Consider the following 72,089-nt stretch of genomic DNA (forward strand, 5'->3'; position numbering starts at 1 on the left):
GCACTACACAAGACAAAAGACTAATGAAAATGTATGAACAGGACTGTGCTATACAGAACAGACTAATGTAAACATATCAACACGACTGCTATACAGTACAGACTAATGTAAACATATAAACACGACTGTGCTATACAGTACAGACTAATGTAAACATATACACACAACTGTGCTATACAGTACAGACTAATGTAAACATATACACACGACTGTGCTATACAGTACAGACTAATGTAAACATATAAACACGACTGTGCTATACAGTACAGACTAATGTAAACATATACACACGACTGTGCTATACAGCACAGACTAATGTAAACATATCAACACGACTGTGCTATACAGTACAGACTAATGTAAACATATAAACACGACTGTGCTATACAGTACGCACTACACAAGACAAAAGACTAATGAAAATGTATGAACAGGACTGTGCTATACAGAACAGACTAATGTAAACATATAAACACGACTGTGCTATACAGTACAGACTAATGTAAACATATAAACACGACTGTGCTATACAGTACAGACTAATGTAAACATATAAACACGACTGTGCTATACAGTACGCACTACACAAGAAAAAAGACTAATGAAAATGTATGAACAGGAATGTGCTATACAGTACAGACTAATGTAAACATAGAAACACGACTGTGCTATACAGTACAGACTAATGTAAACATAGAAACACGACTGTGCTATACAGTACAGACTAATGTAAACATATCAACACGACTGTGCTATACAGTACAGACTAATGTAAACATATCAACACGACTGTGCTATACAGTACAGACTAATGTAAACATAGAAACACGACTGTGCTATACAGTACAGACTAATGTAAACATAGAAACACGACTGTGCTATACAGTACAGACTAATGTAAACATAGAAACACGACTGTGCTATACAGTACAGACTAATGTAAACATAGAAACACGACTGTGCTATACAGTACAGACTAATGTAAACATATAAACACGACTGTGCTATACAGTACAGACTAATGTAAACATATAAACACGACTGTGCTATACAGTACAGACTAATGTAAACATATAAACACGACTGTGCTATACAGTACAGACTAATGTAAACATATAAACACGACTGTGCTATACAGTACAGACTAATGTAAACATATACACACACGACTGTGCTATACAGTACGCACTACACAAGACAAAAGACTAATGAAAATGTATGAACAGGACTGTGCTATACAGAACAGACTAATGTAAACATATCAACACGACTGCTATACAGTACAGACTAATGTAAACATATAAACACGACTGTGCTATACAGTACAGACTAATGTAAACATATACACACAACTGTGCTATACAGTACAGACTAATGTAAACATATACACACGACTGTGCTATACAGTACAGACTAATGTAAACATATAAACACGACTGTGCTATACAGTACAGACTAATGTAAACATATAAACACGACTGTGCTATACAGTACAGACTAATGTAAACATATCAACACGACTGTGCTATACAGTACAGACTAATGTAAACATATACACACGACTGTGCTATACAGCACAGACTAATGTAAACATATCAACACGACTGTGCTATACAGTACAGACTAATGTAAACATATACACACAACTGTGCTATACAGTACAGACTAATGTAAACATATAAACACGACTGTGCTATACAGTACGCACTACACAAGACAAAAGACTAATGAAAATGTATGAACAGGACTGTGCTATACAGAACAGACTAATGTAAACATATCAACACGACTGCTATACAGTACAGACTAATGTAAACATATACACACGACTGTGCTATACAGTACGCACTACACAAGACAAAAGACTAATGAAAATGTATGAACAGGAATGTGCTATACAGAACAGACTAATGTAAACATATAAACACGACTGTGCTATACAGTACAGACTAATGTAAACATATACACACAACTGTGCTATACAGTACAGACTAATGTAAACATATACACACGACTGTGCTATACAGTACAGACTAATGTAAACATATAAACACGACTGTGCTATACAGTACAGACTAATGTAAACATATAAACACGACTGTGCTATACAGTACAGACTAATGTAAACATATAAACACGACTGTGCTATACAGTACAGACTAATGTAAACATATAAACACGACTGTGCTATACAGTACAGACTAATGTAAACATATCAACACGACTGTGCTATACAGTACGCACTACACAAGAAAAAAGACTAATGAAAATGTATGAACAGGAATGTGCTATACAGTACAGACTAATGTAAACATATAAACACGACTGTGCTATACAGTACGCACTACACAAGAAAAAAGACTAATGAAAATGTATGAACAGGACTGTGCTATACAGTACATACTACACAGACAAAGACTAATGTAAACATATAAACAGGATTGTGCTAAACAGTACACACTACACAAAGACTAATGCAAACATATAAACATTACTGTGCTATACAGTACGCACTACACAAAGACTAATGTAAACATATAAACAGGACTGTGCTATATAGTACATACTACACAAAGACTAATGTAAACATATAAACAGGACTGTGCTATACAGTACATACTACACAAAGACTAATGTAAACCTATAAACATTACTGCTATACAGTACGCACTACACAAGAAAAAAGGCTAATGTAAATGTATGAACAAGACTGCTATACAGTACGTACTACACAGGCTAAGACTAATGTGAACTTATAAACAGGACTGTGCTATACAGTACATACTACACAAAGACTAATGTAAACATATAAACATTACTGCTATACAGTACGTACTACACAAGAAAAAAAGACTAATGTAAATGTATGAACAAGACTGCTATACAGTACGTACTACACAGACTAAGACTAATGTGAACTTATAAACAGGACTGTGCTATACAGTACGCACTACACAAGAACAAAGACTAATGTACATTTTTGAACAGGACTGTGCTATACAGTACGTACTACACGAAGAATAATGTGAACATATGAACACGATCGTGCTTTACAGTACGTAGTACACAAAGACTAATGTAAACATATAAACAAGACTACTATACTGTACGCACTACATAAAAAGACTAATGTGAATATACGAACAGGACTGTGCTATACAGTACGTACTACACGTAAAGACAAAGACTAATGCAAACTTGTGAACATGACTAGTCTTTACATGTAATACGTACTGTATAGCACAGTCATGTTCACATTAGTCTTTACATGTAATACGTACTGTATAGCACAGTCATGTTCACATTAGTCTTTACATGTAATACGTACTGTATAGCACAGTCATGTTCACATTAGTCTTTACATGTAATACGTACTGTATAGCACAGTCATATTCACATTAGTCTTTACATGTAATACGTACTGTATAGCACAGTCATATTCACATTAATCTTTACATGTAATACGTACTGTATAGCACAGTCATATTCACATTAGTCTTTACATGTAATACGTACTGTATAGCACAGTCGTATTCACATTAGTCTTTACATGTAATACGTACTGTATAGCACAGTCGTATTCACATTAGTCTTTACATGTAATACGTACTGTATAGCACAGTCATATTCACATTAGTCTTTACATGTAATACGTACTGTATAGCACAGTCATGTTCACATTAGTCTTTACATGTAATACGTACTGTATAGCACAATGTGAATATGACTGTGCTATACAGTACGTATTACATGTAAAGACTAATGTGAATATGACTGTGCTATACAGTACGTATTACATGTAAAGACTAATGTGAATATGACTGTGCTATACAGTACGTATTACATGTAAAAACTAATGTGAATATGACTGTGCTATACAGTACGTATTACATGTAAAGACTAATGTGATTATGACTGTGCTATACAGTACGTATTACATGTAAAGACTAATGTGAACACGACTGTGCCGTTTACAGTACGTATTACATGTAAAGACTAATGTGAACATGACTGTGCTATACAGTACGTATTACATGTAAAGACTAATGTGAACATGACTGTGCTATACAGTACGTACCACACGTAAAGACTAATGTGAATATGACTGTGCTATACAGTACGTATTACGTGTAAAGACTAATGTGAATATGACTGTGCTATACAGTACGTATTACGTGTAAAGACTAATGTGAATATGACTGTGCTATACAGTACGTGTTACGTGTAAAGACTAATGTGAATATGACTGTGCTATACAGTACGTATTACATGTAAAGACTAATGTGATTATGACTGTGCTATACAGTACGTATTACATGTAAAGACTAATGTGAATACGACTGTGCCGTATACAGTACGTATTACATGTAAAGACTAATGTGAACATGACTGTGCTATACAGTACGTATTACATGTAAAGACTAATGTGAACATGACTGCTATAAAGTACGTATTACATGTAAAGATTAATGTGAATATGACTGTGCTATACAGTACGTATTACATGTAAAGACTAATGTGAATATGACTGTGCTATACAGTACGTATTACATGTAAAGACTAATGTGAATATGACTGTGCTATACAGTACGTATTTCATGTAAAGACTAATGTGAATATGACTGTGCTATACAGTACACGTATTACATGTAAAGACTAATGTGAATATGATTGTGCTATACAGTACGTATTACATGTAAAGATTAATGTGAATATGATTGTGCTATACAGTACGTATTATATGTAAAGACTAATGTGAATATGACTGTGCTATACGTACGTATTACATGTAAAGATTAATGTGAATATGACTGTGCTATACAGTACGTATTACATGTAAAGACTAATGTGAATATGACTGTGCTATACAGTACGTACTACACGTAAAGACTAATGTGAATATGACTGCTATACAGTACGTATTACATGTAAAGACTAATGTGAATATGACTGTGCTATACAGTACGTATTACATGTAAAGACTAATGTGAACATGACTGTGCTATACAGTACGTAATACATGTAAAGACTAATGTGAATATGACTGTGCTATACAGTACGTATTACATATGAAGACTAATGTGAATATGACTGTGCTATACAGTATGTATTACATGTAAAGATTAATGTGAACATGACTGTGCTATACAGTACGTATTACATGTAAAGATTAATGTGAACATGACTGTGCTATACAGTACGTATTACATGTAAAGACTAATGTGGATATGACTGTGCTATACAGTACGTATTACATGTAAAGACTAATGTGAATATGACTGTGCTATACAGTATGTATTACATGTAAAGACTAATGTGAACATGACTGTGCTATACAGTACGTATTACATGTAAAGACTAATGTGAATATGACTGTGCTAGTCACATTACATAAGTGTTCTCCAAATCACACACCTTCATCTTTTGCAAAACTACAACTCCCAGCATGCCCGGACAGCCAACGGCTGTCCGGGCATGCTGGGAGTTATAGTTTTGCAACAACCGAAGGTCCGCTGCCTTACATATGTATGGGAAAGGAGAGCTTCTGGGCTCACAATCTTGGTTCTTGCGAGTCTCCAGCAGCGGAGAGGGAACACTTGTGGAAGGTTTACAAGTATTTACACTTCACTAACATTCATCTTCCTAGTTTTGCATTAGCAAAAAAAAACACGGTGTCAGGGGGGAGTGTGCAGAACATTCACGGGAAAAAATAAAAAGTATTTTTTTTTTTTTTTTTTCAACTTCGATTCATGGAAGATAAGAAGAAGCGCACTTTGGGATTGCCTTATTTAGCAGAATTTCATGCGCTCGGTAAACAAGTCTTTCCTTCCCTATTTATCATGTGATAGAGGAGGCAACAAACAATTCAGAACGTGGTCATAGTATTAGAGACTATTCTGGGTTTACAGCAAGAAACATGTATGAATCATTAACACGTTACACACCAAGCAACTAATAAAGCAAAAATTCTCAAAAAGAGTTGCTATAACTTTATTAAAACATGAAACATTTACGTCCCCCGAAAAAAACAAAACAATACAAAAACACCCTTTTATCTAAACAGAATAGAGTTAAAACCTTACCCACTATTGAGGTTTGTAACATAGATTACCAATAACTATATATTAGGACAATTGTGTCTGTCCACAATCAATAGTGTCTTTAAAGTCTCAACGTGTTTCTCCTACCATTAGCGGCTTCCTCAGGAGACTAAAGATATGATAAAATAAATATCAAACACTCAACATGTTTCCCCTACCATTAGCAGCTTCCTCAGGGAGCTAAAGACCCTATCGAGGTTTGTAACATAGATTACAAATAACTATATATTAGGACAATTGTGTCTTTAAAGTGTTTTAATCATATCTTTAGTGTCTTTAAAGTCTCAACGTGTTTCTGCTACCAATAGCGGCTTCCTTTAGGAGACTAAAGATATGATAAAAAAATATATATATTTCAAACACTCAACATGTTTCCCCTACCATTAGCAGCTTCCTGAGGGGGCTAAAGATATGATAAAAAAATATATATCAAACACTCAACGTGTTTCCCCTACCATTGGAGGTTTCCTCAGGAGACTAAAGATATGATTAAAAAAAATATATATCAAACACTCAACGTGTTTCCCCTACCATTAGCAGCTTCCTCGGGGGGCTAAAGATATGATAAAAAAATATATATCAAACACTCAACGTGTTTCCCCTACCATTGGAGGTTTCCTCAGGAGACTAAAAAGGTAGGCTTGATAAATATATAACTTTAATGTGGTGTAATATCACCTAAATGTACCTGCATATCATGATAGTAGGCAAAACGATAGATGAGGCAACAAACAATTAAGAATGTGGTCATTTTATTATTGACTATTCTGGGCTTAGAGCAAGAAACATGTAAGAATGACAAACAAGCAAAAAAAAAAAAAAGATGCTGAAAGTTCATTAAAACATACAACATTTACATAAAAAAAATATAAAAAAATAATCTTAGCAAAACAGAATAGAGTTAAAACCTAACCCACTATCGAGGTTTGTAACATAGATTACCGATAATTATATATTAGGACACTTGTGTCAGTTCACAACCAATAATGTCTTTAATGTCTTGACGTGTTTCCCCTACCATTAGCGGCTTCCTCAGGGTACAAAAGATATGATGGATAATTATATGGCACTAAAGTGGTGTAATATCACCTAAATGTTAATGCATATCATGATCGTAGGCAAAATGTAAGACCCAGTATAGGAATGGCAGCATTACTTCATACATATAGCAATAAACCTGGCATACATAGAAGGCACCAAGGATAAAAAGTGTGGAAGGTAAAATGTAAAAACTAGATACAATAGATGATGACCTCTAACTAGGGTGCAAAAGGGGATTCATTTATTTTCTTTCCCAAGCCACAGCCTGGCGGCAGCAGCTTTGTATAGTTTTTCCCCTCCTCAATACTGCCACCTGAGGCAATGGCCCATGGGTGCCTTGTGGTAAACATGGCTCACCCTCATTTGAAGAAAGAAAAAGTAGAGTCTGTTTCCCTTTACTTAACATGCAATACCGCACATAGCCCATGGACAAGAGTGGCGCTGTTTCTGGCTGGAGGGAAGAGAAAGACCCATATAAACAGATAATACAAAGAGATCCCAAGACTTCCATAGTGTTCTCTATGGGCAGCCTGGCTGTCACTAAGTATGGATGACAGCAGTTCATGTAGGCGGGGAGGTCTGCATGGAAGGTGGTGTTGGGGCTCGTGGATATAGTAGATTATATGTTGACAGAATCGAGGCATTCAGGTTTTCTTCAATGCAAGTTCCATTTTTATTGCAACATAGAAAACAGGTAGCGGGGGGCTCGTCCGGGATCCCGGACGAGCCCCCCGCTACCCGTTTTCTATGTTGCAATAAAAATGGAACTTGCATTGAAGAAAACCTGAGTTGTGGGATTCAGTGAGCGTACAATGAGTGACAGGAATGGCAGTGACTGGCTGTGTGGCTACACCGGTGGCATCACTATGGTCAGTACATCTGTGGGTAGGAATTAACCACTGTCTGACCGAGCAGAGACCGGAGCGGCAGGCCTGGCACCATTGCTGGCTGCGCTCTCCACAGTCCATGGTGCATCGTCTTGTTTGGAGTAAAGGTCAGTTTGGCTTCGGGTCCATAGGACAAATAGCTCATGACTTTTTCCCGAGATATTATTCTCGCTACTGACAAATGAAACCAATGAGTTATTGTTTGGAAATGTAAGCAGTGGTAAATATTTAGGCTGGCACCGGCCTTTTCCCTTCTGTCCATGCCAGCAGACTCTAGCCTGGGTACTTCAGAAGATAACTTTGGCCTGGTGCCCTCACTTTACTCCGGCACAAGCTGGTTCCCTTTAGAACACTTTTTTTTTTGGAAGCGGCATAAGAATTTGGGTGTATTTTTAGCAATGATGCCCCTGTACCCCCCTCCTGCAGGTGGCACCGCCTGATGAACACCTGATCTGACAAGGAGGCTCCCTCAGAGCATCTACCTGACATGTCACCAACCCTGGCACGTTGGCATCTTGTACCATGTCTCCACGGTAAGGACTTGTTATAGGTGTAAACAAGATGATACCGTGTTACTGACATAGAATGACAGGAGTCACCTTGTCCTTACAGTATTTTATATATGGTAAAATCACTGCACAGAGTCATGGGTAAACATAAGAATGTGTATACTGCTATCCCCTCTCTGTATACTGCTGCTATCTCTATGGGATCAGGATATATAGTGGTTATACACCTCCCCTCCAGCTCTATCTGTACACTGCTGCTATCTCTATGGGATCAGGATATATAGTAGTTATACACCTCCCCTCCAGCTCTATCTGTGTACTGCTGCTGCTATATCTATGTGATCTGGACATATAGTAGTTCTACACCTCCCCTCCAGCTCTATCTGCATACCGCTGCTGCTCTCTCTATCTCTATGGGATCAGGATAAATAGTAGTTATACTCCTCCCCTCCAGCTCTATCTGTATACTGCTGCTATCTCTATGGGATCAGGATATATAGTAGTTATACACCTCCTCTCCAGCTCTCTGCAGCCGATATACAGATGTTACCATGGTTATCTTAAGTTCATTAACCCATCACAGGGCGTATTGTGTAGGGATATCCTAAAGCACCAGGAATACAGATAAGGTCGGTAAAGAACAAAGTTAAACTTTGGTTTTGTGAAACTAGATAATAACTTAAGCAGTGTATAATGGGCCCCTAGTGGAGAAGGGTGATACATTAAAGCATAATAATAAAAAAAATATATATACACACACAGAAAATGTAATTAATATAATATATATATATATATATATATAGTTAAACAAAATAGAATCCATCCAAACTTGTCATCCTTGTAATTGGACATCTGGTAGAATACATTTATCATCTCTTCTTTACCATATGGTAAATCTGAATTATAGCTCACATTTTTCTTTTTGTTAATTTTGCCCTCAAATATAATTTTTTCTGGCTTTGTAATACATTATTTGGTAAAACAAAGTGCCAGTAAAAAGTGCTACTTGTCCCGCAAAACACATAAGTGCTAATACAAAAAAAAATAAAAATTCTGAGCGTGGGGAAGGGGTTAAGCGCACAAAAAAATAAATAAATAAATAAATAATTTAAAAAAAAATACTTGGTTTTTATATTGAAAAAAAGTGTAAGACAAGATCTGTTCTAATATGTGGAGGTCTGTAAGAGAACGCTACCGGCCCGGACATTATAAAATCTTGACACACAGTGCCATCTGCTGGCAGCAATAAGATACTACAACCATAATTCTATTTAATTCTATTTTCGCGGTGCCACCTGCCACATCAAAGGTTGTAAAAAGAATTTGTGGTGGCCGAGTAGAGGAGTGGCAGCCCTGTACCCTAGCTGCCCTGTCAGACTACATCCTGTGACCCCTGGGCCCTCCCTCACCTATGTCTTGTATTTATCACAGCCAGTGCCTATGTTATATAATGTATTGTACATATAATGTTCTATGCCTTTAAGAGATGTTGTCATGTGATTGTAACCAGGGACCATGTGACCTACAGGGTGACCTATGGGACCCCTCCAGAGTCTCCCCCATATAAGCCCTGGGTGGAGCTCGCTCAGTCTCTTTTCCTGAGGGAGAGTGTCTGGTGTCCAGAGGAGGCCTAAAGTCTACCACGCAGCCACGGATCCACAAGTCCACTACCCCCCAGGCCCAAGTCAAAGCCTGGTAAGATACAAACGGGGTATAGTCCGTCTCAGTCAAGTCGGTCCAAGTCAATCTGTCTCAAGTCAGCAGGGCCCTGCATCAAATTATCCGTGTCCACTATAAGTCCCAGCAAGCCCTAGAGTCTCTGGTCACCTCTTTGGGCCTAGGCAAGCAATATAGACTGTTACACCTGTCTGACTCCGTAAAGCTGCCGTTGTTCCGTAACTTTTGTGTCGGATTCATTATTTGCCCCCGTGCCTAGCCCAGGATCCACCGGGTGGAGAAGTGGTTAAACCACACCCTGGCGTCACGAGGGGTTAATGCCATCTGCCCCTAGGGCAATTCCATCTGCTCTCATCACACCCGGACCACAAATCGCTCACCAAGACAGAAGACATGTAATAGGTTGGTCATCATAAACCAGTGTTTACCCAATTAGTGAGCCTCCAGCTGTTGCAAAACTACAACTCCCAGCATGCCCAGACAGTGGCTTCCTATAACCATCAATAAGCTTCTTACACCTCTCAGCCGGAATGTTGCACCACTCTTCCTATAACCATCAATAAGCTTCTTACACCTCTCAGCCGGAATGTTGCACCACTCTTCCTATAACCATCAATAAGCTTCTTACACCTCTCAGTCGGAATGTGGGACCACTCTTCCTATAACCATCAATAAGCTTCTTACACCTCTCAGCCGGAATGTTGCACCACTCTTCCTTTACTGCTCCAGGTCTCTTATTGGAAGGCGCCTTTTCCCAACAGTAATTATAAGATCTCTCCACAGGTGATCAATGGGATTTAGATCTGGACTCATTGCTGACACTTCAGAATTCTCCAGCGCTTTGTTGTCATCCATTTCTGGGGGATTTTTGACGTATGTTTGGGGTCATTGTTCTGCTGGAAGACCCAAGATCTCTGACACAAACCCAGCTTTCTGACACTGGGCTGTACAGAGCGACCCAAAATCTGTTGGTAATCCTCAGATTTCATGATGTCTTGTACACATTCAAGGCCCCCAGTGCCAGAGACAGCAAAACAACCCAAATCATCACTGACCTCCCCCATATGTCACTGTAGGTACTGTGTTCTTTTCTTTGTAGGCCTCATTCTGTTTTCGGTAAACAGTAGAATGACGTGTTTTACCAAAAAGTTCTATCTTGGTCTCATCTGTCCACAAGAAGTTTTCCCAGAAGGATTTTGGTTACTCAAGTTCATTCTGGCAAAATGTAGTCTTTATTAGGTCTCTGTGTCAGCAGTGGGGTCCTCCTGGGTCTCCTGCCATAGTGGGTGAGCTTAATATTGGAAAAATTGACATGGCATCAGGCGCTCAGGGATCCAGAGAGATCTCACAACCAGTTCATGGAGGTGGATAGGAATTCAAGCTTTATTAGTATACAACAACGCGTTTCGGGGTTAGCATACCCCTTCTTCAGATTGACAGATTTGTACAGTACAGTGCAACAGAGAGCTTTTTATACACACATATAAAAAGCTCTCTGTTGCACTGTACTGTACAAATCTGTCAATCTGAAGAAGGGGTATGCTAACCCCGAAACGCGTTGTTGTATACTAATAAAGCTTGAATTCCTATCCACCTCCATGAACTGGTTGTGAGATCTCTCTGGATCCCCGAGCGCCTGATGCCAGGTCAATTTTTCCAATATTAAGCTCACCCACAGGATCTCCTCATTGGATCCATCCTGAAGACCTGTAGGCTTGCACGGAATCCTTCATTACCTCAGACTGAGGTTATATGCGTATTATACGCTCCAGGTGAGCGGCCATTCATTAGACCCCTTACGCATCCCCACTCTACGTGGGTCTCTGTATAAATTTTTAGGGTAATGCACTAGGCGCCTCCTTGGGCCTTCTCTCTTTTTTTCTATTTGTTTAAAAGCTGCCATAGTGGGGTCCTCCTGGGTCTCCTGCCATAGTGGGGTCCTCCTGGGTCTCCTGCCATAGTGGGGTCCTCCTGGGTCTCCTGCCATAGTGGGGTCCTCCTGGGTCTCCTGCCATAGTGGGGTCCTCCTGGGTCTCCTGCCATAGTGGGGTCCTCCTGGGTCTCCTGCCATAGTGGGGTCCTCCTGGGTCTCCTCCATAGCGGGGTCCTCCTGGGTCTCCTCCATAGCGTTTCATTTCATTTAAATGTGGACGGATAGTTCACGCTGATACGGATGCTCCCTGAGCCTGCAGGACAGCTTGAATATCTTTGGAACTTGTTTGGGGCTGCTTATCCACCATCCAGACTATCCTGTGTTGACACCTTTCATAAATTTTTCTCTTCCGTCCACGTCCAGGGAGATTATCTACAGTGCCATGGGTTGCAAACTTCTTGATAATGTTGCGCACTGTGGACAAAGACAAATCTAGATCTCTGGAGATGGACTTGTCACCTGGAGATTGTTGATATTTTTCCACAATTTTGGTTCTCAGGTCCTCAGACAGTTCTCTTCTCCTCTTTCTGTTGTCCATGTTTAGTGTGGCCCACACAGACACACAATGCAAAGACTAAGTGAACTTCTCTCCTTTTTATCTGCTTTCAGGTGTGATATTTATATTGCCCACACCTGTTACTTGCCCCAGGTGAGTATAAAGGAACATCACATGCTTGAAACAATCTTATTTATCCACAATTTTGAAAGGTGCCAATAATTTTGTCCAGACCATTTTTGGAGTTTGGTGACATTTTGTCCAATTTGCTTTTTTCCTCCTTTTTTGGTTTAGTTCCAATACACACAAAGGGAATAAACATGTATATAGCAAAACATGTGTTACTGCAATATATATATATACAGAGGAGAGGAGATCTATATATATATATATATATATATATATATATATATATATATATATATATATATATATACACAAAGGGAATAAACATGTGTATAGCAAAACATGTGTTACTGCAATATATATATACACACAGAGGAGAGGAGATATATATACATACATATATATATATATATATATATATATATATATATATATATATATATACACACACACACACACACACACACACACACACACAAAGGGAATAAACATGTGTATAGCAAAACATGTGTTACTGCAATATATATATACACAGAGGAGAGGAGATCTATATTATATATATATATACACACACACAGAGGACAGGAGATCTATATATATATATATATATATATATATATATATATATATATATACACACACACACAAAGGGAATAAACATGTGTATAGCAAAACATGTGTTACTGCAATATATATATATATATATATATATATATATATATATATATACAGAGGAGAGGAGATCTATATATATATATATATATATATATATATATATATATATATATATATATATATATATACACAGAGGAGAGGAGATCTATATATATATATATATACAGAGGAGAGGAGATCTATATATATATATATACAGAGGAGAGGAGATCTATATATATATATATATATATACAGAGGAGAGGAGATCTATATATATATATATACAGAGGAGAGGAGATCTATATATATATATACAGAGGAGAGGAGATCTATATATATATATACAGAGGAGAGGAGATCTATATATATATATATATACAGAGGAGAGGAGATCTATATATATATATATACAGAGGAGAGGAGATCTATATATATATACACAAAGGGAATAAACATGTGTATAGCAAAACATGTGTCACTGCAATATATATATATATACAGAGGAGAGGAGATCTATATATATATATATATATATATATATATATATATATATATATATATACACACACAGAGGAGAGGAGATCTATATATATATACAGAGGAGAGGAGATCTATATATATATATATATATATATATATATATACAGAGGAGAGGAGATCTATATATATATACACAAAGGGAATAAACATGTGTATAGCAAAACATGTGTCACTGCAATATATATATATATACAGAGGAGAGGAGATCTATATATATATATATATACACAAAGGGAATAAACATGTGTATAGCAAAACATGTGTCACTGCAATCCTTTTCTGTGAGAAATACTTCATTTTATAGAAACATTTCAGGGGGGACAACATTTACCGCCATGACTGTACACACACAAATAATTATATATATATATATATATATATATATATATATATATATATATATATATATATATATATATATATACATATACATACATATACATATATATACACAGATATATATATACATATATATATATATATACACAGATATATATATACATATATATATATATACACAGATAGATATATATATATATATATATATATATATATATATATATATATATAGATAGATAGATAAATATATATAAAAATGGTGATGTTACTGAAATATGGAAGTAATAATACAGAAAACATATGCATGTTAACCCTCTACTGTATCGATATGGATGCCCTAAACATGCCAGGTATCCATCCCGATAAGTGCAAAATAAAATAAAATAAAATAAAAAAATTATCTATTTATCTCAAATGAATAAACAAACTATAGAAAAATACATACATTAATGAATTAATAAAAAAAAACACTTTAAATAAATTAACAAATACGGTAAATAAATATTATGTTTGTATGTGAATAACAAACATAGTGGCAGTGTTTTTTTCAATGGCGAATAAAATGGAATCAACATGTATTAAAGGGGTACTCCCCTGGAAAACTTTTTTATTTTTTTTAATCAACTGGTGCCAGAAAGTTAAACAGATTTGTAAATTACTTCTATTAAAAAAATATCTTAATCCTTCCAGTACTTATTAGCTGCTGAATAGTACAGAGGAAATTATTTTCTTTTTGAAACACAGAGCTCTCTGCTGACATCATGACCACAGTGCTCTCTGCTGACACCTCTGTCCATTTTAAGAACTGTCCAGAGCAGCATATGTTTTCTATGGAGATTAAATTTGTAAATGACTTCTATTTAAAACTCTTAATCCTAACTGTACTTATCAGCTGTAGTTTGCTCCGCAGGAAGTTCTTTTCTTTTTGAATTTCTTTTCTGTCTGACCACAGTGCTCTCTGCTGACACCTCTGTCCATGCCAGGTTTGCTATGGGGATTTGGTCCTGCTTTGGACAGTCCCTGACATGGACAAAGGTGTCAGCAGAGAGCACTGTGGTCAGACAGAAAAGAAATTCAAAGAAAAAAGAACTTTTTTCGGAGCATACAGCAGCTGATAAGTACTGAAAGGATTAAGAGTTTTAAATAGAAGTCATTAACAAATGTAATCTCCATAGAAAACCTATGCTGCTCTGGACAGTTCCTAAAATGGACAGAGGTGTCAGCAGAGAGCACTGTGGTCAGACAGAAAGGAAATTCAAAAAATACAGCAACTAATAAGTACTGGAAGGATTAAGATTTTTTAATAGAAGTAATTTACAAATCTGTTTAACTTTCTGGCATCAGTGGATTAAAAAAATAAATAAAAAAAATAAAAAATGTTTTCCAGTGGATTAACCCTTTAATATGAGATGAAGTGTGAATGAGCCCATAGGAAGTAAATGATGTATTAGCACCTTGACAGGACTATCATGTAGCCTGGATTACTGGATGTTTAGAGCAGTGGTCTTCAAACTGTGGCCCTCCAGATGTTGCAAAACTACAACTCCCAGCATGCCCGGACAGCCAACGGCTGTCCGGGCATGCTGGGAATTGTAGTTTTGCAACATCTGGAGGGCCACAGTTTGAAGACCACTGGTTTAGAGAGAAGGGGGACGGGTATTATATATAGATCTATATTAGAGATGAGCGAACTTACAGTAAATTCGATTCGTCACGAACTTCTCGGCTCGGCAGTTGATGACTTATCCTGCATAAATTAGTTCAGCTTTCCGGTGCTCCGGTGGGCTGGAAAAGGTGGATACAGTCCTAGGAGACTCTTTCCTAGGACTGTATCCACCTTTTCCAGCCCACCGGAGCACCGGAAAGCTGAACTAATTTATGCAGGATAAGTCATCAACCGCCGAGCCGAGAAGTTCGTGACGAATCGAATTTACTGTAAGTTCGCTCATCTCTAATATATATTTATATATTTATGGTTCTGGTTATTTTTGTTTGTATTCACATTAGAAGAATGACAACGCTGTTAATAAAACCGTTCATTTTATTCATTAATATTACACTGATTTAATTAACACTATACGTTTTTCGATCCTTGGCAAATATTAACCCTACGTTTACCAAATCACAAGTGCTTCCGATTAAAATGTCCTCATTCCGACTCCTCGTAAAAACACTATTATTACCGACGAGACATAAAGATTATGCAGCCAAGGCAAAAAAAAACGAAAAAAAGTCTCCAGTGATCGGGATTAGCAGGTCAGGACGGCGCAGCGTGAATTACCACATGACCATCGGCCTCTAAGAGAACAATATTCTACATTGGCGCCTGACGTTTTGGCGGCTGCGTCTTCGTGCAACTTTGGCAGCTGAATAAGAATTCTAGTAACCCGGGTGTAGTTGTTTATGGCTCAGGTCAACTTTTAGGGTTACGGGAAAGTTATTTTTTTTTGTAATAGTTGTTAGGAATCATGTACGCGCCCCCGGGATTATTATTAGATTTAAAGGGGCACTCCGGTGGAAATTTTTTTTTTTTTTTTTTTTCTTCAAATCGACTGGTTCCAGAAAGTTATGGAGATTTATAATTAACTTCTATATAAAAACCTTAATCCTTCCAGTACTTAGCTGCTGTATGCTCCATAGGAAGTTGTGTAGTTCTTTCCAGTCTGACCACTAAGTAGTGGAAAGATTAAAGGGGTATTCCAGTAAAAAAAAACATTCTATTTTTTTTTCCATATCATCTGGCTCCAGAAATGTAAACAGATTTGTAAATTACTTCTTAAAAAAAAAAAAAAAAAATCTTAATCCTTCCAGTACTTAGCTGCTGAAGTTGAGTTGTTGTTTTCTGTCTGACTACAGTGCTCTCTGCTGACACTTCTGTCCGTGTCAGGAACTGTCCAGAGCAAGATAGGTTTGCTATGGGGATTTGTTCCTGCTCTGCACAGTTCCTGATACAAACAGAGGGTGTCAGCAGAGAGCACTGTGGTCAGACAGAAAAACAACAACAACTCAACTTCAGCAGCTAATAAGTACTGGAAGGATTAAGACTTTTTTTTTTTTACAGAAGTAATTTACAAATCTGTTTACATTTCTGGAGCCAGATTATAAATGATAAAATGTTTTTTTTACTGGAATACCCCTTTAATCTTTCCAGTACTTATCAGCTGCTGTATGCTACAGAGGAAGTTGTGTAGTTCTTTCCAGTCTGACCACAGTGCTCTCTGCTGACACCTCTGTCCATGTCAGGAACTGTCCATAGGTTTGCTATAGGGATTTGTTAATGTTCTGGACAGTTCCTGACATGGACAGAGGTGTCAGCAGAGAGCACTGAGGTCAGACTGGAAAGAGCTACACAACTTCCTCTGTAGCATACAGCAGCTGATAAGTAATGGAAGGATTAAGATTTTTATATAGAAGTAGTTTAAAACTCTAACTTTCCTATAGACTTGTATGGGACATCAGGCAGAAAGGACTACACAACTTCTTGTGAAGCATACAGCAGCTGATAAGTACTGGAAGGATTAAGATATTTATATAGAAGTAATTTACAAATCTGTATAACTTTCTGGCTCCAGTTGATTAGGAATTTTTCTTTCCACCGGAGTACCCCTTTAAATTAACATGATCACATGGTATTAATTCTACAGTTCTCATTGGTTAGCGAAGTTTTCTCCCGGTAAACTCATCCGTTCCATTCTTGAAGGGGGGAAATCGACTTCACTGAAGCAGAATCCGTCGGCCCAAGAAGAAGCAAGGATACGGGCGACACTGTTGGTCCTCGCGTCCTGACTAGTAGTGGGAGCAAAGGTCGGACCCCGTCACAATCCCACGACCAGTATTATACAGGAACTGGGATTCCGAAATATTTCCGCAGCTGCTCCAGGAACACGAAGGTCAGGACTGTGTGAGGGACCAGTCTGATCCCGGCGGGAACGAGACCCTGCGGCCCAGGAAAAAAAGTGAAATGGTTAGAGAACAGCGCCACCTACCTCAAAAAAAAAACAAAGACATCCTCAGGCTTGTGAGTCACCTTATAAAAGGCCAGTGGTCCCAGCTTTGCCGTCTCCATTGCACAGTGTGCGACCCCCTAAACCGACAGACATTATAAAAAGAAGAGATTTACAAGTGGGTAATGCAAAAAAAAAAAACATAAAAAATTATTAATACCTTTTCCCATACACATTAAAAAAATCCAGAAAAACGCATTTAAAATGAGTTCTGAATGATTTGCATAAGTATTTGACCCCCTATGGATCAGCAAGATTTTTTGGCTCCCAGGAGTCTTTTATACAGCTAACAGGTTGAGATTAGGAGCACTCTCTTGAAGGGGTACTCTGCCCCCTAAACATCTTATCCCCTATCCAAAGGATAGCGGATAAGATGTCTGATCGTGGGGGTCCAGCAACACCCGGTGTTCATTAAGGGTGCGTTCCCACTTGGCGTATACGCAGTGCATTTCACGCTGCGCAAAATTTATGGCAGCAGCAGGAAGTACGCTGCGTATTCCTCGCTCACTATACACACAGGGCTTTCCGATGGCAGCCCTGTGTGTGCAGTGAGTTTTGGAGGCGGAGCCGTGTGTCACAATCACGTCGGCACACGGCCCCGCCTCCAAAACTCACTGCACACACAGGGCTGCTGCCAGAAAGTCCTGAGTGTATAGTGAGCGAGGAATACGCAGCGCTGTTGCTGTAAATTTTACGCAGCGTGAAACACGCTGTGTATATGCCAAGTGGGAACGCACCCTTAGAATAATGGGGTCGTGACATCTAAACCACGCACCTTGTGACGTCTCGCCACGCCCCCCTCAATGCAAGTCTATGGGAGGGGGCGTGACGGCAGTCACGCCCCCTCCCATAGACTTGCATTGAGGAGGCGTGGTGTAGCGTGACGTCACAACCCCCCCAGCGGCCGCTCCATGCATTCAGAACAAAATGTTCCGAACGCTGCGGCAGGGGAGTACCCCCTTAAAGGGAGTGCTCCTAATCTCAGCTTGTTACCTGTATAAATAGACACCTGTCCACAGAAGCAAAAAATCAATCAAGCAGCTGGATTTCGGGGCAATGGTTTCCTAACTGCAGACCTCTAGATATCGCAAAACTACAACTCCCAGCATGCCCGGACAGCCAGCTTATGTGAAATGCATTTTTTCTGGATTTTTGGGGTTGTTTTTCGGTCTCTCGCTGTTTAAATGAACCGACCATTAAGATTATAGACGGATCATTTCTTTGTCAGTGCGCAAATGTACAAAAAAAAAATCGGTAGGGGGGGAGGGGGTTGGGCAAATACTTAATTTTTTTTTCCTTTTGCTGTATAAACCAGAGATCTCGGATCTTACCCTGTATTCCCCCTTGGAATTCATCAGTCGTGTTTTCAGGACGTCCAGGGGCTGACATAGGAATGTAGCACATCCGCCCTGCACGGGACAGAAGAAGGGTTAATATCTACTACTACTACAGCTTCTTGGCACGGGAATAAGGGATTCTAAGTATAACGGTTTCCTATGTTTACAGTTCAATGCATGTGGCTGGATATCTGTGGACCTCTAGATATTGCAAAACTACAACTCCCAGCATGCCCGGACAGCCGTTGGCTGTCCGGCATGCTGGGGGTTGTAGTTTTGCAACAGGTAAAGGTCCCTGGTAGGTAGAGAATCCCAATTATGTAAAAATGTTCTATGATAGATATGTACATATATATATAATACTTTATTTCTTTTATGTCATGTGACAGCAGAGGCGACTCTAGACTGTGTGAAGCCTTAAAGGGCTATTCCAGGCCCAAACTTTTTTTTTTGATATATCAACTGGCTCCGGAAAATTAAACAGATTTGTAAATTACTTCTATTAAAAAAATCTTAATCCTTCCAATAGTTATTAGCTTCTGAAGTTGAGTTGCTGTTTTCTGTCTAACTGCTCTCTGATGATTCACGTCCCGGGAGCTGTGCAGTTCCTATGGGGATATTTTCCCATCATGCACAGATCCCGGGACGTGACATCATCATTGAGCAGTTAGACAGAAAACTTCAGAAGCTAATAACTATTGGAAGGATTAAGATTTTTTAATAGAAGTAATTTACAAATCTGTTTAACTTTCCAGAGCCAGTTGATAATATATATATATATGTATATATAAAAAGTTTTTTGCCTGGAATACCCCTTTAAGTGAAAGTCGAACATGAGGCCCTCACTGACACTTATAATTAAGATAGTTGGGAATCCCCCCCTATTAGGTAGATAGGTAGGGAATCCCCCCTGCTAGGTAGGGAAGTAGTAGTAGTAGGTAGAAGCCCCCAGTAGGTAAAGAATCTCCCATATTAGGAAGAAGCCCCAAGAAGGTAGAGAATCTCCCATTAGGTAGAAGCCCCCAATAGGTAGGTAGATAGGTTGGGAATCCCCCTACTAGGAAAAAGCCCCCAGTAGGAAGAAAGGTAGGTAATCCCCTCTACTAAGTGGAAGCCCCCAGTAGATAGGGAATCCCCCTACTAGGAAAAAGCCCCCGGTAGGTAAGTAATCCCCTCCCCCTATTAGGTAGAAGCCCCAGTAGGTAGGGAATCCCCCCCTACTAGGTAGAAACCCCCAGTTGGTAAGGAATCCCCCGTATTAGGTAGAAGCCCCCAGTAGGTAGAGAATCTTCCGTATTAGGAAGAAGCCCCCAGTAGGTAGAAAAAAAAACTTACTAGGAAGAAGCTCCCAGTAGGTAGGTGAATACCTCTATTAGGTAGAAGCCCCTAGTAGGTAGGTAGATAATCCCCACCCCCTATTAGGTAGAAGCCACTCAGGAAGGGAAGCCCCTCTAGTAACTAGAGACTACCCCCCTATAAGGTAGAATCCCCCCCACCCCCCCCCAGTAGGCAAGTAGGTAATCCCCCAGTATGTAGGCAGTGAATCCCCCTACAAGGTATTCGGTAGACACCCCCAGCTGTTATGGAATCCCCCCTATTAGGTAGGTAGGGAATCCCACGGTAGGTAATGCCCTCCCTCTATTAGTTAGAAGCCCCCTCCCCAGTAGGTAGGTAATCTCCCTACTAGGTAGAAGCCACCAGTATGTAGGTAGGGATTCCCCCTACAAGCTATTAGGTAGGAGCCCCCAGTAGGTAGGTGGTCATAACCTATAAAGTACATGCCCAAATTAAGTAGTACCCTCCAAAAGACAATAATACAAATCCCACTCGCCGTCCCTCCGCTCCCACGCTGAGGCCCTATTCACACGGAGGAATCGCCAAGCAGAACGCTGCAGAAAAATGGGGAAATTCTGTTGCGCCAGACTCCTATTGTTTTCAATGAGATTCTGCGGCATCAGGCACAAGGTAGAGTTTCCGCGCCGGAAACATCTGCCACGGAAATTTCGTCGTCTATGGAGATGGCGCATTTCCGGGCGGTCGAAAAAAAAACAAAAAAAAAAATGCTGTGTGAATGGGGCCTTCGGGGTGCAAGACCTTCTCCTGGGGGCCGGAGGGGTGCAAAACCTTCTCCTGGGGGCCGGAGGGGTGCAAGACCTTCTCCTGGGGGCCGGAGGGGTGCAAGACCTTCTCCTGGGGGCCGGAGGGGTGCAAGACCTTCTCCTGGGGGCCGGAGGGGTGCAAAGACCTTCTCCTGGGGGGCCGGAGGGGGTGCAAGACCTTCTCCTGGGGGCCGGAGGGGTGCAAGACCTTCTCCTGGGGGCCGGAGGGGGTGCAAGACCTTCTCCTGGGGGGCCGGAGGGGTGCAAGACCTTCTCCTGGGGGCCGGAGGGGTGCAAGACCTTCTCCTGGGGGGCCGGAGGGGTGCAAGACCTTCTCCTGGGGGCCGGAGGGGTGCAAGACCTTCTCCTGGGGGCCGGAGGGGTGCAAGACCTTCTCCTGGGGGCCGGAGGGGTGCAAGACCTTCTCCTGGGGGCCGGAGGGGTGCAAGACCTTCTCCTGGGGGCCGGAGGGGTGCAAGACCTTCTCCTGGGGGCCGGAGGGGTGCAAGACCTTCTCCTGGGGGCCGGAGGGGTGCAAGACCTTCTCCTGGGGGCCGGAGGGGTGCAAGACCTTCTCCTGGGGGCCGGAGGGGGTGCAAGACCTTCTCCTGGGGGCCGGAGGGGTGCAAGACCTTCTCCTGGGGGCCGGAGGGGTGCAAGACCTTCTCCTGGGGGCCGGAGGGGTGCAAGACCTTCTCCTGGGGGCCGGAGGGGTGCAAGACCTTCTCCTGGGGGCCGGAGGGGTGCAAGACCTTCTCCTGGGGGCCGGAGGGGTGCAAGACCTTCTCCTGGGGGCCGGAGGGGTGCAAAACCTTCTCCTGGGGGCCGGAGGGGTGCAAAAACCTTCTCCTGGGTGGCCGGAGGGGTGCAAGACCTTCTCCTGGGGGCCGGAGGGGTGCAAGACCTTCTCCTGGGGGCCCGGAGGGGGTGCAAGACTTTCTCCCTGGGGGCCGGAGGGGTGCAAGACCTTCTCCTGGGGGCCGGAGGGGTGCAAGACCTTCTCCTGGGGGCCGGAGGGTTGCAAAACCTTCTCCTGGGGGCCGGAGGGGTGCAAAACCTTCTCCTGGGGGCCGGAGGGGTGCAAAACCTTCTCCTGGGGGCCGGAGGGGTGCAAGACCGTCTCCTGGGGGCCGGAGGGGGTGCAAGACCTTCTCCTGGGGGCCGGAGGGGTGCAAAACCTTCTCCTGGGGGCCGGAGGGGTGCAAAACCTTCTCCTGGGGGCCGGAGGGGTGCAAGACCTTCTCCTGGGGGCCGGAGGGGTGCAAGACTTTCTCCTGGGGGCCGGAGGGGTGCAAGACCTTCTCCTGGGGGCCGGAGGGGGTGCAAGACCTTCTCCTGGGGGCCGGAGGGGTGCAAAACCTTCTCCTGGGGGCCGGAGGGGTGCAAAACCTTCTCCTGGGGGCCGGAGGGGGTGCAAAACCTTCTCCTGGGGGCCGGAGGGGTTGCAAGACCGTCTCCTGGGGGGCCGGAGGGGTGGCAAGACCTTCTCCTGGGGGCCGGAGGGGGTGCAAAACCTTCTCCTGGGGGCCGGAGGGGTGCAAAACCTTCTCCTGGGGGCCGGAGGGGTGCAAAACCTTCTCCTGGGGGCCGGAGGGGTGCAAGACCGTCTCCTGGGGGCCGGAGGGGTGCAAGACCTTCTCCTGGGGGCCGGAGGGGTGCAAGACCTGCCATGCAATCAATGGTCGGACCCCTGCGATTAGTCACTTATCCCCTAAAAAAATAAACTCACCGCAATAGAACTGGCCAAGAAGTGTGTGAAAATGTTGTCAGACAGGAAACCGGTGTTCAGGACAAATTGCTTGGCTTGATCGTAACAGGCCAACTGCGAGACACAAGGGGGCAACAAGGAGAATCATACATTTTTTTATTTATTTATTTATTTTTTAAATCAACCAGTGACAGAAAGTTTAACAGATTTGTAATTCACTTCTATTAAAAAATCTTAATCCTTTCAGTACTTATCAGCTGCTGTTATGATCCAAAGGAGTTATTTTCTTTTTGAATTTCTTTCCTGTCTGACCACAGTGCTCTCTGCTGACGCCTCTGTCCATCTCAGGAACTGTCCATTGTAGGATAGGTTTTCTATGGGGATTTGCTCCTACTCTGGACAGTTCCTAATAAGGACAGATGTGTCAGCAGAGAGCACTGTGGTCAGGCAGAAAGGAAATTCAAAAAGAAAAAAACTTCCTGTGGATCATAACAGCAGCTAATAAATACTGGAAGGATTAAGATTTTTTAATAGAAGTCATTTACACATCTGTTTAACTTTCTGGCACCAGTTGATTAAAAAAAAAGAAAAAAATATAATATATATATATATATTTATTTATTAAAAATTAAAAATGATAATATATACACATACTTATATATTATTATTTATAATTAGATAGAGATATATATATATCTATATCTATCTACCCTGTATACATATATATATAATGAATTTTTTTTTTTTTTTTTTTTTTTTTTTTTTTAAATCAACTGGTGCCAGAAAGTTAAACAGACACACACACACACATATATATATATATATTATATATTATATATTATATATATATTATATATATATATATATATATATATATATATATATATATATATATTTTTTTTTTTTTTTTCCCCCCCTCTAGTGGAGTACCCCTTTAAAAGGAAACTGTAACTACTAAATATCCAGGAACAGAAATAGGAACAGAGCGGATTTGTAGCAAAAACAGCGCCACAGCTGCCCTTAGGTTGTGTGTGGTATTACAGGTCAGCTCTGTTCAATTTATACAGAGAAAGCAGCTATGTTCTCCTAATACTGGGTGACCCCTTTATAGTGCCGGATTCTGGAAAAATAAAAAGGGGCCAAGACACCCCCCCTCCTCCCCCTTCCCAAACCTGTAAGTGATTACTGACACAAAGGAACAGAAACGTTCAACAGCTCTGGTTCTCACATCGCCATGACAACCCATAGCAATGTACAGACCATAGACCAGTGTTTCCCAACAGGGTGCCTCCAGCTGTTCAAAACTACAAGCAATGTACAGACCATAGACCAGTGTTTCCCAAACAGGGTGCCTCCAGCTGTTTAAAACTACAAGCAATGTACAGACCATAGACCAGTGTTTCCCAAACAGGGTGCCTCCAGCTGTTTCAAAACTACAAGCAATGTACAGACCATAGACCAGTGTTTCCCAAACAGGGTGCCTCCAGCTGTTTCAAAACTACAACTCCCAGCATTCCCGGACAGCCTTCGGCTGTCCGGGCATGCTGGGAGTTGTAGTTTTGCAACAGCTGGAGGCAGCCTAGTTGGGAAGCACTTGCCATAGACTTTACATTTGTCCCATAGGCCGCTCACTTATCACAGAGAAGAAGAGTCCAGACCTCCACAAGTCAATATCTACAACACTGAGGGGGCGCTAGAGATCTCACCTGTCCCACTGTTACAAGGGCCCCTCTGCTGGACGCCATGGTGCCCCCGGAGAAAAGCTTCCGGAACCCCTCTAGATAGACAACAACAATAGGTTACCATCACATTCACAGCGCAGGGAGGACCATGTCTACAGGAGCGTTACCTTCTCGGATGACGCGGTACATGCCGTCCAGTGCATGGGCATAACTGGAGAAACGGGGGAAAAAAACAATACTTCATTTATAAAAATAAAAAAAAAGTGCAAAACAACAACAACAACAACAACAACAACAACAACAACAACAACAACAACAACAACAACAACAACAACAACAACAACAACAACAACTATATATATCTCAATAATAAATAATATTTTTTTTTATAACAATGATAATATACAGCATATATTCTATAGACTATCATTATTTATTATAAAAAAAACACATGTCTTATTATAATTTTTTTATATATATTCTTTTTTTATAATAAATATTTGTATTTTTTTATAATAAATCATGATAATATACAGCATATATTCTAATATATATACATGTATATTTACAGAATAAATGCTGTATATTATCAATATAAAAAATGCAATTATAAAAAATAAAAAAATCGCACACTATATGTATATATATATATATATATATATATATATATATATACACACACACACACAAAATAAAGTCCTCCCCCCCCCCCCCCATCATTCTATAATCAATACAATTAACCATAATGACACAAAGTGATAAAATGACAAATGAAAAATTAAAATCATCACCTGGTCGTAAGTATTCAGACCCTTAATGTGACACTAGAAATTTAGCTCAGGCTCCTCCCATTTCTCTCGATCATCTCCGAGATGTTTCTCCACCCTAATTGGAGTCACCTGGGGTAAATTCATCTGATTGGACAAGACACAGTCCTGTCTATATAAGGTGCCACAGCCGACAATGTATATCAGAGCAAACACCAAGCCATGAGGTGGAAAGAACTGCCTGTAGAGATCAGATACAGGATTGTGTGGGGGGGGCCAGAGATTTGAAGACAGCCAGAACAACAAAGATTCTTCCTAGAGCTGCTGTCCCACCAAAATGAGTAATGAGGGGAAAGGGCCATGATAAGAGAGGTGACCACGAACCCAATGGTCACTGTGACTGAGCTCCAAATATCCTGTGTGTAGAATGAAGAAACTTCCAAAAAGTAATCCCTACAGTGATCATGGTGGGGGCAGCATCATATCTGGAGGAAACCCGGCACTGCCCATCACCTGCCCAATACCATCCCTACAGTGATCATGGTGGGGGCAGCATCATATCTGGAGGAAACCCGGCACTGCCCATCACCTGTACAATACCATCCCTACAGTGATCATGGTGGGGGCAGCATCATGTCTGGAGGAAACCAGGCACTGCCCATCACCTGTCCAATACCATCACTACAGTGATCATGGTGGGGGCAGCATCATGTCTGGAGGAAACCAGGCACTGCCCATCACCTGCCCAATACCATCACTACAGTGATCATGGTGGGGGCAGCATCATGTCTGGAGGAAACCAGGCACTGCCCATCACCTGCCCAATACCATTTCTACAGTGATCATGGTGGGGGCAGCATCATGTCTGGGGGAAACCAGGTACTGCCCATCACCTCCCCAATACCATCCCTACAGTGATCATGGTGGGGGCAGCATCATGTCTGGAGGAAACCAGGCACTGCCCATCACCTGCCCAATACCATCACTACAGTGATCATGGTGGGGGCAGCATCATGTCTGGAGGAAACCAGGCACTGCCCATCACCTGCCCAATACCATTTCTACAGTGATCATGGTGGGGGCAGCATCATGTCTGGGGGAAACCAGGCACTGCCCATCACCTCCCCAATACCATCCCTACAGTGATCATGGTGGGGGCAGCATCATGTCTGGAGGAAACCAGGTACTGCCCATCACCTGCCCAATACCATCCCTACAGTGATCATGGTGGGGGCAGCATCATGTCTGGAGGAAACCAGGCACTGCCCATCACCTGCCCAATACCTTCCCTACAGTGATCATGGTGGGGGCAGCATCATGTCTGGGGGAAACCAGGTACTGCCCATCACCTGCCCAATACCATCCCTACAGTGATCATGGTGGGGACAGCATCATGTCTGGGGGAAACCAGGCACTGCCCATCACCTGCCCAATACCATCCCTACAGTGATCATGGTGGAGTCAGCATCATGTCTGGGGGAAACCAGGCACTGCCCATCACCTGCCCAATACCATCCCTACAGTGATCATGGTGGGGGCAGAATCATGTCTGGAGGAAACCAGGCACTGCCCATCACCTGCCCAATACCATCCCTACAGTGATCATGGTGGGGGCAGCATCATGTCTGGAGGAAACCAGGCACTGCCCATCACCTGCTCAATACCATCTCTACAGTGATCATGGTGGGGGCAGCATCATGTCTGGAGGGAACCAGGTACTGCCCATCACCTGCCCAATATCATCCCTACAGTGATCATGGTGGGGGCAGCATCATGTCTGGAGGAAACCAGGTACTGCCCATCACCTGCCCAATACCATCCCTACAGTGATCATGGTGGAGGCAGCATCATGTCTGGGGGAAACCAGGCACTGCCCATCACCTGCCCAATACCATCCCTACAGTGATCATGGTGGGGGCAGCATCATGTCTGGAGGAAACCAGACACTGCCCATCACCTGCCCAATACTATCTCTACAGTGATCATTTGGGGGCAGCATCATGTCTGGAGGAAACCAGGCACTGCCCATCACCTGCCCAATACCATCTCTACAGTGATCATGGTGGGGGCAGCATCATGTCTGGAGGAAACCAGGCACTGCTCATCACCTGCCCAATACCATCCCTACAGCATCATGTCTGGAGGAAATCAGGCACTGCACATCACCTGCCCAATACCATCCCTACAGTGATCATGGTGGGGGCAGCATCATAACTGGAGGAAACCAGGCACTGCCCATCACCTGCCCAATAGCATCCCTACAGTGATCATGGTGGAGGCAGCATCATGTCTGGGGGAAACCAGCCACTGCCCATCACCTGCTCAATACCATCCCTACAGTGATCATGGTGGGGGCAGCATCATGTCTGGGGGAAACCAGGTACTGCCCGTCACCTGCCCAATACCATCCCTACAGTGAACATGGTGGGGGCAGCATCATGTCTGGGGGAAACCAGGTACTGCCCATCACCTGCCCAATACCATCCCTACAGTGATCATGGTGGAGGCAGCATCATGTCTGGGGGAAACCAGGCACTGCCCATCACCTGCCGAATACCATCTCTACAGTGATCATGGTGGGGGCAGCATCATGTCTGGGGGAAACCAGGTACTGCCCATCACTTGCCCAATACCATCCCTACAGTGATCATTTGGGGGCAGCATCATGTCTGGAGGAGACCAGGAACTGCCCATCACCTGCCTAATACCATCCCTACAGTGATCATGGTGGGGGCAGCATCATGTCTGGAGGAAACCAGGCACTGCCCATTACCGGCCCAATACCATCCCTACAGTGATCATGGTGGGGGCAGAATCATGTCTGGGGGAAACCAGGCACTGCCCATTACCGGCCCAATACCATCCCTACAGTGATCATGGTGGGGGCAGCATCATGTCTGGAGGAAACCAGGCACTGCCCATCACCTGCCCAATACTATCTCTACAGTGATCATGGTGGGGGCAGCTTCATGTCTGGAGGAAACCAGGCACTGCCCATCACCTGCCCAATACCATCCCTACAGTGATCATGGTGGGGGCAGCATCATAACTGGAGGAAACCAGGCACTGCCCATCACCTGCCTAATACCATCCCTACAGTGATCATGGTGGAGGCAGCATCATGTCTGGGGGAAACCAGGTACTGCCCGTCACCTGCCCAATACCATCCCTACAGTGATCATGGTGGGGGCAGCATCATGTCTGGGGGAAACCAGGTACTGGAGGTCACCTGCCCAATACCATCCCTACAGTGATCATGGTGGGGGCAGCATCATAACTGGAGGAAACCAGGTACTGCCCATCACCTGCCCAATACCATCCCTACAGTGATCATGGTGGGGGCAGCATCATGTCTGGAGGAAACCAGGCACTGCCCATCACCTGCCCAATACCATCCCTACAGTGATCATGGTGGGGGCAGCATCATGTCTGGGGGAAACCAGGTACTGCCCGTCACCTGCCCAATACCATCCCTACAGTGATCATGGTGGAGGCAGCATCATGTCTGGGGGAAACCAGGCACTGCCCATCACCTGCCCAATACCATCCCTACAGTGATCATGGTGGGGGCAGCATCATAACTGGAGGAAACCAGGCACTGCCCATCACCTGCCCAATAGCATCCCTACAGTGATCATGGTGGGGGCAGCATCATGTCTGGGGGAAACCAGGTACTGCCCGTCACCTGCCCAATACCATCCCTACAGTGAACATGGTGGGGGCAGCATCATGTCTGGGGGAAACCAGGTACTGCCCATCACCTGCCCAATACCATCCCTACAGTGATCATGGTGGAGGCAGCATCATGTCTGGGGGAAACCAGGCACTGCCCATCACCTGCCCAATACCATCTCTACAGTGATCATGGTGGGGGCAGCATCATGTCTGGGGGAAACCAGGTACTGCCCATCACCTGCTCAATACCATCCCTACAGTGATCATGGTGGGGGCAGCATCATGTCTGGGGGAAACCAGGTACTGCCCGTCACCTGCCCAATACCATCCCTACAGTGAACATGGTGGGGGCAGCATCATGTCTGGGGGAAACCAGGTACTGCCCATCACCTGCCCAATACCATCCCTACAGTGATCATGGTGGGGGCAGCATCATGTCTGGGGGAAACCAGGCACTGCCCATCACCTGCCCAATACCATCTCTACAGTGATCATGGTGGGGGCAGCATCATGTCTGGGGGAAACCAGGTACTGCCCATCACCTGCCCAATACTATCTCTACAGTGATCATTTGGGGGCAGCATCATGTCTGGAGGAGACCAGGAACTGCCCATCACCTGCCCAATACCATCCCTACAGTGATCATGGTGGGGGCAGCATCATGTCTGGAGGAAACCAGGCACTGCCCATCACCTGCCCAATACCATCCCTACAGTGATCATGGTGGGGGCAGCATCATAACTGGAGGAAACCAGGCACTGCCCATCACCTGCCCAATAGCATCCCTACAGTGATCATGGTGGAGGCAGCATCATGTCTGGGGGAAACCAGCCACTGCCCATCACCTGCTCAATACCATCCCTACAGTGATCATGGTGGGGGCAGCATCATGTCTGGGGGAAACCAGGTACTGCCCGTCACCTGCCCAATACCATCCCTACAGTGATCATGGTGGGGGCAGCATCATGTCTGGGGGAAACCAGGTACTGGAGGTCACCTGCCCAATGCCATCCCTACAGTGATCATGGTGGGGGCAGCATCATAACTGGAGGAAACCAGGTACTGCCCATCACCTGCCCAATACCATCCCTACAGTGATCATGGTGGGGGCAGCATCATGTCTGGAGGAAACCAGGCACTGCCCATCACCTGCCCAATACCATCCCTACAGTGATAATGGTGGGGGCAGCATCATGTCTGGAGGAAACCAGGCACTGCCCATCACCTGCCCAATACCATCCCTACAGTGATCATGGTGGAGGCAGCATCATGTCTGGGGGAAACCAGGCACTGCCCATCACCTGCCCAATACCATCTCTACAGTGATCATGGTGGGGGCAGCATCATGTCTGGGGGAAACCAGGTACTGCCCGTCACCTGCCCAATACCATCCCTACAGTGATCATGGTGGGGGCAGCATCATGTCTGGAGGAAACCAGGCACTGCCCATTACCGGCCCAATACCATCCCTACAGTGATCATGGTGGAGGCAGAATCATGTCTGGGGGAAACCAGGCACTGCCCATCACCTGCCCAATACCATCTCTACAGTGATCATGGTGGGGGCAGCATCATGTCTGGGGGAAACCAGGTACTGCCCATCACCTGCCCAATACTATCTCTACAGTGATCATTTGGGGGCAGCATCATGTCTGGAGGAGACCAGGAACTGCCCATCACCTGCCTAATACCATCCCTACAGTGATCATGGTGGGGGCAGCATCATGTCTGGAGGAAACCAGGCACTGCCCATCACCTGCCCAATACCATCCCTACAGTGATCATAGTGGGGGCAGCTTCATGTCTGGAGGAAACCTGGCACTGCCCATCACCTGTCCAATACCATCCCTACAGTGATCATGGTGGGGGCAGCATCATAACTGGAGGAAACCAGGCACTGCCCATCACCTGCCCAATAGCATCCCTACAGTGATCATGGTGGGGGCAGCATCATGTCTGGGGGAAACCAGCCACTGCCCATCACCTGCTCAATACCATCCCTACAGTGATCATGGTGGGGGCAGCATCATGTCTGGGGGAAACCAGGTACTGCCCGTCACCTGCCCAATACCATCCCTACAGTGATCATGGTGGGGGCAGCATCATGTCTGGGGGAAACCAGGTACTGGAGGTCACCTGCCCAATACCATCCCTACAGTGATCATGGTGGGGGCAGCATCATAACTGGAGGAAACCAGGTACTGCCCATCACCTGCCCAATACCATCCCTACAGTGATCATGGTGGGGGCAGCATCATGTCTGGAGGAAACCAGGCACTGCCCATCACCTGCCCAATACCATCCCTACAGTGATAATGGTGGGGGCAGCATCATGTCTGGAGGAAACCAGGCACTGCCCATCACCTGCCCAATACCATCCCTACAGTGATCATGGTGGGGGCAGCATCATGTCTGGGGGAAACCAGGTACTGCCCGTCACCTGCCCAATACCATCCCTACAGTGATCATGGTGGGGGCAGCATCATGTCTGGAGGAAACCGGGCACTGCCCATCACCTGCCCAATACCATCTCTACAGTGATCATGGTGGGGGCAGCATCATGTCTGAAAGAAACCAGGCACTGCCCATCACCTGCCCAATACCATCCCTACAGTGATCATGGTGGGGGCAGCATCATGTATAGAGGAAACCAGGCACTGCTCATCACCTGCCCAATACCATCCCTACAGTGATCATGGTGGGTGCAGCATCATGTCTGGGGGAAACCAGGCACTGCCCATCACCTGACCAATACCATCCCTACAGTGATCATGGTGGGGGCAGCATCATGTATAGAGGAAACCAGGCACTGCCCATCACCTGCCCAATACCATCCCTACAGTGATCATGGTGGGGGCAGCATCATGTCTGGGGGAAACCGGGCACTGCCCATCACCGGCCCAATACCATCCCTACAGTAAAGCCAAAGAGGCTTCACCTAGGCCCTGAGTAAGGAGACATCGCATGTGACATACAGGATTACACAACATGCAGTTTTCGTATGTGGCACTAAACACACAAGGCTTGGATTCCATCTTACTTGCGTCTCAGATGTGCAGGCAGTTTCATATCGTTCTGCATCCTGGGGGTGAAGACAAAACAAAAGGGTTAAATGAGAAGTTACCAAAAGAAAAGTCCATCTAGTTAAGAGGGGTTTATCCAGGAGCTAATTTCTTCTAAAAACAGCCCCACTCCTGTCCTCAGGTTGCATGTGGTATTGCAGCTCAGTTCCATTGAAGGGAATGGAACCAAGTTGTAATACCACACACAACCTGAGGACAAGGGTGGCGCTGTTTTTAGAAGAAATTAGTTTTTTCGATTTCTGGATAACCCCCTTGGACAATCTAAGAAATGACCATCACAACATCACGTGGTAAAGCGTTCCATGGTCTCTTTTACAGTAAAGAACCCTTTCTATGAATTCACTGACTATACTGTGGCCGGAACTTTGTCTCTGTTTAGGGAGCAGAGCAGTAACACAGGCTGTCAATCACGCTGAGGGGGGCACGATAAAAGCCGGAGCAGAAGAGGATGGCTCCCGCCCAGAGGACTACTTACGGGATGGTAGGGGACACTTTTCAAACTTCATATCTTCACCACCGCTGCCGTCTGTACTGTCTCCCGGGGATGGTGAGGAAGAAGATTTTACTATACATAAACCCATTACATATGGTGAAATCTTTAATGCAGGTTCCCTTTAATGCGGCCTACATTTTTCCTTAAATCGTCTGGCTGAGGGTGTGGTGTTTGATCACTGTAGTTTTGAAACAGCTGGGGGCATCCTATTTGGGAAACACTGGTCTGGAATACCCCTTTAAGATTAGTAATGCAGAGGAGGGTACTCACCTGACATTCACCATATCTGCCGGGGTGCCCACAAATCCTCCTGTAAAACCTAAAACCAAAACATAAAAAGAGGGAACAAAGTGTCAAAATAAAAGCAGCGACCATTCCCATAAGCCCTTCCCCTGCTTAGAGAAGACAGCTGTAAGTCGGCCTCATTTTGGATTCATTCCCCGATTGAGCAGTTCCGATTTCCATGTGATAAGTCCACGAGAGGAAGCAGGGACTCCTGTCAAAACAGGCGTCCCTGCTCCTGTATAATAGACTAGAAGGAGTATGGTGAGTGGACGATGTGATACAGCATGGCCGTTCAGTATACAGGTATAAAGTCTATGCAAAACTACAACTCCCAGCATGCCCGGACAGCCGTTGGCTGTCCGGGCATGCTGAGAGTTGTAGTTTTGCACCAGCCAGGCACCCTGGTCGGGAAACACTCCCTTAAGTTTCACCGTTTCCAGTTGGCATCTTCGCCAGTATTCTATATTACAATGCCCTCATTATCCTGTCACTTCCCCTTATACTGATCGATTATAATCATAACAATGGGCTATTGAGCAACAAACCGTAAATATAAGAAATTATAGGGAACAAAAACAAAAGGTGGCAGTGTTATGGTCCGGAACTGTCTGTTGTGTATAAGGTTAGTAGTTATTCTGGTTAGGTACATTATGATCCAGTTCCGACGCAAGACTTTCCCGCAAACTTTATAGTTCCACACACCCCCTGATGAAGCTGGGGTACGGTGAAACGTGCGTCGGCGGGTAATTATGCTCTAACTGCTCCATTTATAAGAGGGCCAAAAACACTGGATGTAGTAAGAAGGGATGAGTGCCTTTAAATGGCCGACAAAGGAGATGCCCGTGTGACAGTGGAGAGAGTATATATAGTTTTAACCTTTTGAAGGTTTCTGCATTTATGTATATTTTAGGTAAAATTACTCCTTAAGGGTACACAAGACTGGTCTCTCCCAATATTCTTCAACCCTACTTTAAAGGGGTACTCCACTGGAAAACATTTTTTTTTTTTTTTTTAAATCAACTGGTGCCAGAAAGTTAAACAGATTTGTAAAGTACTTCAATAAAAAAAAAATCTTAATCCTTCCTGTACTTATTAGCTGCTGAATACTACAGATGAAATTATTTTCTTTTTGGAACACAGAGCTCTCTGCTGACATCATGGCCACAGTGCTCTCTGCTGACATCTCTGTCCATTTTAGGAACTGTCCAGAGCAGCATATGTTTGCTATGGGGATTTTCTCCTACTCTGGACAGTTCTTAAAATGGACAGAGATGTCAGCAGAGAGCACTGTGCTCATGATGTCAGCAGAGAGTTCTGTGTTCCAAAAAGAAAATAATTTCCTCTGTAGTATTCAGCAGCTAATAAGTACTGGAAGGATTAAGATTTTTTTCTATTGAAGTAATTTACAAATCTGTTTAACTTTCTGGCACCAGTTGATAAAAAAGAAAATATGTTTTTCCCCGGAGTACCCCTTTAAACAGATTTGTAAATTACTTCCAGTACTTATCAGCTGCTGTATACTACAGAGGAAGTTCTTTTCTTTTTGAATTTCCTTTCTGTCTGACCACAGTGCTCTCTGCTGACACCTCTGTCCATGTCAGGAACTGTCCAGAGTAGGAGCGAATCCCCATAGCAAACCTCTCCTGCTCTGGACAGTCCCTGACATGGACAGAGGTGTCAGCAGAGAGCACTGTGGTCAGACAGAAAGGAAATTCAAAAAGAAAAGAACTTCCTCTGTAGTATACAGCAGCTAATAAGTACTGGAAGGATTAAGATTTTTTAATAGAAGTCATTTACAAATCTGTTTAACTTTCTGCCACCAGTTGATTAAAAAGAAAAACGATTTCCAGCGGAGCACCCCAGTGACATCATGAGGGGGTGGGGCTATGACGTCACGAGCTCCCGGCGGCGGCTCCAGCGTTCAGAACAGTTCGTGCCAAGGGCTGAGCAGCGGAGTACCCCTTTAAGTGTTTTCTGACGGAAGTTTATAGCGGATCTTTTAACGGAGCAAAAGTAGAGTGTGAAAGTAGCCTTAGTGATATTGCTGCAAGTTAGAGCTTGTAATTCTATTAAATGTAGAGACAGGAAGATGACGCAACGATGACCACAGTGCAACGGTGAATAGAGAACACAGCCTGACATTGTGATAATGCAAGAGCCACTCAGTGATCAAAGAGGCCCCCGAGGTGGGGGCTACACCACCAGGGCCCGGGGCTACACCACCAGGGCCCGGGGCTACACCACCAGGGCCCGGGGCTACACCACCAGGGCCCGGGGCTACACCACCAGGGCCCGGGGCTACACCACCAGGGCCCGGGGCTACACCACCAGGGCCCGGGGCTACACCACCAGGGCCCGGGGCTACACCACCAGGGCCCGGGGCTACACCACCAGGGCCCGGGGCTACACCACCAGGGCCCGGGGCTACACCACCAGGGCCCGGGGCTACACCACCAGGGCCCGGGGCTACACCACCAGGGCCCGGGGCTACACCACCAGGGCCCGGGGCTACACCACCAGGGCCCGGGGCTACACCACCAGGGCCCGGGGCTACACCACCAGGGCCCGGGGCTACACCACCAGGGCCCGGGGCTACACCACCAGGGCCCGGGGCTACACCACCAGGGCCCGGGGCTACACCACCAGGGCCCGGGGCTACACAACCAGGGCCCGGGGCTACACAACCAGGGCCCGGGGCTACACAACCAGGGCCCGGGGCTACACAACCAGGGCCCGGGGCTACACAACCAGGGCCCGGGGCTACACCACCAGGGCCCGGGGCTACACCACCAGGGCCCGGGGCTACACCACCAGGGCCCGGGGCTACACAACCAGGGCCCGGGGCAGGGAGGGGCCTACACAACCAGGGCCCGAAGCTGGCCGGGGGGGGGGGGGGGGGGCTACACAATTATGGCCTGAAATTGGGACAACACAACCAGGGCCCTAGGCTGGGGGGGGCTACACAACCAGGGTCCCAGGCCAGGGGCTACACAATTAGGACCTGAAATTGGGATGACCTAACCATAGCCCGAGGCCAGGGCCACACAATCGTTCCTGAAGCTAAAAAATAACCACTGGTTACACCCAAGGTCTGCAGAATAACATCTCTGACCACACAACACGTTCAACCTTGAAGCAGATGGGCTACAGCAGCAGGAGACCACACCGGGGGCCACTCATGTCAGCTAAGAACAGGAAACTGAGGCTACAATTCACACAGGAAGATTGAAGAACATTGTCTGGTCGTCTGAAGAGTCACCAAGATGGCGGAGCAGGACCTCAATCCACATTTTACTATACTCAGGCTAGTATTAAAGGGGTACTCCCCTGGAAAACATTTTTTTTTTCAATAAACTGGTGCCAGAAAGTTAAACAGATTTGTAAAATTACTTCTATTAACAAATTTTTATTCTTCCAGCACTTATCAGCTGCTGTATACTACAGAGGAAGTTGTGTAGTTCTTTCCAGTCTGACCACAGTGCTCTCTGCTGACACCTCTGTGCGTTTTAGGAACTGTCCAGAGCAGGAGCGAATCCCACTATAATGAGGGGGGGGGGGGGGGGGGGCGTCCGGCAAGTTCCAATGCCGTAACATTACACTGATGCTTACTGCTACGAAATGTCCTCACAATTTCTGTCACCCATTCACACTATACATAACAGTGAATAGAGCACTTACCCCCAAATGCCCCCAGAAGGACCTTCTGATAGAACGGAGGCGGGCCCTTGTTATCCTGTGCCAGACGGTCTCTCACGGTGTCATAGATGGCAAAACGGGTGAGGGAGTAAGTAATCTGTAGGTAGCGGAGAGAAAACGGGGGGGGGGGGAGGTGATCAAAATTGTATGGAGATTAGACCCCTAGGCAGCATATCCTAGGGCAGTGTTTCCCAACCAGGGTGCCTCCAGCTGTTGCAAAACTACAATTCCCAGCATGCCCGGACAGCCAACGGCTGTCCGGGCATGCTGGGAGTTGTAGTTTTGCAACAGCTGGAGGCACCCTGGTTGGGAAACACTGCTCTAAGCACATGAGCACACTACAGAATCTCCAAGCAGGCATTCCGTGCACAGCGCAGCACAGCATTCCGGAAACAGCGCCACTCTTGTCTTAAGGTGGTGTGCGGTATTGCAGCCTGGTTCCATTAAAATGATTGGAGCCAAAGTTGCAATACCACATACAAAGTGAGGACAGGGGTGGCATAGTTTTTTTTTTTTTCCCAGGATTAGAAAAACAGAGCTGACTTCTTCCAAAAAATAAAGAAAAAAACTCCCGTAAAAATCCACAATAAAGAATTATTATCGTAGAATAATTTTGCACTTAAAAATCCACAGCATTCCACAGTACTCCGGTGGAAAATTTTATTTATTTATTTTTTTTTTTTCAATCAACTGGTGCCAGAAAGTTAAACAGATTTGTAAATTACTTCTATTAAAAAAAAAATCTTAATCCTTCCAGTACTTATTAGCTGCTGAATACTACAGAGGAAATTGTTTTCTTTTTGGAACACAGAGCTCTCTGCTGACCTCACGAGCACAGTGCTCTCTGCTGACATCTCTGTCCATTTTAGGAACTGTCCAGAGTAGGAGAAAATCCCCATAGCAAACATATGCTGCTCTGGACAGTTCCTAAAATGGACAGAGATGTCAGCAGAGAGCACTGTGCTCGTGATGTCAGCAGAGAGCTCTGTGTTCCAAAAAGAAAACAATTTCCTCTGTAGTATTCAGCAGCTGATAAGTACTGGAAGGATTAAGATTTTTTTTAATAGAAGTAATTTACACATCTGTTTATCTTTCCGGCACCAGTTGATTTAAAAGTTTCTCATCGGAGTACCCCTTTAATGTAGAGTTAGTCGCAGATAATGAATTCATTATAGTGCCGCCATCCCGGTGGACCGGACATTATACTCAGCAAACGGCGCCCCCGGGGACAATTAATACATAAAAGGAAACAACAGGGCAAGTCCCGGGAGACATGGGGAGCATGAACAGGTGATAAAAGGAGTATGGAGTCAGATGTCACTGTTTACAGGTGACACTATGCTGTGTAATGTAATTGATCAGTGATTAAGGGAGTGTTCACACCCGAAACCCGTCCGGATAATCTGTGTGGCTCATAATGCCTGTTGGGTGTGTTTGGGTTTTATCTTGCAACAATGCTTATTTTCAGCCATGCTATTGCGTCATACACTGTCTGTCCCCTGATGAAACCTGATACTGCCATATCGATTAAAGGGGGCGAAACACGTTGGGACTTTGTTCTTTGTAATTGTCTGATAAGCACCTGAGTACACTGTTGTGTTGATATCTTTTTTTTATTTGCTTTGGCCGATATCCTATATTAAATCACATAACTTTGCAGATACCCTCGCTGTCCATGCATGCTGGGAGTTGTAGTTTTGCAATAGCCGGAGACCTAGGTCCTATAGAATTTGCTAATAGACAGTGAACTGAACTGCAGCAACCAGTGTCAGGCAGCTGCTGCCAAGGCAAATACCATCACATGACCAGGGTCTAGTACATTCTCTATGCGAATCATTAGCCAGACGGCACGAGGAACGTTGCGTATGATGGCGGGCACCGGCGCACAAGACGTAGCAGCATGGGGTCCACGGTGGGTAGATTCAGTTGACATCTCACTAACATGGTACAGTGTTTCCCAACCAGTGTGCCTCCAGCTGTTGTACAACTCTTTAGGTGTAGTACGTACTGTATAGGACAAAGACTAATGTGAACGCAAACATGACTGTGCTATACAGTACGTACTACAGAGATGGTATTCTGCAGACCTTGGTTGTAACGAGTTTGTTGCCTGTCACCTCAAACCAGTCTGCCCATTCTCCTTCGACACCTCAACAAGGCATTTTACTGCACACAACTGCCGCTCGCTGGATATTTTCTCTTTTTCGGAACCGTTCTCTGTAAAACGTTGTGCATAGAAAATCCCAGAAATACTCAGACCGGTTCCCCATTCTGATGCTCGGCTGAAACGTCAGCAAGTTGTCTTGACCGCGGCTGCATGCCTAAATGCATTGAGCCGCTGCCGTGTGATTGGCTGATCAGCTATTTGTGTTAACAAGAGGTAGAACAGGTGTACCTAATAAAGTGGCCAGTGAGTGTATGTTAGATAGCTCTCCAGATCCCTCCTACACATGTACACTCAGCTCGGCCGAGCGTGCACGTAAGCTGAAGCGATAGAACAGGTGTACTTAATAAAGTGGTCAGTGAGTGTATGTTAGATAGCTCTCCCGATCCCTCCTACACATGTACACTCAGCTCGGCCGAGCATGCACGTACGCTGAAGCGATAGAACAGGTGTACCTAATAAAGTGGCCAGTGAGTGGATTATAGATGGCTTTCTCTCTCCAGATCTCTCCGACACATGCACACTCACCTCGGCTGAACATGCACGTACGCCAGAGTGAACAGATCAGGTATACCTAATTAAGTGGCCAGTGTGTGTGTATATATATATGTGTATAGCCTCCTGTGGTGATATATATCCTATAGGTCAGTGGTCTCCAACCTACAGACCTCCAGATGTTGCAAAACTACAACTCCCAGCATGCCCAGACAGCCGTTGGCTGTCCGGGCATGCTGGGAGTTGTAGTTTTGCAACAGTTGGAGGCACACTGGTTGAGAAAAGGTGTTCTATGACTATCTAGTCACAAAAGATACAGTAGATAACAAAAAGAATAAAAAAAAAATTTTTTAAAGTTACTCGGCCCCTGAGGAGCAGCAGCCATCTTGTTTTATCTCTTTCTGTTGCAGTAGCAGAACCGCCATTCACCCTAACATAGCTTATTTCTTCAACTAAAACAGCACCATCCCTGTGCTCAGGATACGTGTGGTATTGCAGCTCGATTCCATTGAAGTGAATGGAGACAAGTTGTGATACCACGCACATCCTGAGGTCGGGGGGGGGTGGCGCTGTTTTTGGACTAACTTTAACTCTGTTTTTATACTGCCCTACAAAAACATTTACACCCCTCTCATAGTAATATCCAGGGTTACAGGGATATGTACAAAAAAAAGGCGGGAAAATAAAATGTACGGCATGGAGGCCTATCCGGGCCTGTTCACACTGTGAAGAAAAATTCAGTCAGGGAATTTTCTAGCTCTTCAAAATGATCCGGAATCGGCGCTTTTGTCGCGCCGTCTCATTGACAAACGGCGATTCTCTAGAATGTGGCGGAACGGGCGGAGGCGGGCTATTCCATGAGTGGGGCCTTAGGGTACGTATATAATGTTTGGCGGAAAATAACAGGTGTATGTGGGGGAAAAATTGAATAAACTTTATCAATAAATACATTTTTTATTTTTAAATAATAGCGCAACCGTGGCGGTGACCCCGCGACCTCTCACCTGTCTGAACAGGGACGCACTCAGGCCGTTATACAGGGCAAAGAAGCCATCGTTTCGGATCACGGTGACGGCCATGCCGGTCATCCTCATCTTCACCTCCTGCTGAGTCTGCAGATGAACCTGCGAGGTAAGACGGGGCAGCCACGTGAGGTAATAAAACACCACAGAGCGACACAAAACGTTCTTACTACAGTTCAAAGGTCATTGTAGGTCTTGGCACACAATTTCTTCCCTCACGGCACAAGCCCCGGCGCCATACACACGTGCCAACCCCGGGTGCGGCCTACAGCTAGGCTTCATGCCTGTCTCAATTTACATCCTTCCTGTACATTTTATTTTTATTTTTTTTTGACAAATATGCATAATAGTAATTTGCCTATATCAAATTAAATTTAAATTCGGCGCCTAAATATCTGAAGGGGGCGCCGCTCTCTCTGCCACATTATGAGCCAAAGCTTTCTGCTCCATCTCCACAGCACCCGCCCGCCTCCAGCGCCATAGAAACCACTTTACACCGGGTCTGGAGAGAAGCTTCATATTAGTAATATATGGCGGGAAATGGGGGAGAACAGCGCCCCCTTCAGGGATTTTAGGCGCCAAATATAAAGGGGTACTCCGCAGGAATTTTTTTTGTAAATTACTTCTATAAAAAAAAAAAAATTATCCTTCCAATACTTCACAGCCGCTGTTATGCTCCACAGGAAGTTCTTTTCTTTTTGGATTTCTTTTCTGTCTGAGCACAGCGCTCTCTGCTGACACTTCTGTCCATTTTAGGAAGTGTCCAGAGCGGGATTGGCTTGTTATGGGGGATTTGCTCCTGCTCTGGACGGTTCCTAAAATGGACAGAGGTGTCAGCAGAGAGCACTGTGGTCAGGCAGAAAGGAAATTCAAAAAGAAAAGAACTTCCTGTGGATCATACGGCAGCTGATAAGTACTGGAAGTATTAAGATTTTTTTTTTTTAATAGAAGTCATTTACAAATCTGTTTATCTTTCTGGTAACAGTTCAATAAAAACATTTTTATTTTATTTTTCCCAGTGGAGTACCCCTTTAAAAACGCCTCATAACATGGGAACACCCAACCGGCACAGTCACCTTCTGACTCCAAGACATGGCAAAACTACAACTCCCAGCATGCCCGGACAGCCGTTGGCTGTCCGGGCATGCTGGGAGTTGTAGTTTTGCACCATGTGACGGTGTAGCCGGCTCGGCAGTGCCCTGCAGTGTGACCAGCCGTACAGTTCCCTGCACAGCTGGGTGCAGGGGAAAACACCAGACAGGGTGCAGCCGTACCCCGTTTCAGGATTACTAGGGGGTCCCAAATATTACAGTCCCTCTGAGAAACATAAAGCTAAATAAGTGACAACAATAACCCTAGAAAATGTTTTCTGTAATGGTGAAAAAAAAGATAAAAAACAAAAAACCAAACTCCGCTCCAGCAGAGAACACAGTCACCTCTCCTATATACACAGCACGCGAGGCGGCAACCCAAAAATAACCTATACAAACCCACATGTCTGCCGTATACATTACGTGGAATGTGACTGGTGCGGGGCCCAGCACGTACAGAGGACACGTTTATCCCCGCTCTGACACGCTTAATGCGCAGACGGTCACGCGTTACATGTACTAATGAGTGTGGGATGAGCGTGAACAGCAGACGGGACGTGTCCTCCGGAGGATGGGGACCACTGGCCTAGATCACACACAGTGCTGGGCGGTATAGTGCATGTCACTGAGGTGTAGACAGCGGCCACCAGGGGGCACAATGTCAAAGGTGAACAACTACTATCTGTACAACAGATGTCAGTCATGTATACATACAGCGCCATATTGTGCACATTAGTATAACTGTGTAAAATATATATATATATATATATATATATATATATATATATATATATATATATACACACACACACACACACATTGTCCGCATACGCTGCACACACACACATTGTCCGCATACGCTGCACACACACACATTGTCCGCATACGCTGCACGCACACACACTCCTACACACACACACATTGTCCGCATACGCTGCACGCACACACACTCCTACACACACACACACATTGTCCGCATACGCTGCACGCACACACACTCCTACACACACACACATTGTCCGCATACGCTGCACGCACACACACTCCTACACACACACACTGTCCGCATACGCTGCACGCACACACACTCCTACACACACACACATTGTCCGCATACGCTGCACGCACACACATTGTCCGCATACGCTGCACGCACACACACTCCTACACACACACACATTGTCCGCATACGCTGCACGCACACACACTCCTACACACACACACACACATTGTCCGCATACGCTGCACGCACACACACTCCTACACACACACACATTGTCCGCATACGCTGCACGCACACACATTGTCCGCATACGCTGCACACACACACATTGTCCGCATACGCTGCACGCACACACACTCCTACACACACACACATTGTCCGCATACGCTGCACGCACACACACTCCTACACACACACACACATTGTCCGCATACGCTGCACGCACACACACTCCTACACACACACACACATTGTCCGCATACGCTGCACGCACACACACACACTCCTACACACACACACATTGTCCGCATACGCTGCACGCACACACACACACTCCTACACACACACACATTGTCCGCATACGCTGCACGCACACACACACACTCCTACACACACACACATTGTCCGCATACGCTGCACGCACACACACACACTCCTACACACACACATTGTCCGCATACGCTGCACGCACACACTCCTACACACACACACATTGTCCGCATACGCTGCACGCACACACACTCCTACACACACACACACATTGTACGCATACGCTGCACGCACACACACTCCTACACACATTGTACGCATACGCTGCACGCACACACACTCCTACACACACACACACATTGTCCGCATACGCTGCACGCACACACACTCCTACACACACACACATTGTCCGCATACGCTGCACGCACACACACTCCTACACGCACACACACATTGTACGCATACGCTGCACGCACACACACATTGTACGCATACGCTGCACGCACACACACATTGTACGCATACGCTGCACGCACACACACATTGTACGCATACGCTGCACGCACACACACATTGTACGCATACGCTGCACGCACACACACATTGTACGCATACGCTGCACGCACACACACATTGTACGCATACGCTGCACGCACACACACATTGTACGCATACGCTGCACGCACACACACATTGTACGCATACGCTGCACGCACACACACATTGTACGCATACGCTGCACGCACACACACATTGTACGCATACGCTGCACGCACACACACATTGTACGCATACGCTGCACGCACACACACATTGTACGCATACGCTGCACGCACACACACATTGTACGCATACGCTGCACGCACACACCCCTACACACACATTGTACGCATACGCTGCACGCACACACCCCTACACACACATTGTACGCATACGCTGCACGCACACACTCCTACACACACATTGTACGCATACGCTGCACGCACACACTCCTACACACACATTGTACGCATACGCTGCACGCACACACTCCTACACACACATTGTACGCATACGCTGCACGCACACACTCCTACACACACATTGTACGCATACGCTGCACGCACACACTCCTACACACACATTGTACGCATACGCTGCACGCACACACTCCTACACACACATTGTACGCATACGCTGCACGCACACACTCCTACACACACATTGTACGCATACGCTGCACGCACACACTCCTACACACACATTGTACGCATACGCTGCACGCACACACTCCTACACACACATTGTACGCATACGCTGCACGCACACACTCCTACACACACATTGTACGCATACGCTGCACGCACACACTCCTACACACACATTGTACGCATACGCTGCACGCACACACTCCTACACACACATTGTACGCATACGCTGCACGCACACACTCCTACACACACATTGTACGCATACGCTGCACGCACACACTCCTACACACACATTGTACGCATACGCTGCACGCACACACTCCTACACACACATTGTACGCATATGCTGCACACACATTCCTATACACATTGTACGCATACGCTGCACACACATTCCTATATACATTGTACGCATACGCTGCACACACATTCCTATATACATTGTACGCATACGCTGCACACACATTCCTATATACATTGTACGCATACGCTGCACACACATTCCTATATACATTGTACGCATACGCTGCACACACATTCCAATATACATTGTACGCATACGCTGCACACACATTCCAATATACATTGTACGCATACGCTGCACACACATTCCATATACATTGTACGCATACGCTGCACACACATTCCATATACATTGTACGCATACGCTGCACACACATTCCATATACATTGTACGCATACGCTGCACACACATTCCATATACATTGTACGCATACGCTGCACACACATTCCATATACATTGTACGCATACGCTGCACACACATTCCATATACATTGTACGCATACGCTGCACACACATTCTATATACATTGTACGCATACGCTGCACACACATTCTATATACATTGTACGCATACGCTGCACACACATTCTATATACATTGTACACACACGCTGCACACACATTCTATATACATTGTACACATACGCTGCACACACATTCTATATACATTGTACACATATGCTGCACACACATTCTATATACATTGTACACATATGCTGCACACACATTCTATATACATTGTACACACATTACTATATACATTGTACACATACGCTGCACACACATTACTATATACATTATACACATACGCTGCACACACATTACTATATACATTATATACATACGCTGCACACACATTACTATATACATTATATATACATTGTATACATATGCTGCACACACATTACTATATACATATGCTGCACACACTACTATATACATTATATATACATTGTACACATATGCTGCACACACATATATACATTGTACACATATGCTGCACACACATTATATATACATTGTACACATATGCTGCACACACATTATATATACATTGTACACATATGCTGCACACACATTATACACATATGCTGCACACACATTATATATACATTGTACACATATGCTGCACACACATTATATATACATTGTACACATATGCTGCACACACATTATATATACATTGTACACATACGCTGCACACACATTATATATACATTGTACACATACGCTGCACACACATTACTATATACATTATATATACATATGCTGCACACACATTACTATATACATATGCTGCACACACTACTATATACATTATATATACATTGTACACATATGCTGCACACACATTATACATACGCTGCACACACATTACTATATACATTATATATACATTGTATACATATGCTGCACACATTACTATATACATATGCTGCACACACTACTATATACATTATATATACATTGTACACATATGCTGCACACACATTACTATATACATATGCTGCACACACATTACTATATACATTATATATACATTGTACACATATGCTGCACACACATTATATATACATTGTACACATATGCTGCACACACATTATATATACATTGTACACATATGCTGCACACACATTACTATATACATTGAACACACATATATATATACATTGTACACATATGCTGCACACACATTACTATATACATATGCTGCACACACTACTATATACATTATATATACATTGTACACATATGCTGCACACACATTACTATATACATATGCTGCACACACATTACTATATACATTATATATACATTGTACACATATGCTGCACACACATTATACATACGCTGCACACACATTACTATATACATTATATACATATGCTGCACACATTACTATATACATATGCTGCACACACTACTATATACATTATATATACATTGTACACATATGCTGCACACACATTACTATATACATATGCTGCACACACATTACTATATACATTATATATACATTGTACACATATGCTGCACACACATTATATATACATTGTACACATATGCTGCACACACATTACTATATACATTGTACACATATGCTGCACACACATTACTATATACATTACATATACATTGAACACACTTATATATATATACATTGTACACATATGCTGCACACACATTACTATATACATATGCTGCACACACTACTATATACATTATATATACATTGTACACATATGCTGCACACACATTACTATATACATATGCTGCACACACATTACTATATACATTATATATACATTGTACACATATGCTGCACACACATTATATATACATTGTACACATATGCTGCACACACATTACTATATACATTATACACATATGCTGCACACACATTACTATATACATTATATATACATTGTACACATATGCTGCACACACATTACTATATACATTATATATACATTGTACACATATGCTGCACACACATTACTATATACATTATATATACATTGTACACATATGCTGCACACACATTATATATACATTGTACACATATGCTGCACACACATTATATATACATTGTACACATATGCTGCACACACATTATATATACATTGTACACATATGCTGCACACACATTACTATATACATTATATATACATTGTACACATATGCTGCACACACATTACTATATACATTATATATACATTGTACACATATGCTGCACACACATTATATATACATTATACACATACGCTGCACACACATTATATATACATTGTACACATATGCTGCACACACATTACTATATACATTATATATACATTGTACACATATGCTGCACACACATTATATATACATTGTACACATATGCTGCACACACATTACTATATACATTATATATACATTGTACACATATGCTGCACACACATTACTATATACATTATATATACATTGTACACATATGCTGCACACACATTACTATATACATTACATATACATTGAACACACTTATATATATATATACATTGTACACATACGCTGCACACACATTACTATATACATTATATATACATTGTACACATACGCTGCACACACATTACTATATACATTGTACACATATGCTGCACACACATTACTATATACATTGTACACATATGCTGCACACACATTATATATACATTGTACACATACGCTGCACACACATTATATATACATTGTACACATATGCTGCACACACATTATATATACATTGTACACATATGCTGCACACACATTATATATACATTGTACACATATGCTGCACACACATTATATATACATTGTACACATATGCTGCACACACATTATATATACATTGTACACATATGCTGCACACACATTATATATACATTGTACACATATGCTGCACACACATTATATATACATTGTACACATATGCTGCACACACATTATATATACATTGTACACATATGCTGCACACACATTATATATACATTGTACACATATGCTGCACACACATTATATATACATTGTACACATATGCTGCACACACATTATATATACATTGTACACATATGCTGCACACACATTATATATACATTGTACACATATGCTGCACACACATTATATATACATTGTACACATATGCTGCACACACATTATATATACATTGTACACATATGCTGCACACACATTATATATACATTGTACACATATGCTGCACACACATTATATATACATTGTACACATATGCTGCACACACATTATATATACATTGTACACATATGCTGCACACACATTATATATACATTGTACACATATGCTGCACACACATTATATATACATTGTACACACATGCTGCACACACATTATATATACATTGTACACACATGCTGCACACACATTATATATACATTGTACACACATGCTGCACACACATTATATATACATTGTACACACATTACTATATACATTATATATACATTGTACACATATGCTGCCGTCCTCCTCACCTTCAGCAGGTCCAGCGGGTGTGTGCAGCACGCCGCCCCGCAGGAGGCCAGGCCCCCGAAGTACCAGCGGGACACCCTGCGCTCCTCCGCCATCCTGCACCTTCTCTCTCCCGGATCCACCGGCCGCGCCGGACAGTCCAAGGGCCAGAGGCGGGGCCGGGGCTGCTGCGCCGGAACCAATCAGAGAGAGAGGCATCATCCTGAGGCCCCGCCCACACTACTGTCTAACCACAGGACGCGGCTCGTTAAAGCGGCGCTGTCAGCAGGTGGGGCCCACCGGGGAGCACGTGGTGCGGGGTTGAAGTCGGGGAAAGGTCACCGGGCCGGTATATATACAATACAATACAATAGTATATACATGTGTCTGTGGCACTACAAATCCCAGCATTCCCACACAGGGCCCCTGGTGTCACCTCGGCGTCTTATCTGCGCATAGTAGGTTTATTTGTTTAGTGCAGGAATTTCTGCTACTGTAAAGTCATCACGTGTGAATAAGGACATAAACTAACGCCGAGCATAGCCCCATAGGAAACCAATGAAGAGCCGCAATATTCCGCTAGGTAAGGGGAGGAGATTACATTCAGGGGCCAAACTACATTCAGGGGCCAAACTACCTACAGGGGCCAAACTACCTACAGGGGCCAAACTACCTACAGGGGCCAAACTCTACCTACAGGGGCCAAACTACTACCTACAGGGGCCAAACTACTACCTACAGGGGCCAAACTCTACCTACAGGGGCCAAACTACTACCTACAGGGGCCAAACTACTACCTACAGGAGCCAAACTACTACCTACAGGGGCCAAACTACTACCTACAGGGGCCAAACTACCTACAGGGGCCAAACTCTACCTACAGGGGCCAAACTACTACCTACAGGGGCCAAACTACTACCTACAGGAGCCAAACTACTACCTACAGGGGCCAAACTACTACCTACAGGGGCCAAACTACTACCTACAGGGGCCAAACTCTACCTACAGGGGCCAAACTACCTACAGGGGCCAAACTCTACCTACAGGGGCCAAACTACATTCAGGGGGAGGGAGGGGCTACCTACAGGGGCCAAACTACTACCTACAGGAGCCAAACTACCTACAGGGGCCAAACACTACCTACAGGGGCCAAACACTACCTACAGGGGCCAAACACTACCTACAGGGGGCCAAACACTACCTACAGGGAGCCAAACTACCTACAGGGGCCAAACTACCTACAGGGGCCAAACTACCTACAGGGGCAAAACTGCCTACAGGAGCCAAACTACTACCTACAGGGGCCAAACTGCCTACAGGGGCCAAACTGCCTACAGGAGCCAAACACTACCTACAGGGGCCAAACTACATACAGGGGCCAAACTACCTACAGGGGCCAAACTACCTACAGGGGCCAAACTACCTACAGGGGCCAAACTGCCTACAGGAGCCAAACTACTACCTACAGGGGCCAAACTGCCTACAGGGGCCAAACTGCCTACAGGAGCCAAACACTACCTACAGGGGCCAAACTACTACCTACAGGGGGGAGGGGCTACCTACAGGGGCCAAACACTACCTACAGGGGGCCAAACTACCTACAGGGGGGAGGGGCTACCTACAGGGGCCAAACTACATACAGGGGCCAAATACTACCTACAGGGGGCCAAACTACTACCTACAGGGGGGAGGGGCTACCTACAGGGGCCAAACTATCTACAGGGGCCAAACTACCTACAGGGGGGAGGGAGGGGCTACCTACAGGGGGGAGGGAGGGGCTACCTACAGGGGCCAAACTACCTACAGGGGCCAAACTACCTACAGGGGGCCAAAAACTACCTACAGGGGCCAAAAACTACCTACAGGGGGCCAAACACTACCTACAGGGGCCAAAAACTACCTACAGGGGGCCAAACACTACCTACAGGGGGCCAAACACTACCTACAGGGGGCCAAACTACCTACAGGGGGCTAAACTACATTCAGGGGGAGGGAGGGGCTACCTACAGGGGCCAAACACTACCTACAGGGGCCAAAAACTACCTACAGGGGCCAAACACTACCTACAGGGGGCCAAACTACCTACAGGGGGCTAAACTACATTCAGGGGGAGGGAGGGGCTACCTACAGGGACCAAACTAGGTTACAGGGGGCCAAACTACATTCAGGGGCCAAACTACCTACAGGGGGGAGGGGGTGACTACATACAGGGGCAAACTAACTACGGGGGGGGGGGGGGGGGGGGAGAGAGACTACCTACAGGGGGCAAACTACCTACAGAGGGCAAATACCTACAGGGGGGGATCCTACCTCAAGGGAGGCAAATTACCTGCAGGGGGGTCCCACATCACATACAGAGGGGACAAGCTACCAACATGGGGGGCGAACTGCATATTGGGGGGTGCCCCAAGCTTTAGAAAAAAAAAAAAGAGGCTGTCCGGGCATGCTGGGAGTTGTAGTTTTGCAACCTCTGGAGTGCCCCATTTTGGAGACCACTGATCTACAGCCTTCGGTATCTGGCATCTTACCCCACAGATCACTGGTACCTGCCATATTGTCTTCTCATTTTTGTTTTCTTTTTTTTCCCCTCAGGTAATCTATTAAAGCGATGGTAGGACTACAAGTACCAGCATATCTGCCGTACAGGCCTACATTGTAACATCCTACCTCTGGCCTACATTGTAATTGTCCTTGTTTACCACGTACGTGCCGCCCTGGAGGTTACAGAGCGAACAGTCCTGAGGTAAACAGCCAGGAATTCTCCACCTATGGCAGTGGTCTCTAACCTGCGGACCTCCAGCTGTTGCAAAAACTACAATTCTCAGCATGTCCGGACAGCCAACGGCTTTCCGGGCCTACTAGGAGTTGTAGTTTTCCAACATCTGGAGGTCCGCAGGTTGGAGACCACTCACCTAGAGGATATATATCACCAGAGGAGGCTATACACATATATATATATATATATATATATATATATTACTGGCCACTTTATTAGGTTTACCTGTTCTATCGCACCGGCGTACGTGCATGCTCAGCCGAGGTGAGTGTGCATGTGTCGGATGGACCTGGAGATATAGCCATCTATAATCTACTCACTGGCCACTTTATTAGGTGCACCTGTTCTATTGCTTCAGCGTACATGCACGCTCGGGCGAGCTGAGCGTGCATGTATCGGAGGGATCTGGAGAACTATCTAACATACACTCACTGGCCACTTTATTAAGTACACCTGTTCTACCAATTTGTTAACACAAATAGCTGATCGGCCAATCACACGGCAGCGGCTCAATGCATTTAGGCATGCAGACGCGGTCAAGACAACTTGCTGAAATTTAAGCGGAGCACCAGAATGGGGAACCGGTCTGAGTATTTCTGGGATTTTCTACGCACAACGTTTTACAGAGAACGGTTCCGAAAAAGAGAAAATATCCAGCGAGCGGCAGTTGGGGTGTCTGAGGAGAATGGGCAGACTGGTTCGAGGTGACGGAAAGGCAAGAAACTAGTTACAACCAAGGTCTGCAGAATATCATCTCTGACTGCGCGACACGTCTAACCTTGGAGCAGATGGGCTACAGCAGCAGAAGACCAAACCTGGGGGGGGGGGGGGGTGTCACTCCTGTCGACTAAGAACAGGAAACTGAGGCTACAAATCAGACAGGACGATGGAAGAACGTTGTCTGGTCTGAGGAGCCTCCATTCCAGCTGTGACATTCACATGACGGTCAGAATTTGGCGTAGGCTGGGAATCAATGTCTTGGCTTCCTCTGCAGTCAACGTGTATAGAATGTTCCTCTCAAGGTCACGAGGTCATCCTGGGTCATGTGCTCTCCTTCCGTGTTCTTTTTATAATCCCTCATTAGTGTATAATTAGCAGGATACGTATCAGCAGTCCTGCGGGTCGTCACGTAAGTAATAAAAGGCCTGAGTGCAGTGGTCTCCAAACTGTGGACCTCCAGCTGTTGCAAAACTACAACTCCCAGCATGCCCGGACAGCCGAAGGCTGTCCGGGCATGCTGGGAGTTGTAGTTTTTGCAACATCACAAAGTCCACATTTCAAGACCGGTGAATAAAAAGTTATGCTACTCTGTACCTAATCATGATCAAGTTTACATGTCTAGCACCTATATTTCTCTCTCAAATACCTTCTATCTGTTGCTCACTTGGTTTGTCATTCTGAGCTTCTGAGTGGGCGTGTCCTCATTCACAATTCATTCACTTCCTCCCTGAGTCTGCTGTGCAGTGCTGGGTCTCTTCATCCAATCACTGCAGGCTGCTCTGTAAGCCCCTCCTCTCTGTTTTCATGCTGCAGTCTGATAGGACAGGAGTCCACCCTCACTTCCTGAGGAGATGTTCCGGCCCCCAGCACTTCAGGTGCTAGGGAACGTCTCCGACCCTAGAGAATAGAATATTTTTTTCTACGCTATGGAACTTTGTTCGCTAACAGAGCCATCCGCAGGTTGGGACAGGAATTGCAGCTGACTGATTCCCTTTAAAGGGGTACTCAACTGGTGACAGAAAGTTAAACAGATTTGTAAATAACTTCTGTTAAAAAATCTTAATCCTTCCAGTACTTCTTAGCTGCTGAATACAACAGAGGAAATTCTTTTCTTTTTGGAACACAGAGCTCTCTGCTGACATCGCAAGCACAGTGCTCTCTGCTGACATCTCTGTCCATTTTAAGAACTGTCCAGAGTAGAAGAAAATCCCCATAGAAAACATATGCTTCTCTGGACAGTTCCTAAAATGGACAGAGATGTCAGCAGAGAGCACTGTGCTCGTGATGTCAGCAGAGAGCTCTGTGTTCCAAAAAGAAAATCATTTCCTCTGTAGTATTCAGCAGCTAATAAGTACAGGAAGGATTAAGATTTTTTAATAGAAGTAATTTACAAATCTGTTAAACTTTCTGGCACCTTTTAACTTTTTGACCCCTTTAACATGTCAGCTACACAAATTGTTGACACCTATGTACGTACACCTGGAGGTTCTCAGAACTGCAGAATAAAAATGGATCCACACTATAGAGTGTGCATGAAGATAGGGCCGCAGCCCGGGACATAACATCGCGCCCCCTGGTCATGTGACGGCATAGCAGTAGGCAGAGCCTAAATGTCATCCAAGTTTTTGACTTTTGCAGCGACATTGTCTTCTCTATGCAGTGTGGGTCTAAACCAGTGGTCTCAAACTGTGGCCATCCAGATGTTGCGAAACTTCAACTCCCAGCATGCCCGGACAGTCAACGGCTGTCCGGGCATGCTGGGAGTTGTAGTTTTGCAACAGCTGGAGGCACATTGTTTATGAAACACTAATAACAACTCAGACCTGTATGTGTTGTACTGTGATTGGCCAGAGAAGTAAGGGAGGAATTTTTGGTGTGTGTACTTCTGACAAACAGCTTAGCACTGGTGTTGTATGCTGGGAGTTGAAGTTTCTCTACACCTGGAGGGCCACATTTTGAGACCACTGGTCTAAACTGTTGTGGTCTTCTGTGGACACGTCCCCATTAGACACCGATAGACTCCTGATAGGCTAGAATTGTGGTTTTTTTTAACTAATAAAAAAAAAATTATAAATTATATATTGTATTTTATGCTCCATAAAATGCACTTTTTCTCCCCCAAAAGTGGGAAGGAAATGTCTGTGCGTCTTATGGAGCGAATGTGTGTGTGCCGAAGTTCAGGGGAGGCTCCTGCTCCTGAAAGGCGAAGTGCTCGACTGCCCAGTTCTGCCATGCCCTTTACTGCCGCTGTCCCGTTCTCTTATTCAGGCCGCTGCCCCGTTCTGCCATGCCCTTTACTGCCGCTGCCCTGTTCTGCCATGCCCTTTACTGCCGCAGCCCCGTTCTGCCATGCCCTTTACTGCCGCTGTCCCGTTCTCTTATTCAGGCCGCTGCCCCGTTCTCTTATTCAGGCCGCTGCCCCGTTCTGCCATACCCTTTACTGCCGCTGCCCTGTTCTGCCATGCCCTTTACTGCCGCTGCCCCGTTCTGCCATGCCCTTTACTGCCGCTGCCCCGTTCTCTTATTCAGGCCGCTGCCCTGTTCTGCCATGCCCTTTACTGCCGCTGCCCCGTTCTGCCATGCCCTTTACTGCCGCTGTCCCGTTCTCTTATTCAGGCCGCTGCCCCGTTCTGCCATACCCTTTACTGCCGCTGCCCTGTTCTGCCATGCCCTTTACTGCCACTGCCCCGTTCTGCCATGCCCTTTACTGCCGCTGCCCCATTCTCTTATTCAGGCCGCTGCCCTGTTCTGCCATGCCCTTTACTGCCGCTGTCCCGTTCTCCTATTCAGGCCGCTGCCCCGTTCTCTTATTCAGGCCGCTGCCCCGTTCTGCCATGCCCTTTACTGCCGCTGCCCCGTTCTCTTATTCAGGCCGCTGCCCTGTTCTGCCATGCCCTTTACTGCCACTGCCCCGTTCTGCCATGCCCTTTACTGCCACTGCCCCGTTCTGCCATGCCCTTTACTGCCGCTGTCCCGTTCTGCCGTCCGCATAATGGAGTCTTATGGAAGAGCATGTGACAAAGCAGAGTGACGTGTGTGTCACATGTTCCTCCATAGACTCCATTATGCGGACGGCAGAACAGGGCAGCGGTAGTAAAGTACCGGTAAGCAACTACAAGGGGGGTCCTGCTGTTTACAAGGGGAGTCCTAAATATTTTAGTACCCGTTTGGTTCCGAATATTTTTTTTCTTGTTCTCCTCCTCTAAACCCTAGGTGCGTCTTATGGAGCGAAAAATACCGTGTGTATGTGTATATAAATACGATATATATAATAAATACGGTATAAATAAAATATATATATATTTTTTTTTTATAATCCCTGATTTAAACAATAAGTCCCTCTCCGGTGACACGTTCCCTTTAACCTCCTGTACACAGTTGTTTACACTCCAGACTTCCAGCCTGCGGCCTTGTTATTTTCTTGAATTTCTGAAGCCTTTGTGCCAGAAAAACCAGTTTGTGTGAGAAGGTGACTGAATTATGTGTCTCCGGAGGGTTCCCATCTTGTACCTGGATTTGCGCCGTCGTGTAGGCGGTTCGGTATCGGAGACAGAGAATATACAGGAGCTCTTATACTACAATAAACACTAGAGGAAAGGGAAAAGGTTGCCGAGTTGCCCATAGCAACCAATCAGATCACTACTTTCATTTTCAAAAATGAATAGGCGAGAGGTGAAAGAAGCGATCTGATTGGTTGCTATGGGCAACTCAGGACATTTTTGTTCTATAAATGTATTGAAACACTAATATGTTTATACCGTGGTCCCTCAAGTTACAATATTAACCGTTTCCAGGACGACCATTGTATGATAAGACTATAACTCTATGGAAACCTCGTGAGTCTGAAGCCACCAAATTGTCATCCAAAAGTAAGGAAAAAAAATTATGATTAAAAGGGGTACTCCGGTGGCAGAAAGTTATACAGATTTGTAAATTACTTTATTTAAAAATCTTAATCCTTCCAGTACTTATCAGCTGCTGTATGCTCCAGAGAAAGTTATTTTCTGTCTGACCACGGTGCTCTCTGCTGACACCTCTGTCAACGTCAGGAACTGTCCAGAGTAGAAGCAAATCCCCATAGCAAACCTGGACAGTTCCTGACATGGACAGAGGTGGCAGCAGAGAGCACTGTGGTCAGACTGGAAAGAACTACACAACTTCCTGTGTAGTATACAGCAGCTGATAAGAAAAATCTTAATCCTTCCAGGACTTAGCTGCTGTATACTACAGAGTAAGTTGTGTAGTTCTGTCCAGTCTGACCACAGTGCTCTCTGCTGCCACCTCTGTCCATGTCAGGAACTGTCCAGATTTGCTATGGGGATTTGCTTCTACTCTGGACAGTTCCTGACGTGGACAGGTGTCTGCAGAGAGCACTGTGGTTAGCCAGAAAATAAAACTTTCTCTGGAGCATACAGCAGCTGATAAGTACTGGAAGGATTACAATTTTTAAATAGAAGTATTTTACAAATCTGTATAACTTTCTGGAGCCAGTTGATATGAATTTTTTTCCCATCGGAGTACCCCTTTAATGGAAAAATAAGATAACTAATATAGATAAAGCAAGTCCTTACATATAGAAGTAATAAAGATCTACTGGGAGCTGTAATCACTGTGTATGTAGAGGACAGGAGCTTCTTCGGGGTCCTGTACAGTACACAGTGTCCTAAAAAAGGAATGGAGCCGCCCTCACCTGGGTACAAAGGAGCAGGTAACCCTGGTACAGGTAAAGAGTACAGAACATGTAATACCTCCCTGTACTGTAGGGGGCGCTACCAGACACCAGTCACTGTATACACTTCAGTAATACAGGTAAAGAGTGCAGAACATGTAATACCTCCCTGTACTGTAGAGGGCGCTACCAGACGCCAGTCAGTGCATACAGTTCAGTAATACAGGTAAAGAGTACAGAACATGTAATACCACCCTGTACTGTAGGGGGCGCTACCAGACACCAGTCAGTACATACACTTCTGTAATAGAGGTAAAGAGTACAGAACATGTAATACCTCCCTGTACTGTAGGGGGCGCTACTAGATACCAGTCAGTGCATACACTTCAGTAATACAGGTAAAGAGTACAGAACATGTAATACCTCCCTGTACTCTAGGGGGCGCTACCAGACACCAGTCAGTGCATACACTTCAGTAATACAGGTAAAGAGTACAGAACATGTAATACCTCCCTGTACTGTAGGGGGCGCTACCAGACACCAGTCAGTGCATGTACTTCAGTAATACAGGGAATTTACCAGTGAAATGTCCATTCTGATTGGTCAGTTCTTCCGGCCATTGACAGGTATCACAGATCTGGACTGTCTGTACATTGTTTGGTGAGTCTGGTTTCAAGTTACAATTGTCCAAAAAAGATCAAAAATATTGTAACTTGAGGCCATTGTGAGTGGAGGAGCTGCTGGTCTCCAGGAATATAAAAACAACGCTGCTTCCTATCAAAAACTGCTCCCTGTCTGTCTCCAGGTTGGGTGTGGTTCTGCAGCTCAGTTCCATTGAAGTGAATGGAGCCACGTTGTAATACCAAACACAACCTGGAGACAGACATGGAGCTGTTTTAAAGAAATTAGCTCTGTTTTTCTATTCCTTGGTAACCCCTTTAAAGGGGTACTCTGCTGCTCAGCGTTTGGAACAAACTTCCGACGCCAGGAGCTAGTGACGTCATAGGCCCGCCACCTCAATGCAAGTCTACAGGAGGGGGCGTGACAGCTGTCATGCCCCCTCCCATAGACTTGCATTGAGGGGGGGTGTAACATCATGAGGAGCAGGGCTATGACATCACAAGCTCCCAACTCCAGCATTCAGAACAGTTTGTTCCGAACGCCAAGCAGTGGAGTACCCCGCAGCGGAGCGGGATTATCCAGGAATAGAAAAACAGCTCCATGTCTGTCTCCAGGTTGTGTTTGGTATTACAACTTGGCTCCATTCACTTCAATGTAACTGAGGTGCAGAACCACACCCAACCTGGAGACAGACAGGGAGCGGTTTTTCTATTCCTGGATAACCATATTCCTGGTTTTTCTATTCCTGGATAATGATGTCATGTCCCGCCCCCTCAATGCAAGTCTATGGGAGGGGGCGTGACAGTAGTCATGATGGGGCGGGGCTATCACGTCACCAGCTCCCGGCGCCGGCTCCAGTATTGGGAACAGTTTGTTCTAAACGCTGAGCAGCGGAGTACCCCTTTAAGGGCCTGCTCTCTACATGTATGGTGGCCATTTTGTTCCAGCATTGCTTCACGAGAACAAGGTCAAGAAACAGACATTGGCGACAACAAAACTACAGACCGGCAGAGGGGCAAAAAGACCTTTGGATGACATCAAGTGGCCTGCAAAATGGCGAACAGGAGCTGGCGGCGGGGGGGGCGGGTGTGCAGAGCGGACAGTATGGAACAAGCTCAGATGGGCAGGGCTGAAGTTGGGCAAACCTAGATAAGAGGTCTTTATCACTAAAAAGTTAAAGAAGTCCTCCACTGTGTGCGTGCTGCGGGGGTCGGCCACGCCCCCTCCCATAGACTTGCATTGAGGGGCGTTGTCTGAAGAATTAAGGGACGGATTATAAATTAGTAAGAGAGCTCTGGTCCCCACTGTCTGCCGCTCCGGGGTTTGAGGATATGATGTCACACCCTGAAGGACAGCACTGTGTCCACTGATTGGATGAGCAGGAGCATGACATCACATTCCTACACCAGGAAGCTCCTTTATACCCGGTGCGGACAGTGGGTACAGGGGCAAAAATTACAAAAAAACTCACCATAGAAGAATTTACAGATCTATATCATTGTGTCCAATACAAGACTCTTCCATGGTATCCATAGAACCTACATACACTGCCGTCTATAATACCGGCTCAGTGAGGGGGGCGCCGCCGCCAGGGAAAACAGCGGGCGACAAGTGGGTAGAGTCCTGCACAGCTGGCAGAGAACGGCTTATCAGCTTATAGGGTAATACTGTACCGGCAGATGTCCACAACAGCAAACAATCATCTATAGTCTGAAGATTTGTTTTTTGTTTAAAGGGGTATTCCAGCCTTCTACATCTCATCCTCTATGTTTTGGATAGGGGGATAAGATGTCCGATCGTGGGGGGGGGGCCTGCCGCTGGGACCCCCACAATCTCCGTGCAGCACCCGGTGTTCGTTTAGAAAGAGGCTCGTGATGTCACAGCCACGCCCCCTGAATGCAAGTCTATGGGAGGGGGCGTGGCCGTGACATCCCAAGCCACAGGTGCCGCATCGCTAGTTAACTAGGTTCGCTGTGCACCGCGGTGCCGCAGCCGAGATCGCGGGGGTCCTCAGCAGCGGGATCCCCACGATAACACATCTTATTCTCTATCCTTTGGATAAGGGGATAAGATGTCTAGAGGCGGAGTACCCCTTTAAAGACCATACTCTAGAGCAGTGTTTCCAAACCAGGGTACCTCCAGCTGTTGCAAAACTACAACTCCCAGCTTGTCTGGACAGCCATTCCATTGTCTGTGGAGTAGAAGACTGCGTCTCCAAGGGTTCTGCCAATGGTGCAGGGGGAAAAAAAATCACTTTGAGCTGGCTATAAAACTGCGATAGCCCATAACTTGTTTGGATGAGTGCTATTCCATTTGTTTGCTCATATACATGCATGCTCAGCCTGGCTGAGCATACATTTGTTCAAAAAAAATTCAAGAAGGGGTGTAAGCTGTTACCCGACACTTCAGGCATATCTCATATGAGAACAAAAGGATCAGGGGTGAGAGTTTGGACACCAACATGCCTCCAGCTGTTGCAAAACTCCAACTCCCAGCATGCCCGGACAGCCAACGGCTGTCCGGGCATGCTGGGAGTTGGAGTTTTGCAACAGCTGGAGGCACACTGTTTATGAAACCCTGATATAACCACTCAGCCCTGTATGTGTTGTGCTGTGATTGGCCAGAGAAGTAAGGGAGGAATTTTTGGTGTGTGTACTTCTGACAAACAGCTTAATACTGGTGTTGTATGCTGGGAGCTGAAGTTTTGCAACATCTGGAGGGCCAAATTTTGAGACCACTGGTCTAAACAGTTGTGCTCTTCTGTGGACACGTCCCCATTAGACACCGACACTATCACTACCAATATGGCTCCTGATGGGCTAGAATTGTGGATTTTATAACACATTTTTTTCTCAATACATATTCTTAAAAGAAAAAAAACCCTGTCCGGGCATGCTGGGAGTTGTGGTTTTGCAACAGCTGGTTGCAGAGAGCAAATCCCTTTGAGCTGGCTATACAACTCTTGTTAGGATGAGTGATATTTCGTCATATACATGCACGCTCAGCCTGCCTGAGCATGCATGTGTTCGGAAATATTCACATGAGACTTAAAGGGGTACTTAAGGAACTGTCCAGAGCAGGAGAGGTTTGCTATGGGGATTTTTTTCTCCTGCTCTGGACAGTTCCTAAAATGGACAGAGGTGTCAGCAGAGAGCACTGTGGTCAGACAGAAAAGAAATTCAAAAAGAAAAGAACTTCCTGTGGAGTATACAGCAGCTGATAAGTACTGGAAGGATTAAGATTTGTAAATAGAAGTGATTAAAAAAATCTGTTTAACTTTCTGGCACCAGTTGATTTAAAAAAATAGAAATGTTTTCCAGGGGAGTACCCCTTTAAAATAAACAAAGGGCAAAAAAAGGGAGCAGCCTGAAGGCAAGAGTTTAATGTATAAAACAAGATTAGATAAGGGGCATTGAGGAATCGATGAAGGGTGAAGTGCTCTACAGGTCAATGTACATGGAGGGGGGTGAAGAGACCGCACCCCACCCTGACCATATACAGCGGCACCGCCCCCCATCACAAACCTTCACAGCGCCGCTCCCCCATAATATCAGCTGAAGGCCATGTTTGGTCTACATCCTCGGACCGGCCATGTTGGGGTCTTTGGAGTTCAGGGCGTAAAACCCCAGAGAGCGACCCGAATTTACTGTCTTATAGAGTCCGCGTGCTTCACTCCAGCACCACCTTCCCCCCCGCAGCCTCCAGGGCGGCCTTCATCTTCTCCGCCTCCTCTTTAGCCACGTTCACCCTGATCTCCTGCGGCAGGGACTCCACCATCTTCTTGGCCTGTTTAGAAAAGATAAGAAAAAAAAAAGAGACATTTATAAAGACTAATGGGGCATTTACGGTAAAGGCGCGCGCACAAGGTTCTGCCGAGTCACTTACATAATCATCGCACGCAACAACGTCAATGAGACTAAGGAACAATGTTTAGATGGTTTTATTACTGCCGCAATATTACTGCAATTTATCGAAATCACAGGGTAGACAGTGCGCAGTTCTTCTGTAAATACTGGAAAAATGTGCGCAATTTTGGGAAAGATTGGTGAAATTGTGGCAGGAATTAGCGGCAGTACCATGACTTAGACGCAGCCTCAATGTGTCCTTTATGGAGGTCTTATCGTCAACTCCAGCAAAAAGGAGGACCGAAAAATAAATGTTTTTTTTTAAAGGCCATTTTGACTAAAATTGACCCTGGGAGCATGCTCAGTTGTAGTCAGCGTGCATGAAAGGGGGGGGGGGGGCGGGGGTAAAGTAAGACACAATGTGCCCAATACATATGATAAGCCATAAAATCCAGGCAGCAGAGTACTGTTCTAGCAGTTTTCAAGCCAGGGTTCCTCCAGCTGTTTCAAAACTACAACTTCCAGCAAAGACCATATAGCCTTGGTTGGACACCTAGGTATTAGGGCAGTGTTTCCTAACCGGGGTGCATCCAGCTGTTGCAAAACTACAACTCTCAGCATGCCCGGACAACCTTAAGCATTACTTGTTATGTTTTCAGGTGTCGGTGTAAAGGGGGTTTCCCAATTAGTTTCGGATGTTTTTACATAAATTTACATAAAGGAATATAATCTAAGCCAGTGTTTCCCAACCAGGGTTCCTCCAGCTGTTTCAAAACTACAACTCCCAGCAATGACTATACAGCCTTGGTTGGACACCTAGGTATTAGGGCAGTGTTTCCTAACCAGGGTGCCTCCAGCTGTTGCAAAACTACAACTCTCAGCATGCCCGGACAACCTTAAGCATTACTTGTTATGTTTTCAGGTGTCGGTGTAAAGGGGGTTTCCCAATTAGTTTCGGATGTTTTTACATAAATTTACATAAAGCAATATAATCTAAGCCAGTGTTTCCCAACCAGGGTTCCTCCAGCTGTTTCAAAACTACAACTCCCAGCAATGACTATACAGCCTTGGTTGGACACCTAGGTATTAGGGCAGTGTTTCCTAACCAGGGTGCCTCCAGCTGTTGCAAAACTACAACTCTCAGCATGCCCGGACAACCTTAAGCATTACTTGTTATGTTTTCAGGTGTCGGTGTAAAGGGGGTTTCCCAATTAGTTTCGGATGTTTTTACATAAATTTACATAAAGCAATATAATCGAAGCCAGTGTTTCCCAACCAGGGTTCCTCCAGCTGTTTCAAAACTACAACTCCCAGCAATGACTATACAGCCTTGGTTGGACACCTAGGTATTAGGGCAGTGTTTCCTAACCAGGGTGCCTCTAGCTGTTGCAAAACTACAACTCTCAGCATGCCCGGACAACCTTAAGTATTACTTCCCAATTAATTTCAGAAATTTTACATAATATTACATAAAGGAAAATAATCTAAGCCAGTGTTTCCCAACCAGGGTTCCTCCAGCTGTTGCAAAACTACAACTCCCAACATGCCCGGACAGCCTTCGGCTATCCGGGCATGTTGGGAGTTGTAGTTTTGCAACAGCTGGATACACCCTAGTTAGACACCTAAGTATGAGGGCAGTGTTTGCCAAACAGGGTTCCTCCAGCTGTTTCAAAACCAACTCCCAGCAATGACTATACAGCCTTGGTTGGACACCTAGGTATTAGGGCAGTGTTTCCTAACCAGGGTGCCTCTAGCTGTTGCAAAACTACAACTCCCAGCATGCCCGGACAGCCTTAAGCATTACTTGTTATGTTTTCAGGTGTCGGTGTAAAGGGGGTTTCCCAATTAATTTCAGAAATTTTACATAAAAGGAAAATAATCTAAGCCAGTGTTTCCCAACCAGGGTTCCTCCAACTGTTGCAAAACTACAACTCCCAACATGCCCAGACAGCCTTCGGCTGTTCGGGCATGTTGGGAGTTGTAGTTTTGCAACAGCTGGAGGCACTCTGGTTGGACACCTAAGTATGAGGGCAGTGTTTGCCAACCAGGGTTACTCCAGCTGTGTCAAAACTAAAACTCCCAGCATGCCAGAATAGTTTTTTGCTGTCTGGCCATGCTGGGAGTTTTGCCACAGCTGGAGGCACCCCGGTTGGGGAACACTGTATTAAGGCATCAGAGAGACAGACCCAGATCCCGTACAGAACAATGCTATGAACCCCAGTCTATGGGGCGGCCATATTACCTGCACTAAGTTCACGCCCTGCACGCAGTTCTTCACTTCCTTGATGAGCTTGACCTTGTCTGCAGCGTTCACCTCCGTTAGCTTTACAGTGAAATGAGTCTTCTCTTTCTTCGCTGGCGCTTCCTCCTCTTCTGCGGCCTGTGACAACCCCAAAAAAGAATAATTCCGTACAGTTTTGCATTTGTTACGGGGTCTTAAAGCGTACCCGTCACTTATGTCATGGAAACCTTTGAAAAGTTTTTATCAGTCGAGTTTTGACCGTTAAATAGAAGGAACCAGGAGAATTCCCGGCTCTGTGTCACGTGACCTGGACGGACGTACAAAGTCAGTCTATGGGGTCGCCCAGGTCGGAGCAGAACACAGCTTTGATTGGACAGGATCTGTATGGACCAATAGAAACTTTTGACGTGTCAAAAGTTATTTATTTTTTATTTTTAAAGGAATACTGCAGTCAGACACTTATGCCTTATCCGCAGTCTGATCGAGCGGGGACCGACCGCTGGGACCCCCCCCCCCCCCGCTATCTCCCATATGGGGACCTGGCTCTGTGCGGCTAATGCGCGTGTCGTTGCCCTCACTGAGGTTGAGAACACGCCCCTCCATAGAGCTTTATGGGAGAACGTTGCATCTCCGCCTCTCCCATAGAGATACATGGAGGAGGTGTGTCGGCCGCGGTTGGGCCAGGGCCCCATACAGGAGATTGCGGGGGGGGGGGGGGGGGGGTCCCAGCATCCGGACCCCTCACTTAGGAGATAAGTGTCTAGGCCTGCACATCTCTGACAAGTAACAATTAACTGAGCACATAACGTTACCTGAGCAGGTGCTGCAGCACCAACTGCACCCGGCATCATTGCACCCATTGGCATCATGCCCACGTCCTGAATCTTCAGCGTTTTCTAGAGAACATAACAAAAACAAAATGTCAGATGCAAATTCTACGTAAATAAAGCTGTGAGTGTGCGCAAAAGTATTGGAAATTAGATCCACACCCTGGTTGTACCCTCTGATTCTCAACCAGGGCGCCTCCAGTTGTTGCAAAACTACAACTCCCAGCATGCCCGGACAGCCAACAGCAGTGCTTACCAACCAGGGTGCCTCCAGTTGTTGCAAAACTACAACTCCCAGCATGCCCGGACAGCCACCAGCCGGAGGCACCCTGGTTGGGAAACACTGGACTAGTTCCACCTGCCCCTTCTATCCCATCTCTGGCCACTAGGGGGCATAGTGAAGCTTTGCCTCATTCATTCTCAGACAGGATGTCAATATTTCCCAACCAGGGTACCTCCAGCTGTTGCAAAACTACAACTCCCAGCATGCCCGGACAGCCAACGGCTGTCCGGGCATGCTGGGAGTTGTAGTTTTGCAACAGCTGGAGGCACCCTGGTTGGGAAACACTAGACCAGACTCTTTGGCCCCTTCTTTCCCATCTCTGGCCACTAGGGGGCATAGTGAAGCTTTGCCCCCATTCATTCTCAGACAGTATAGGGTGTCAATATTTCCTAACCAGGGTGCCTCCAGCTGTTGCAAAGCTACAACTCCCAGCATGCCCGGACATGCTGGGAGTTGTAGTTTTTGCAACAGCTGGAGGCACCCTGGTTGGGAAATATTGACATACTGTCTGGGAATGAATGGGGGCAAAGCTTCACTATGCCCCCTAGTGGCCAGAGATGGGATAGTAGGAGCAGGTGGGACTAGTCCAGATGTTCCCCAACCAGGGTGCCTCCAGCTGTTGCAAATCTTCAACTCTCAAAAAAGCCAGGACAGCCAACAGCTTTGGCTGGGAGTTGTAGTTTTGCAACAGCTGGAGGCACCCTGGTTGGGAAACACCTTGTCGGGAATTCGGATATATGAGAGGTACAGTATAGTAAAGCGTCCATCTTGAATCAAAATGATTCAATTTAATGAATTTTCACCAAGTCATAGAACGTTTGAGAAAAAAAAAAAAAACACTTTGGGGAGAAAGATTTACCAAAACCTGTTCAGAGGGGACGTTGCCCTGTTGCCCATAGCAACCAATCAGATGGCTTCTTTCATTTTGCAGAGGCCTTGTTAAAAATGAAAGCAGCGATCTGATTGGTTGCTATGGGCAACTGGGCAATGTCCCCCATTGAGAGAAAGGAATGTGAAGAGGTGGATTAAAAGCCAAACGTAAAGACAATGAAACCCATTGCCTGTAAATGGGGCCGAGTGTTTGCCCTGATCTGAAGGGGTAGGTTTAACCCCGTAACGACCAAGGACGTGTATACATGTCCTTGTGCCATTAAAGGGGTACTCCGGTGGAAATTCTTTATTTTTATTTTTTTAAATGAACTGGTGCCAGAAATGTTAAAACAGATTTGTAAATTACTTCTATTAAAAAAACATCTTAATCCTTCCAGTACTTATTAGCTGCTGAGTGCTCCAGAGGAAATTATTTTCTTTTTGGAACACAGAGCTCTCTGCTGACATCGTGAGCACAGTGCTCTCTGCTGACCCCTCTGCCCATATTAGGAACTGTCCAGAGTAGGAGCAAATCCCCATAGAAAACCTCTCCTACGCTGGACAGTTCCTGACATGGACAGAGGTGTCAGCAGAGAGCACTGTGGTCAGACAGGAAAGAAATTCAAAAAGAAAAGAACTTCCTGTGCATCATAACAGCAGCTAATAAGTACTGGAAGGATTAAGATTTTTTAATAGAAGTAATTTGCAAATCTGTTTAACTTTCTGGCACCAGTTGATTTAAAAATAAATAAATAAATAAAAAAGTTTTCCAGGGGAGTACCCCTTTAACAAGGTATGGCGTGGTCTCCTGTTTTGACCCCGCGCCATACCGGCCGGCCCTCAGCCGATTCCTGTAGCTGGCCTGGGCTGGCCTTAATAGCCGACATGTGGAAATCGCCGTGGCTGGCTATTAACCCTTTAGATTGACAAAGCTCCTGTAAAGGAACCAGTAAAGGCTCCCTGGTGGTCCAGTGGGGTGGATGCCCCCCCCTGCAGCGTGATCTGGGCAATCCACTGGTGAGGTAGCCGGAGGACTTACCTCTCCTCCTGTGTCGGCTGCTGCCGCACTGACAATGATAGCACCCGGCAGGACCAGGCTTTATCAATCAAGCGCAGAGCACACAGATCAATGTGGTTCTATGGAGCCACATTGATCTGTATGAGGAATCAATTGATTCCTCCTAAAAGTTTCCTAAGTGGAATAAAAGTGTGAAAAATAAATAAACATTTAACCCCTTCCTTATTAAAAGTTTGAATTAATCCCCTTTTCCCAAATTCCATATAAAAACTAAAAAAAATAACACATATGTGGTATCGCCGCGTGCGCAAATGTCCGAACTATAAAAAGATAATGTTAGTTAAACCCCTTGGTGTACACGTAAAAAAAAATTCCAAAGTCCAAAATTGTGTCATTTTTAGTTACTTCTATACCAAAAAATAAATAAATAAATAAATAAATAAAAAAAGTATAAAACCCCAATCAAAACAAAAATGGTACCGATGAAAACTTCAGATCACAGCGCAAAATATGAGCCCTGATATAGCCCCGTAATATGGAAAAATAAAGTTATAGGGGTCAGAAGAGGAAATTTTAAACCTAATTTTCGTGCATAAAGTTAGAATTTTTTTTTGACAGAAGTAAAATAAAATCAAACCTATATAAGTAGGGAATCATTGTAACCGTACAGACCTACAGAATAATGATAAGGGGTCATTTTTACCGAAAAGAGCACTGTGTAGAAACGGAAGCCCCAAAAGTTATAAAATGAATTTTTTTTTCAATTTAGCTCCACAAATATTGTTTTTCTGGTTCCGCCGTAGATTTTGTGGTGAAATGATTGACGTCATTACAAAGTATAATTGGTGATGCAAAAAACAAGCCCTCATATGGGTCTGTAGGTGCAGAATTGAAAGGGTTATGATTTTTGGAAGGTGATGAGTAGAGAAGAGCGAACTTACAGTAAATTCGATCCGTCACGAACTTCTCGGCTCGGCAGTTGATGACTTTTCCTGTATAAATTAGTTCAGCTTTCCGGTGCTCCGGTGGGCTGGAAAAGGTGGATACATTCCTAGGAAAGAGTCTCCTAGGAATGTATCCACCTTTTCCAGCCCACGGGAGCACCGGAAAGCTGAACTAATTTATGCAGGAAAAGTCATCAACTGCCGAGCCGAGAAGTTTGTGACGAATCAAATTTACTGTAAGTTCGCTTATCTCTAGTCATGAGGGAAAAAAACAAAAGTGCAAAAATGGAAAAACCTGTGGTCCTTAAGGGGTTAAAGATTATGTTAAATATATTTCTTATACTCCCTTATTTTATACTAGTATTGTTATGATGTCATCACAGTATAATATTTAGTTATGATGACTAAACAAATCTATATACAGTAGGTTAGACCAGTGTTTCCCAACCAATGTGCCTCCAGCTGTTGCAAAACTACAACTCCCAGAAGGCCCGGACAGCCGTTGGCTGTCCGGGCCTTCTGGGAGTTGTAGTTTTGCAACAGCTGGAGGCAAACTGGTTGGGAAACACTTGACTAGTCCCCACCTGCCCCTTCTATCCCATCTCTGACCACTAGGGGGCCTAGTGCAGCTTTGCCACCTCCATTCTCAGACAGTATGTCAGCATTTCACAACCAGGGGGCCTCCAGCTGTTGCAAAACAAACTCCCAGCATGCCAACAGCTGTTCAGGCAAGGTGGAAGTTGCAGTTTTGCAACAGCTGGAGGTATACTGGTTGGGAAACACTGCACTAGTGGAAGCCAATGGCACTCTGTATGGTGCAAGCTGGGAGTTGTAGTTTTGCAACAGCTGGAGGCACCCTGGTTTGGAAACACTGGGCTAGTGGAAGGCAATGGCTTTGCTGTGTAATAGGTTGGCACAGTATAATAATACACTGCTCAAAAACATAAAGGGACACTCAAACAACACAATGTAACTCCAAGTCACTGACACTTGTGTGAAATCCCACTGTCCACTCAGGAAGAACACGGATTGACAATCAATTTCACATGGAACAGACAACACGTGGAAATTATAGGCAATTAGCAAGACACCCCCTATAAAGGAATGGTTCTGCAGGTGGTGACCACAGACCACTTCTCAGTTCCTATGCTTCCTGGCTGATGTTTTGGTCACTTTTGAATGCTGGCGGTGCTTTCACTCTAGTGGTAGCATGAGACAGAGTCTACAACCCACACAAGTGGCTCAGGTAGTGCAGCTCATCCAGGATGGCACATCAATGCGAGCTGTGGCAAGAAGGTTTGCTGTGTCTGTCAGCGTAGTGTCCAGAGCATGGAGGCGCCACCAGGAGACAGGCCAGTACATCAGGAGACGTGGAGGAGGCCGTAGGAGGGCAACAACCCAGCAGCAGGACCGCTACCTCCGCCTTTGTGCAAGAAGGAGCAGGAGGAGCACTGCCAGAGCCCTGCAAAATGACCTCCAGCAGGCCACAAATGTGCATGTGTCCACTCAAACGGTCAGAAACAGACTCCATGAGGATGGTATGAGGGCCCGACGTCCACAGGTGGGGGTTGTGCTTACAGCCCAACACCGTGCAGGGCGTTTGGCATTTTCCAGAGAACACCAAGATTGGCAAATTTGCCACTGGCGCCCTGTGCTCTTCACAAATGAAAGCAGGTTCACACTGAGCACATGTGACAGAGTCTGGAGACGCCGTGGAGAACGTTCTGCTGCCTGCAACATCCTCCAGCATGACTGGTTTGGTGGTGGGTCAGTAATGGTGCGGGGTGGCATTTTTTGGGGGGCCACACAGCCCTCCATGTGCTTGTCAGAGGTAGCCTGACTGCCATTAGGTACCGAGATGAGATCCTAAGACCCCTTGTGAGACCATATGCTGGTGCGGTTGGTCCTGGGTTCCTCCTAATACAAGACAATGCTAGACCTCATGTGGCTGGAGTGTGTCAGCAGTTCCTGCAGGAGGAAGGCATTGATGCTATGGACTGGCCGCCCGTTCCCCAGACCTGAATCCGATTGAGCACATCTGGGACGTCCCGCTCCATCCACCACAGACTGTCCAGGAGTTGGCGGATGCTTTAGTCCAGGTCTGGGAGGACATCCCTCAGGAGACCATCCTCCACCTCATCAGGATCATGCCCAGGCATTGTAGGGAGGTCATACGGGCACGTGGAGGCCACACACACTACTGAGACTCATTGGGACTTGTATTAAGGACATTACATAAAGTTGGATCAGCCTGTAGTGTGGTTTTCCACTGTGATTTTGAGGGTGACTCCATATCCAGACCTCCATGGGTTGATACATTTCATTTCCATTGATAATTTTTGTGTGATTTTGTTGTCAGCGCATTCATCTATGTAAAGACGAAAGGATTTCATACAATTAGTTCATTCATTCAGATCTAGGATGTGTTATCGCAGTGTTCCCTTTATTTTTTTGAGCAGTGTATATATCTCTGCACCCACCTTGAGAAGTTCATTGAGGTCGCAGACTTCCAGTAGGGTGAGGCTGGCTATCTGGTCGACCAGTTGCTGTATTTTCGGAGGGTACACTTTGGGGGCGCTGTCCAGAGCCGGGCTGGGTAAGGGGTCACTGTGCAGCGTGCTGGACGTCCGTAGATACCTCACCGCAGAGAGCTCTAACCTGTACAACAACAAATATAATGCATTACAACATATACTGGGGTATAGAATACATGGCACAGTATTTGGCCCAATCCACACCTGATTATTTAAGTCAGTATTTTTAATCAGTTTAACCCTTTCCCGTTGTAGGACGTAAGCATATGTCCCAGCACTTGACATGTTCGCGCGCTGGGATGTATGCGTATGTCCTAGCGATCTCCTGCACTGCCGTGGGCAGCGCAGAAAATCAGCAGCGGGATCCGTCTGTCAATCCCAGCCGGGGTCCTGCCACAGCTCTGGTCCCGGCAGCATTAACCCCATAGATGCCGTGATCAATCCTGATCAAGGCATCTATGGTGTTGACAGGGGGAGCGTGCTGACGGGGGGGTCCCAGCGATGGGACCCCCCGCGATCAGACATCTTATCCCCTATACTTTCAATAGGGTATAAGATGATTTTGCCTGGAATACCCATTTAAAAAAATGCCAGAAATTTTCCAGTTTTTCGCAATATTTTGTTGTTTTTCACAAAAAATGCTGCATGTGTCAACAAAAATGCCCCACTTATATAAGTTACAATATGTCACAAAAAAAACTCTCAGAATCGCTTCCCTCAGAAAAATTGTTCTAAAGTTATTACCATTTATTACCATAAGTCAAATAAAAAATTAAAATAAAAAAAAGCCTGGTCATTAAGGTAAAAAATTATTCCGTCTTTAAGGAGTTAAAAAAAAAAAAAAAAAAACACTTTACTTTTAACAAACTTTTGACATGTGAGAAGTTTTGGTTTGGGGGATTTGGGGGGAGGAGTCCCTCACAGATTGCAAAAACATAGGGGCAGAAGTGCCTATCCTGAAATGACGGGTATGCTATATAAAGGGGTACTCCGGTGGAAAACTTTATTTTTCTAATGAAATGGTGCCAGAAAATTATACAGATTTGTAAATTATTTCTATATAAAAAAATTTATTCTTCCAGTACTTATCAGCTGCTGTATTGCCCAGAGAAAATTACACAGTGTTTTTCCTGTCAGACCACAGTGCTCTCTGCTGACACCTCTGGCCATGTCAGGAACTTTCTGGTGCAGAATATGTTTGCTATGGGGATTTGCTCCTACTCTGGACAGTTCCTGACATGGACAGAGATGTCAGTAGAGAGCACTGTGGTCAGACTGGAAAGAACTACACAACTTCCTCTGGAGCATACAGCAGCAGGAAGGATTAAGATTTTTAAAAGAAGTAATTTACATTTACTGTATAACTTTCTAAATTTCTGTACAAGTAAGGCCGGGTTCACACCATGTTTTTGCAATAGTTTTTTATCAGGTTTTTTCATTAAAAAATGGATTCCTCAAAACCGGACTAAACTGTATCAAAACGTGTGTACAAAGTTTTATCTGTATACAGTTTGAAAAATTATGCCCGGTTTCATCAGTTTTTTCTAAAGAAAAAAACGTATACGTTTTGAACTTTTCACTCCATTATGAATAAAGTTTCACTTGTTTGATTGAAATTCCAAGAAGAAAAAAAACTGTGCAAAGTCAAAAATCGTATGGTGCAAACTGTATGGAACCGAACGCACATACAGGACTGTACGGTTCCCATAGACTCCCATGTTAAAATAAAAAATGTATACGGGTCAATACGGTTTTTCCGTGGTAGGCCACGGTTTTCTGTCCAGAAAAAAAAGGTTTAAATCCATGTGGTGTGAAAAACAGAGACAACCGTATACATTATGGGGAAT

At 44.9% G+C, this 72,089-nt stretch overlaps 2 protein-coding genes across 2 annotated transcripts in view; both read right to left on the reverse strand.

Annotated features, from left to right (window-relative positions):
• Window positions 1-17,514: 17,514 nt before the first annotated feature.
• On the reverse strand, window positions 17,515-49,071 carry SLC25A10 (solute carrier family 25 member 10). Its single transcript, XM_056549709.1, has 11 exons — window positions 48,917-49,071; window positions 40,799-40,918; window positions 37,118-37,232; window positions 33,425-33,473; window positions 32,619-32,660; window positions 25,304-25,347; window positions 25,161-25,231; window positions 23,476-23,568; window positions 19,642-19,719; window positions 18,334-18,390; window positions 17,515-18,243 (listed from the first exon to the last, which is right to left on the reverse strand). The coding sequence occupies exons 1-11, from the start codon at window positions 49,007-49,009 to the stop codon at window positions 18,142-18,144; spliced, it is 864 nt and encodes a 287-aa protein (XP_056405684.1). The 5' UTR covers window positions 49,010-49,071; the 3' UTR covers window positions 17,515-18,141.
• Window positions 49,072-61,040: 11,969 nt separating this feature from the next.
• Window positions 61,041-72,089, reverse strand: part of MRPL12 (mitochondrial ribosomal protein L12) — a 14,726-nt gene continuing 3,677 nt past the window's right edge. The window contains exons 2-5 of the mRNA XM_056549753.1: window positions 70,189-70,366; window positions 64,579-64,662; window positions 63,767-63,904; window positions 61,041-61,465 (exon numbers count right to left, since the gene is read on the reverse strand). Of these exons, the coding sequence (XP_056405728.1) occupies window positions 61,349-61,465; window positions 63,767-63,904; window positions 64,579-64,662; window positions 70,189-70,366 (517 nt within the window). The 3' untranslated portion in view covers window positions 61,041-61,348. The remainder of the gene's footprint in view (window positions 61,466-63,766; window positions 63,905-64,578; window positions 64,663-70,188; window positions 70,367-72,089) is intronic.

Source organism: Hyla sarda, chromosome 13 (genome assembly GCF_029499605.1).
Source record: "Hyla sarda isolate aHylSar1 chromosome 13, aHylSar1.hap1, whole genome shotgun sequence".
Taxonomy (NCBI): domain Eukaryota; kingdom Metazoa; phylum Chordata; class Amphibia; order Anura; family Hylidae; genus Hyla; species Hyla sarda.

What these genes read in the sequence shown, in the direction of transcription:
- SLC25A10 (XM_056549709.1), bottom strand. Translation starts at nt 49,009, where the DNA reads ATGGCGGAGGAGCGCAGGGTGTCCCGCTGGTACTTCGGGGGCCTGGCC. An exon ending in GTACCGCGTCATCCGAGAAG is followed by an intron (nt 25,232 to 25,303) that starts GTAACGCTCCTG and finishes TTGTCTATCTAG; the next exon opens with AGGGGTTCCGGAAGCTTTTC. An exon ending in TCTTGGCCAGTTCTATTGCG is followed by an intron (nt 19,720 to 23,475) that starts GTGAGTTTATTT and finishes TGTCCCGTGCAG; the next exon opens with GGCGGATGTGCTACATTCCT.